General features: G+C 42.2%; 2 protein-coding genes across 2 annotated transcripts; one reads left to right on the plus strand and one right to left on the minus strand.

Moving 5' to 3' along the window:
* The first annotated feature begins 6,218 nt into the window (after nt 1-6,218).
* On the plus strand, nt 6,219-7,862 carry LOC147884688 (uncharacterized). Its single transcript, XM_087397201.1, has 2 exons — nt 6,219-7,392; nt 7,623-7,862. Exons 1-2 carry the CDS (start codon nt 6,427-6,429, stop codon nt 7,860-7,862), a joined length of 1,206 nt encoding a protein of 401 aa, XP_087253327.1. The 5' UTR covers nt 6,219-6,426.
* Nucleotides 7,863-37,507: 29,645 nt separating this feature from the next.
* LOC147884689 (FRIGIDA-like protein 4a) lies at nt 37,508-40,277 on the minus strand. The gene is made up of 3 exons (XM_087397365.1): nt 39,031-40,277; nt 38,437-38,600; nt 37,508-38,342 (listed from the first exon to the last, which is right to left on the minus strand). Exons 1-3 carry the CDS (start codon nt 40,151-40,153, stop codon nt 37,761-37,763), a joined length of 1,869 nt encoding a protein of 622 aa, XP_087253491.1. The 5' UTR covers nt 40,154-40,277; the 3' UTR covers nt 37,508-37,760.
* Nucleotides 40,278-72,089: the final 31,812 nt, after the last annotated feature.

The raw sequence follows: 72,089 nt of genomic DNA on the forward strand, positions 1-72,089 counted from the left end.
CCAGTGTCTGAGATGCCATGGCTTCGGGCACCAGGCTCGCTCATGTCCTCGCTTCACGGGTACAGAACCCCAGAAGACCCCCGTTCAGACAACTCAGGATACTCCGCACCAGTCAGCTACATCCCTTTCCCTGGACGGAGGTCAAACGAAAACGGAAGGGCAACAAAGCAGGCCCCAAAAAACCTACCCATCTACAGCAAGAGCCCCTTCCGATGGTCCGTACTCATTAGCAGCCTGGTAAGGGGAAGGAGAAGGGAAAGGAGAAGGTCAGCCAGCCTCCCCCTCATCCCTCACCCCGCCCTCCCTCCCCTCCCCCCTCCTCGATTCTCCGGCCCCCACCCCCTCCAGGATCCCCCTCCGCACCAGTGGTTTCCACTCCACTCTCTTCCTCGAGCATGACCCAGAATGAATTCCCCCCTCCACCTGCGCCACTTGCAGCCCCGAAGCCAGCACAGACCTCACCCTCGTCTATCCCTCCGGGCCCGACGGCGGGGATAGGCCCTTCCCCACAGGTGGCCAGCACCCCTCCCTCCGGTTCAGACTCCTCATCTTCGTCCCCAAGCCCAAGGGCTGCTCCTAGAGCTCTTCCATTGGAGTTTTACCGAGCAGGTCCTTGGGACTGAGTCATTTAGGACTCTATTTAAACATTGTTTGAGTCATTTAAGGTCCTCTACCTAGTATTCTTACCTAAATACATATAAATATTAATTTGGTCTAAGAATTTTTTTCTCTCATTGCATCGGATTTCTCTTAGGCCCATGAGGTCCTTGGATTTTCATATATTATGTGCCAAAGTGTTACCGATCTATCCCTCCTGCCTCCAATTGGCCTGACCTAGTAACAATGGTAGTTCCATCCAATAGACAGTCATCCAAATCCATGCCAGAAGCCTCCTTTGATAGGGTCATTCTAACTCTACCGCTAGCTTGGCTAGGCAGTTATAGACAGTTAGGCCTCACGGCAGCGACTATGTTAGACATTTTGAACGTCGTCATGCCTTCTTTACTTCAATAACTAGCATCATTCCATGTCCTAAATTATCGTTGGAAGGGAATGATTTAAATGGATTCAAGCCATATGAAGGTTATAATTTAGTCTATATAAGAAGTTCCTTCTTGCTTGATCAACATCGAGCCCTTTGCCTCAGCCCACAGTGGCTTGTATGAGTATGAGTTACGCGAGGCTTCCTGAAGACGGGGCACAGAGCAAGCAACTCTCCAAGCCATACATACAAATTTGTCTTCGAGGCAAGATGGGCCTCAAGTTCAGAAAAGAAAACAAGATCTCCACATAGACCGGACATGGTCTTATTCGAGCTTTTGACCAGGAATCAAGGCATAGCTAGGTTAGCAAGAGATTTCACTACAAAATGAAAGGATGTTTGGCCCTCCACAACTGTCCAAAATTAGACACCTAGTCTTGTACCTTTGTGAGAAATTCAAATTTCTAGTCCTATGCTAGTAGTAGAGTGTGGCCACGTATGTCATTAATGATCAAGTCCAATAATTCCAAAGGTCTCAATGGCTTGAAGACGAGTGCCAAGGCCACCACCTATCTGTGGATGTTGCCATGAGCATGTCTATATGACTAAATGCTGATTAACTATGCTGATGATGAGCTAGCTAAGGGCCTTGAGTTGGCAACTACCAAGATAAATCCAGTTACACCAATTAAGGTCAAGTTTTAGGATTTCAAGGGAATGGAAGATGAAGATCCATACATCACTTGCAAATTTTTTCTGAGTCCGTCACATGAATGGTGTTGAGACAGAAGAGGAGCTATGAATTATTTCCCTTGTACATTGATCAAGATGGTGCAATGCTAGCTTAACCAATTCCTAGTTGGTTATTTCAAAGATTGGTAGCTTAAAAGGCTCAGACAAGAAATTAATTAGGAAGATGTCCATACCAAGCTTAGTGACCTAAAGCAAAAGGGGCACGAATTTATATAAGATTTTGTGCTCAAACTGCAAGCTTTGATCAATCAAGACTCAACACACCACTAGATGACAAATCATTATGAGCATGGATAATTACGGGTTGTACTCAAATTGACCTTAGGTTTCCAAAAATAGTCAAACCGACAAAGACCTATGAAGAACTATTGGATTGAGCTGTTGAATTGGAAAAGAGCGGAGTTGCTAAGAAGAAAACTAAGAAAAAGACCAAGGTGAGTGATGATGAGGATGCTTTGACAAAGCCTGACAAGTTCAAGCTAACACTAAAGAAGGCTTAGAAAAAAATGGGTTTCAAATAATAGTTGAGTTAGGAAGAAAAATGTTGTAACAATTGCTCTAGAAAAGAACACACATAAAATGATTGTAAAACAAAGTAATGTGGAACTTGCTTCAATAATGGACATGATGAGTCTGACAGTTGGTATGCAAAGAAGAAGATAACAGGTGTGAATCAAGTCGAGCCTGAGTTGAGCCTGAGTCTAAGGCTAAAGAGGTTCCGACCACTGAAACCCGAGCATGGTAAAGATAAAGGTAAAAATTAAAAGGACAAAACTCAAGAGGAACTCAAGGTCCTTCACAAATTAGGTGCTATTTCTGCCATGGTAATCATACAAAGCTGAGTATCCACTATGGCAAGAACATTTGAAGTTATTCCAAAGTGACAGGGCAAGATGGGAAGTGGATCCCGAATTCCAAGTCATATTGGTAGTGCTTCCAAATTCAGTGGATGCCAATGAAGTAACTTGATCATGTGCAATGACCTATGAATAATAGGGATAGCCTAGCACCTCCTGTAGGAGGCATCAATTGGAAAGCCTATAAAATGATTGCCTCTTGAATATCTTGGGAATTGAAAGGAAAAGCTCCAGTTATGGATCTACCACCTCGCCAAGGCTCCTACTACTATGTCTTAAGTAGAACCAAGTTTTGAGGGAGACCTCAATCTTGAAATGGAAAAAAGCATGGGATATTTTCCAAAATATGAAGGTCAGTTTGATAATGGTAGAATTACTAAAAATTGCACCTTATTAGAGAGAATTGCTCTTACATCAGCTCCAAAATAAAGGAAAGCCCACGAAAGAAGTGGACGCATTTGTCACCATTTTAGTCGTTGACACCCCAATGGTGAATGAAGGAGTATTGGTCCATGAATACAAAAATCAAAAAGTAAATTGTGTCAGACTTAGTTGTCGATGGTGGCTCTAGGTTGGGACCTCTTGACCAAGTCTCTCGGCTTTTTGGCATCTCCTGAATTGGATGATGAAGAAGAAACCGAGGAAGAAGAGAGACTACAACCACCCATAAAAGGCAACACATGGAGGAGGGGACAAGTGAAGTGTTCAAGTCTGAGAGCTAATGGCATTCCTTCAATCTATGGCTTCTACAATGGATTTCTCTATGTCGATTCTTACTCATGCATATGGTGTCTTGCATTTTGTCATGCTCTTCTCATCATCCTTTCAAGACTTGTTTCTTCAAGACTTGTTTCCAATGAACTTGCACTCCCTTCATTCCTTCATGGTTCCTCTGCATCGTATTAAAGCTCTCAACCTTATGGTTGTTTGCCTATGTCTACGAGTTGAGTGAGTATGTCGTTTCCAAGGAGGGATTCTTATGTGTTGAGTGTGTACGTATTCTCATTAGCATTCTTTGTTTTTATGTTTATATATATCTATATAATTAATTTAGAGTATATTCATACTCTACTTTCTTTTTCCTTTTTCCTTTTACTAAATTTTATAATATTAGATAGTGCCATCAAGTAAGATTATAGTCTTTTTTTCATTGCTTTATGTAGGACTTGGTGATGTTAACTAATGCATAGGTATAAAGTTTGTTATTATCTTGTCTTATATATATATATATATATAAATATACATATATATATATGTAGATAGACATATATATATATGTATAAATTTGAATACTCTCAAACTAATATATATATTTACACATTAACATATGAAAAAAAGCTCCTAGATCCCCATTAAACCACAAGCGACACCTAGATCTATATGTATATATATCACAAACTTTACATATATATATAACTCTCTCTCTCTCTCTCTCTCTCTCTCTCTCTCTCTCTCTCTCTCTCCATCCATCCATCCATCCATCCATCTATACATACATATATATATATATATGTATATACACACACACACACACATCACACATATATATATGTGTGATGTGTGTGTGTGTGTGTATATACATATATATATATATATGTATGTATAGATGGATGGATGGATGGATGGATGGATGGAGAGAGAGAGAGAGAGAGAGAGAGAGAGAGAGAGTTATGTATATGTAAAGTTTGTGATATATATACATATAGATCTACGTGTCGCTTGTGGTTTAATGGGGATCTAGGAGCTTTTTTTCATATGTTAATGTGTAAATATATATATTAGTTTGAGAGTATTTTTGTATCCCATGAGATGTTTATTATAATAAATAATGATTTGTTTTGATGAAGTATTTTAGAATGCTTCGTGTCTCTAAATTGACATATGGATTTATTGATTTACTTCAATTTAAGCATGAATTATACTTTATATTAAAATAATTACGTAAATAGTCTTTTAAGGAATAGATATTTATTTGGGTGGATTTCTTCATGTTGCGTGTTATTAATGACTTTGTTTAATTTCTAAGTGTAATTACTTTATTTGGAAGCAAAGAATATTGAGTTCGTGGAGCAGGACATCTGCCAAATAGCCCTAACTCAAGTTTACACACACACACGCGCGCGTGCGTGCATGCACTCACGCACGCACGCACAGAGTCAGTAGGTTCATCAATCAAAATATAGTGGCATAATATTGATAGTTACATATTTACATATCGAGAGCATGCCCTAATGTATAATTTGTATCACATTCAAGCATTAAATTAAGGAGCATATGGACATCAAATGATGTATAAGATAAGTAGCTTCTTAAATTGTGCGTGCAAAACCACGTTGGAATAAAACGTTCTAACCAATCCAAGCAAATAAGAAATTGTTACAAGAATGAATAATTTCGCACTACGATGCAAATGATTATGGCTCTAAACATGAGTAGGGTAGCATGTGAATTTATTTGCAACCTTAAAACGTATTATGAAAGGTAATATCTTCTTTGATTGTAACATTATTGGACATTGAATCTACTACAAGACAAAAGACTTGAGTACTCATCATGTGAACACTTTGCAATATAAAGTTTCTCACACCATGCTAGGGGAGAGCAATATAGAAAGTAGCCTTATAAAAGAGGTAACTTACTTTTCTTGGGAATCAATGTTTTTTTCTTTTGGAAAGTTGGGGTGTATGTTGATGAAACTCTTTGAATATTCAAAGATTATCTAGATGTTGATTAGGGAAAGAGCTAATCGAGAGCATAAGCTTGATAGTATGGGTGAAAGCTAGTTTTTTCCCTTTCAAAATGGTGATGCAAGTAGAAGGTCATACCCCTATTAAGTTTCATTAAAGAGTTAGGTAGAATCGACATTAAGATAAGTCAAGATGTAAAAGCTCATATGAATTGATAACGTGTGTTGAATAGTAATAGGACACCCTTTTATGTATTTATGTATGCTACATATATGGTTTCTCACCTATGCTGTAAGTTGTTTAGGGTATTGACAATGGTGCACAAACATGAAGCCTCTTTACAAACTAGGAATCACAATGCATTGAAAGTTGCCTAGAGCTAGCTATCAAGTAGACGGTGACAAACTTGCATTAGATATGACCATGTGCGAGGGAGGACACTATCGATATGCCCACTTCTTGTTCGAAGAAAAGAGACCCCACATGGTGGAGAGTGAAAGGAGATAGAGTGAAGCTATCAATGCTAGGAGAGAAGCTAGGATTGCTGGCAGATTATGTCATGGAGGGTGAATTGATTTGAAATAAGAATTTTGAACGAATTTTCCTTGGCCCCATCATAAGAATTTTTGCATGAATTTTCATCAAACTACATAAGAATAAAGAGCATACCCAAAAGCACGATTCTCTTTAGCGTCCCTCACTCCCGCTCTCTCATTGTCTGCCGCTTACACCTTTCACATTATTTGTGACCTTTCGGAAAACTTTAACATATCTACATTTCATTGGGAAGTCATCGGAAAATGGACGGTTGCTTTTGAAGATGTGGTGACGTAAGAGGTGATGGAGAGGACTCAGGAGCCGCCCTTGTGATTTCAATCCTAAGGGAAAAGCTCCATCGAGAAAACTTGGCATCTCTTTAGGCCCATAACTACATCGAAAGGAAGAAAAAGACACATGGGTATCTCAACCACCTGTGTAAAGTTCTCTCTTTCCTGGCTATGCGTCCTGCACAAACTGCCTTTCATCCTCTCCGCCGCATGCTTATCGCGCTTCCATCCAACAGGACCTCATAATTCTTGCTGCCACCCCGTGTTTTCTGCTCTCTCTCAGCATTTTGGGAATTCCTGCTTCGCATGCCTGAATATTCATGCTTCCTTTCGTATTGCCCAGACCTGGAAGCACGGCTAGGCTAGTTAGTCCTGTTGCTAGTTCTCCTTCCTCCCCAAACTCTCTCCCAGGAAGTCCAGCGCACAAGCCCGCAGATCCCCATTTGAAGGAGTGCGGATATTACGACATCCAGCGAGTTCAGGAGGTATGCCGATCCCTGCTTTACGCCTTGGGAGCTGCGAGTGTGGAGAAGACTACCGGGGTGATACTCAGCGATCCATGTACAGTGGTGGATGAGATGAAAAGGATAATGAACGATCATGTGCAGTCCCAGGTGGACGCCTATGCCACCAGCAGCATGGGGAGCCATTCGCTATCGGACCCAGTCAAAGTGATCCAAGAGATTCTGGAGAACTTCGTTAAATCCAAGAGAAGCATATTCCGCCGTCTTTCGAACAAAATCTTGTTTAGCGAGAAGGAAGAAGATCGGATTGAGGATTTTGTGATAGCACTGGAGAAGGCAGGGAGTTGGGCTCTTGGGCACAGAGAAGTCTTAGCCAAAGCCTACCTGAAGAGGGTGGATCGGAGCAAAACATATCACTGCGACATGAAATTTCAATCCAGCGAGCAGCTAGCCCAGCACAAGAGGAGGTGTCCTTTGAGACCCCTGATGTGCGAGAACAGCAACTGCGGTGAAGTCGTGGCAGCTATGAACGCCCAAGTCCATGATGAGACGTGCCTATTAAAGCTTCTTCCTTGCCAGCAAAAGTGCGAAGCGCTGGTGCTGAGGGGAGAAATGAGCGACCATTGTACAACGGTTTGCCCGATGAAGCAGGTAAAGTGCCCATTTAATGAAGTGGGTTGCAAGGAGACGCTACCGCAGGCGATGACGGAGGAGCACGGCTCTCAGTTTACGCACGTTCATCTATTGTTGGTTCTTCAGGCGCTACAGAAGCAGGAGGTCTCTCTCGGGAAGCAAGCACAGAGCATTGTGTCGTTGGAGAAGGTAAGCTTTAGTTTCCAATTCATGCAGCTCGCAAATATTCGTTGCAACGAATTCTTATCGTATCTCGTTAGCTAAACTGATCTGTACGCAGTCGCTTTGACTCCACTTGATTTTACGTAGCTTTTCGTTGATTGTTGTCCATTCCATGATAGATAGTTGAGCGGCATGTATGATGCTCTATTCATTATCCATGGATTTGAGGGTCGTGCTGATACGTATATGTATTGCAGGCATTATCTTACGCGCAGATCTCAGAGGCGGTAGACATGGGGTCGATGGTGGAGACAGTGAGGGAGCAGGAGCTCAAAATCAAAGCACTCGAAGAGGAAGTGGCAAAGCTTAGGCAACACCTCAAGCTCGTGGATGTGTCTGCAGACGTCTTGCAGCTCCGCAGAGAACTACGTAATCTGCATAAAAGTTTCACACAAATAGTTGACTCCTCGCAATTGTCTTCTCAAAGTATTGGATAATCGTATTGTATTTTCTCAAAGAAATTGCGTTCAAAATAATCACTTTACATCTCTCTTTCAAACTTTTTTTTCTTGGAGAAAAACAAGAGAGCACAACTGCTCCACTTTCCTCCCTTTTAAAAACTATATAATTAACTAACCGAATTTATGTTGAATTATGTCCTTACAATGGTATGCATAGGTCATAGAGAATGCACCATATTACAAATCACGATGTAGATTATCCTAGTTGAGGATATCATTTAAAGGACCTCGTTGAACATAATCCATGGTATTCAAGTGATACTTCATGTTGATTTATGCAACATACATGTAAATGTGAAAGGAAAACATTAAGGGAGGGCCAACCCAATTCCTTGTATCACTCTCTTTTGTTACACTTAGTTGGGCCCATATGGTGCCAAGGCATATACTGATTCTCTCAACCTTCTCTTTATCTTCAAATGGTTCTTGTGTTATCCATATATGGGATCCAAATGGCTTTTGTGTTATCCTTGCCAATTGGGGTGATCCCAGCGACTACTTTAAAATTGAGCCATTTGTGGCTCAAACCCATAGGGTTTGGATGGGCTAGATCCGTTAGCATGCTCAATGGCTGTTAACATGCCCCCCTTCCTTTTGCTAAGCCATTGTCGGATCAGCCACATTGCAGTAGGCGAGCGGAGAGGACCGTTTGGAGTACTGCATCACGATCCAATTGCCATGGGGTGATCCGTGTGAAATAAGGACGGTACTTCCAAAAGTGGGTGGCATGCATGTCCTTGAACATGTGAATGTGATGGCCATGGAGATTTTGGACCCGAAGGTACATGTGTCAGTCTTGGAATTGGGAGGGGCTGATGCCGGGGTTGAAGATAATTTGGTTGTTGAGATTGTGAAGTTTGTCATCAACTGGAGGACTGTGGGTGGGGAGATCTAGGAGCTATAGGAGGATAAAGCGATTGAAGTGCACCATTGCTACCACCACAGGCTTTGTCTGGAGCTACATTATAGCCACCACAAGTGCGCTTTGGGATGGCTCGCCTCTAATCGTTGAAGGACTGAGTGATAAACGTAGTGAGAGGGCGAACTTCCATTATTTTGTATAGGTGAAGGTAGGAGCCTTTGCTGTGCCTTCCCCAGTGATGCATGAGTCTAGTGATGTCGAGTAAAACCTAGAAGGATTGGAGGTCCACTATACATCTTCTGACGGCGGTGAGGAGGGGTGTGCTAGAGGAACATCATCATCCACATTTGGCATGGGGTCCTCCTCTGCATTCCCTATGGGTGAAAAGTCGATTAGCAGCCTGTAGACTAGAATTGCCGGCCGTAACAATGTATTGAGAGCTTCGTCTGGGAGATTGACCGGAGAGTTGGAGGATATGGACTGGGAGGTCCTATGATGTGTAGTGCTAGTGTTGGAGGCACTAGAGGAGAATTTGGGTTGGTTTGTGCAGGGAAGAGGAGGTGGGATGGGATTGGCAGGTTGTTGAGAGGGGTGGACGAGATTTGTAGGGTGTGTGGGATCTGGGTTAGGAATATCTGTGGGGGGGGGGGGGGGGTAGTATTAAAAACCTCTTAAAAACAGAGATGTCTTCCTAACCATCCACCTCGGTGAAAACTTCGGGGTATGCTACATGAATTGTTTCAAAATTGCTCACCAAGGACTCGTGTGAGTCCTCGAGAGCTTGTAGCACCCTATTGAGCAAAATGATGATGCTGAGGGAATGGTAGGTTGTGGATCAATAGGCAACCAAATTCCCTTGAGTTTGAACTATCAAAGCTCGGCCATAGATCTGCATCTAGTCGATGTCGGCTTATATCCTTTTGGGAGTACATACCCATGGGCCCAGTTTGTTGGGCTTGGTTAGCTGCATCACGTCATCATCCTACGGATAATTGGTGGACTCAGTGATTACTAGACACCACGCCTATGGGGGTTAAAGGTCATTGTGCCTTTACCCTGGTTATGTACAATACTCAAACACATATATAAATGAGTGAAAAAGAAGATTAGGGTGTTCTGCACCCACCAAAACTTGTGTGGCTCTCTGTCTCTCTCTCTCCCTCTTCCATTCTTGCTTCCGTTGAGAGCACTCTCAATTGGTATTAGATCCCGGGTGATCTAGCTGAGTGTGTACATGAATCCCTAGAAGCTCAGCCGCTCTGTGGGAAGAAGGAGAAGCTCTGTGTGTGGGTGACTTTACTTGCATTCGAGTGTGCAAAGACCCTGGAGGAACCTTTGGAAAAGTCACTTTGGTTTTGCGAAGTGGTTTTGAGAGCCTGTTAGATGTTTTCAAAGAAAAAGTCGTTTTTTGAGCTTTTCCTTGTTCTATTCGATGACAGAGACTTCGTATTAACTTGTAGAGGCAACTATTGCTTGCTTTTGGTGTCCACTTCACTTTAGGAGCTTGGAAACACCTTTATTCTTGAATTTGGGATCATTTCATTGGAATTCTGACTCACTGTGTCAGTTCCTACGTTTTTCTGCCCGAGTGTTAGAACTCAAGTTTGGAGCAACCATTTGCAGATCTGTCAGTTTCGGTGGACTCAGGAGGTCCTTAAACTTCTATGTTGCTCATCATTCGCACTCTGGTGGAGTTGACAAACAGTTCTGTTTCCAAAAACGTTTTTCAGTCCGTGTGTTGGACCCAGTGATTGAGACCACGGTTCCCAAAACCGTCTGTCCCATTGCGTTCTGGACGCCCAAAAACACCTACCTGTCAGTTCTTGCGCGATTCGGTGGAGTATTTTCAGAGTTATAGATCTTTGTGTATTCGATTTCGTCTCTCTGTTATGCATTTTTCATTCTAAGGTTTTGAAACCTTAGATTTATGCCACATGGCAGTGGATAAGTGTTGACTCCCATTTCTCACTCATCGGTTGGGATTTTGGAGTTCCGGCAGAAGAGAGATATTTGCATATTTTCTTGCTGAGTCCGATTATGTAATGGCACCCATGTTTTGAGGCATCTCACGTTCTGTTTTCAGTAGCGGTCTTTTCCGTGGGACCATGATTTCTTGAGCATACCTTATGCAGATCACTCTGGTTGTAGTTTGAGCCATGTGCGCTCATTCGTGGTGTGCATTGGGTTGCAGTGGATGATTTATAGGCCATTTGGATGCATTGCAATCCTTATTGGATGCACTGATAGGCACAGATTGACCTGTGGGATGCTATTTTTATGGACGCTTTGCACATGGATGCTATATTATGCTGAGGGACAGCTTTGACACATTGCAGGTGATGCACTGATAGTGTTATGCTCTCTTGGATGAGATATTATTGATGCATATGCCCATGGACGGTGTTTATGCTTGAGCGATTTGGCACTTATTGGCATTTTGGATTGCCATTGCAGTTGGCATTTTCTTTTGGGCCAGATTTGCTCATATGGATGCATAGTACATGCACATGAGTCAGCTGCATCTTTTGATGCTTTGAGCTTTGAGTTTTGGTGATATTTCAGTCTATTGTGGCATACACATTTGGGTGCACCTAGTATTTGGTGTGATTCTCTCTTATAGGCACTAGCATTTGGGATTTTGCTTTATTTGCATTATGGCGTCCTCTTCCATGTCTGAAAAGGAGTTTTTCAACATTAAAAAGTTTGATGCAACAAACTTTTCTTTGTGGAAAGAACAGATAAGGGATGTGCTTATTCAAAAGAAGCAGATTAAACCCTTGGCAAGGATTGAAGCTAAGCCTGCAAATATGTCTGAGGATGATTGGAATGAGTTGGATGCATTAGCAAAGTCTACTATTAGACTTCATCTTGTAGAGTCAGTTTATTTCACAGTAGTAAAATGAGCAGACTACGGAAGATTTGTGGAAGAAACTGTGTGCCACTTATGAGAAGGAAACTGCCTCTAATAAAGTTTACCTCATGAAGAGGTTGTTTAAGCTGCAGATGAAGGAAGGGGTCTCCATTGCTTCTCACTTGAATGAATTCAATATTATTTTCAGCTAGCTTCAGGCTCAGAAGATGAATTTGGATGCGGAGACTAAGGCAATATTTCTCTTATGTTCATTGCCATCCTCATGGGATACCTTCCGTACAGCTGTCAGTAACTCTACACCTGGTGGAGTACTGAAATTTCATGATGTGGGTAGCTTGTTGGCCGAGGAGATTAGACGGAAGTCTATGGATAGCAACAAGCAGGATGCAGCCTTAAATGTGCAAAGGGGCAGATCACAGTTTAGGGGGAAGTCCCAAGAAAGAGGGAAATCTCGTAACAAATCCAGGGCACAGAACATTGAGTGTTACCACTGTGGCAAGAAGGACCATATGAAAAAGGATTGCTACAAGCTGAAAAGAGAGCAAAAGGATAAGAAAAAGAATGCAAATTGGGGTGCAAATCAAAAGGAAGAGAGTCCAAGGGAGGACAAAGGAAAAGTGAAGATCGAGGAGATCAATGCAGTCACACATGATAGTGACAATGACGTTCTCTTCATGTCTAGTTTATTTGCAGAGTTGCTTATCACTTTAGAAGATGCATATTCCCAGGATTGGATTTTGGATTCTGGTACTTCATTCCATGTTACTCCCCATAGGGAATGGTTCTCCACTTAAGACAGTGGAAAGACAGGTTGTGTGCATCTTGGAAATGACTATGCATGTGACATAGTGGGAGTAGGTGACATAAAGTTTTCTTTTGCAAATGGGTCTGCATTTATTTTGAAACATGTGAGACATGTGCCTAAGTTGACCAAGAGTCTTATTTCAGTAGGTCAGCTAGATGATGTTGGTTTTCACACCACTTTTGGCTTTCAGAGTTGGAAAATTCAGAAGGGCTCTATGCTTTTGGCCAGGGGTGCCAAGTGTGGGACTTTGTATCCCTTACATGTATCAGGGGTATCTGATCATGTTGTTGCAATAACCGAGCAGCCAAGCACTTCTTTGTAGCATTGCAGGTTGGGGCACATGAGCTAGAATGGAATGAAACTCTTATGCCATTTGGGTTATGTACCGCATTTGAGTTTCTCTGATTTTGAATTTTGTGAGCACTGTCTCTATGGGAAGCAGACTAAATCAGCCCATAAAAGAAGGGGAAAGAAAGAGTTTAAAAAGCTTGATTTGGTGCATTCAGACATATGTGGTCCCATGCCTACACGGTCATTAGGTGGGGTTGAATACTATGTGACATTCATTGATGATGTAACTAGGAAAGTGTGGGCTTATGCTATAGCTCAAAGAGTGATGTGTTCCAGGTATTTCAGAAATGACTGGCCTTGGTTGAGAATCAGTTAGGTAGAACGCTTAAATGCCTACGGGCTGACAATGGTAGAGAGTATCTCTCTCATACTGTGATACACGTGGGATTAAGAGGGAGCTCACATCCCCTCATACTCCAGAGCAAAATTTAGTTGCAGAAAAGATGAATCATACCATTGAATAAAGGTTGCAATGCATGCTTTCCAATGCAATTCTTTCTGGTGGTATCAATGCAAGTGGGAGTATGCTATGCAATCAGAGATGAGTTCACTTATGAAGAATAAGACTTGGGACTTGGTAGTAGCTATCATAGCATACATAAGACTCCCAATTACTGATGCATAAGGAACCTTGGCCATCATGGCCCTCTCCTCATCTGATTTGGGACTATCTGTATGACTTAGTTTCACATATGGAGGCAATGGAGTACTCACTGCCTTCCTCCCCTCCATATTGAAACGTACAATACTTTTGTAACATACTCCTTCTATGAAAGCCAAAGGAGTTTCCTACTCCGATCACGCGTGATGTGCATACCAAGAATATGACCTGCAAGTCCCAAATCCTTCATATCAAAGGCCTCATGGAACTTGGCCTTTAATGCATCTAGCTCATAAGTATTCTTGCTAGCCAATAGCATATCATCCACATATAGTGCTAGGATTATCAGGCTATTATCCTTAGCCCTTTTAGTGTAGAGGCAGTGATCAATTTAACTCCTTCTAAAACCCTGGGACCGAATGAAAGCATCAAACTTTTGATACCATTCTCTAGGCACTTGCTTAAGACCATAGAGACTCTTCTTCAGCTTACAAACTAAATGCTCTTTGCCCTTTTCTTCAAAGCCTTTTGGCTGCACCATGTGAATTTCCTCATGCAAATCCCCATGCAAGAAAGCTGTCTTGACATCCATCTGCATAAGCTCCATATCATTTGATGCCACTAGTCCAAGCATGCATCTAAGTGTGGTCATATTCACAACCGGAGAGAATATCTCATCAAAGTCCACACCCTTCTCTTGCTTGAACCCTTTAGCAACCAAACAGACCTTGTACCTAGGCACATCATCACCTGTGACCTTCATCTTGTACACCCATTTACATGGCAATGCTTTCTTTCCATGTGGCAATACCAGACATTGCATTTGCAGTGGGAGTTGTTAGCCAGTATATGGCTAATCCAGGAAAGAGGCATTGGGAGGCAGTTAAGTGCATCATGAGGTACATGAAGGGTACCAAGGAGATGTGCATCTGCTTTGGTAAAGGAGACATGCATGTACTTGGGTACACAGATTTAGACTATGTAGGACATGTGGATAGTAGGAGATCCACTTCTGGTTATGTGTTCATCTTTGCAGGTGGTGCAGTGTCGTGGATGTCTCATGCACAGAAGTGGGTTGCTTTGTCTACCATAGAGGCTGAGTATGTTGCAGCCACAGAGGGTTGCAAGGAGGCTATATGGCTTGATCGGCTAGTGGGAGATTTGGGGATTCATACAGGTGTACCGACATTGCATAGTGATTCCATGAGTGCTATTCAGCTAGCACGGAATCTAGTCTTTCATGCAAAGACCAAACACATTGAGGTCAGGTACCATTTCATCAGGGAGGTACTTGAGGACAAGCGCATAGAGCTTGTCAAGGTTCATACAGATGATAACCCTATAGATATGTTGACGAAGAGTCTACCTAGTCAGTGGTTTGAGTATTGTCATGTATTGATGGGCATTGGATAGTATGCTCACTGGTTGTTCTCCTTTAAAGGCACATTGTCCTTTAAGTGGGAGGTTATGGGGGTTAAAGGTCACTGTGCCTTTACCTCGGTTACGTACAATACTCAAACACATATATAAATGAGTGAAAAAGAAGATTAGGGTGTTCTGCACCCACCAAAACTTGTGTGGCTCTCTATCTCTCTCTCTCCCTCTTCCGTTCTTGCTTCCGTTGAGAGCACTCTCAATGCCTAGAAGTTTAAGAGAATGGGGTGGATGGCTAAGGCTTGAAGATTGGAGGGATGGACTTAGGCTAGCAGGCTAAAGCTCTAGGGAGAAGTAGGACATAGCTAGAACGGGGCAATAGTGGTTGGGATTTTGGCTGAAAAGAGTGTTTTGGTGAGATTTTGTGTGCGGAGTGCATCGAAAAGCATCTGAAGTGTTTGGGGAATTGTTTGGGGATAGTGTGGTGGCGACTTGTGCGGAGACCTCATAGTACATTGTACATTGTGAATCCTTGCTGCTCTTTGTCTTCCAGTGCGGACTCCTCCGGGCATCTAGAAGTGCAAAGCTGCTCATTTTTGGCTTGCGGTGCGGAGGGCTCAATCCTGTGTGAGGAGGTCTTGAATCATCTGGATTTGTCGGTCAGATCCTCCTTGTGCTTTGTGTACCTTTCCTCAGCCTAGTGTCTGTCACTCTTCCACGGTTTGGAGGCTTGATTCTACCTTGTCCAACTGGTCCATCATGGTATGAACCAGGGATTCACTGGCAAAGAGCTCAGCCTTGAGATTTGTAGTGTTAACCTCTAGGTCCTCAACCTTGGCCATGTACTCATGTGCTCTCTCTAGGGAGGCTTTCCTAGTGGCTTGTGCGACGATGATGAGGGTGTGGCTTTCACATGCCCGGACTTGTGCTTGTAGTAGAGAGGAGGATAGTTGGGAGGCATGCTCTTTCCCATGCTTCAAAATTGTGCACAATACCTAAGGGAGTTGGGCCATGGCATCCAGTAGTTGGAGCTTCATGTTGTCTACCTTTGATAACTGTTTGGCCACCGACATTTCGTTGTATCCTCCAGGCATTCGGTACTCAGGTGCACTGTAAAAATGTAGGGCTTCTGTGAGCCTTGTCCACCATAAAGAAGAGGAAGAGCTGGTGACAAAAAAAGATGGCTCTTGGGGCTATACTGTGGTGATGGCTATAGTCTGGGAGAAGAGGAGGTGGGGGGAATACTTTTTGCCCTGGGGTGGAGGGCAATATTTACTGTGTCTTCCCCTTGAAACATTTCCACATCAATGGGGGACTATTTTGTCGCCTTGTCTTTAGATGGATGGTTTGAGGCCTTAAGGCATCTCTGTCTCTCTAGGATTTCCCACAATTGACATTCTTCATATTGCTCCCTTAGTTCACTATCAAGTGCCTAATGATCAGGGTGGCTTGATAGGGTCGCACTCGGATCAATTTTAAGCCTTTTGGGGTCGACCGCCACTACTATCTCTTCTTCTGTTGGAACGTCTCCTGTGGCTTCTTTGTTGGCTAGCCCATATCTGATTTGTAGCTACTATTCCAACATGTAGTAAAATATGGGCATGTAAAGCATTGGGTTGCCCAAGACATTGCCATGTGTCTTGAGGTCCTCCCTCATCTTTGTGTAGAAATAATCTGCCCATTTGGTGACTTGCGCTCTACCAGCCTCGTGTGTTTGACCTAGGTCAACAGCTGGAGCACTCTTGTTGATTTATCCAATTTGGGCATTGTGAGCTCTTAGAAGTGGATGTGGCCCTTGCTTTTCTTCCTGTTGTAGTTACAAATCTTGCCGGGGGGCTCGTGCAGATTCTTCTTGTGTGTATACTTTTTTGCTAAACCACTAGTAGGCTGAAGGTAGAACCCACTACATCCACATTGAGGTGGTGGAAGTGGGGGGTCCCTATTGCATCGTGGAGTGTGCCGGCCTGCAAATTTGAATTGTAAGTACCAATGAAATCCCCAAGCAGCTTCATGTTAAGGTAACATGGCAGTCAATCTGCAACTGGCTTGATACCTGTCATCACCAAAGATGCTTGCACGTCCACATTCTTGAGCGCTTGGTATGCAACCATGTTGTGGTAATAGAGGGTATAATTGTGACCCTCATACACATATTTGGAGTGGATAGCATAGCCATTAAGTTGCTGGATCTAGGCTTTACTTAGCGGAGGGTGTGCTAGTGACCTTACAACTTTGTACTCCCCCTGTGCTAGAGCTGGCATGCGCTTCCTAGATGATCGGAGAAGGAGGGGTGGCAGCCACTACTAATGACTCTTGAGAGGTCTGTTGAGTTTTGGTCTCCTCCTCGGTTTGCAATTCGGTTGTAGGGATGTTGGATGGCATTCCGATTAATGTTGAGGGCGTGCTTTGAGATTCAAATTGGCTAGTGGGTAATGGATCGGCATGTGCCCGATTTGGGGGGAGGAGACCGAGTTCCCTTTGGAATTCGAAGAATTCATTTTCGGGATCCATTGGAAAGAAAGAGATAGGCGGGTAACAAATGAGTTTGTGGACTCCGGATGAGGCCGAGGACATTCAAATGGTGGCTAGTGTGCAGTATGGAAAGAGGCAGGGAGCTGTGGGAGTTCTAGTAGAAAATTGACAGTCTAGTTGTTTTTGCTAAGGCGATGATCCGTGGTGATAAGGGGTCCTTTTATAGTTTTTAGTATCCCACCAACTGGGGGGATAGCGTGAAGGTGATGATTCAATGGGATGGCTAAGATGATGGTTCGGCAGGATGGCAGTAAGGGGACGATCTGACGGGATGGTAGTAAGGCCACGATCCAGTGGGATGGTAGTAAGGCAACGATCTAGTGGGATGGCTAAGATGGTGATCCAGTGGGATGACGATTGTGGGTAGGATGGCTAAGACGACGATCCAATGGGATGGTAGTAAGGCAACGATCCAATGGGATGGCTATATGGCAACGATCCGATGGGATGGCTAAGATGATGATTTGGTGGGATTGCAGTAGGGCAACGATCTGGTGGGATGGACGTAAGTCAATGATCTGATGGGATGGCAGAGTAAGGCAATGATTCGGCGGCATGGCAGTAAGGCAACAATCTGGAGGGATGGCTAAGACGATAATTCAGCAGGATGGCTAAGATGACGATCCAATAGGATGGTAGTAAGGCAATGATCCGGTGGGATGGACACTTGTCAAAGTTGTTGAGGTGGGGTTGTTGATGCTGAGGGTGCTTCCCAGGAGAGGAAATGGGGTAGGAAGTCTTGGGGATGCATAGACTCATGAGGTCAGCATGCAAGGATGCAAAAAATATAAGAATGCAAAAATGTATCATCTGTATTCACCTAATGCTGATTGTGAATGTGGGTGGGTGCATTGTGAATACCAAGGACTTGTGAGCTGTTGGTGCATATGGGTGATAATGCCTACCATATAGGCTCACCTAGACCTGGACTTGATGATCTCGCACCTTAAGGAAGGGTCGCTTATGTGAAATGTAGTGGAGTTGAATGCCAAACAATAGAATAACTCATCATCTTGACCAGGTAAAGCATGTGCTGAGTTTGTGCATCATCCTAGTTGTTAGGTGTGTATCGCTACTATGGCGTTCACTTTGATGAACCTCTCTTGGGAAAGGCACGTGAGTTCTTGTGTGGTTGTACCCAAAACAGGGGCAGGTTCTTGTGGTATTGCGGCCTTTGATTTGACAGGAGGAGTAGATCTAGGCAACACCATGGGTGCTACCCTGAGTACGATGACTTTTGATGGTGTTCGCATAGGCTTAGAGGAAGGTTCTATGTAACTACCCCACTTTTAGGGGTCAAAACTTGTATTGCTCCCTCGATGACCTTGGTGACTTTCTCATTGAGTTGCACTATATGTGGAATCATGATTCTTTGGGATCGCATAATGGTCCATCATGTTGGGCTTGAGGGTAGGTTCTTGTGGGACTGGTTGACGAAGGTCCTTGTGTTACTACTTTACAAATCCCATCGAGTTGACGTTGTGTATTTTGTGTTGTTGGAAGCTTTGGAACCCAAATGTATCGCTCACCTTAATAGTAGCCTTGGGCTTTGAGGAGATTTTCTGCAACCCAATGCTTGTGAAACTTCCTCCTATGGAGTATTGGAATTTGTCCTTGTTGGCGAGGTGATTTGCATTGTCAAACCCAACTTTTTGATGGAATTTCCGCCTTGGCACGGGGCAAGGAGGGGTTGGAAACCCTTCCATGGCTTTGGTCTTCTAAGCTTGTTGTCCTCTTTTAGAGTAGTGTTGTGCACGAAGGACTGCCTTGTGCACCCATTGTTTGTGTAATCTCTTGGATGTGCTCATAGCATTGGGCGTGGGAAGTAGAGGCGAGAGAGTAGTTTACGGCAAAGGTTTTCCTTTAGTACAATTAGGGCTAGGAGTTCGAGTGGAATTGGGATGGATTTCCTATTGGGTATTAGATGATGGGGCATTGGAGGCCTTTGGAGCTTTGGAATTGCCTTTTTTTAAATTTTCCTTGCCTCTTGTAGGTGATCGTACTGTAGGGGAAATGGAATGATGTTTACATAGAGGAATTACTGAGGTTCTCACACCGTATGCAAGAGTGTTGATTCTCTCTCAAAGAATTTGTTCCCAGATCTATCCCTCCAGTCGGAGGGTTAGCTGTATGCCGACGTATCGGAGGGTTAGCCTTAAGGTGACAGTCAGTGGGAGAGCAGATGGCATGTGTCGGTGGGTTGGGTTAGGGTCGGTATGCCTCTGGGTCGAAGGGTTAACATTAAAGCAACATGTAGTGGGATACTCAAGTCAATGGGATGGAAATATTGCAATGGTCATAGGGTTAACCCCCGATGGGATGGCTTGCCTTGGAGGGATACCACAATGGCGCCGGTCAAAGGGTTAGCTATATGCCGAGGGGTCAAAGGGATAGTGGTTAAGGTGCCGGGTCAACACTTGTCAAGCTAGTGAGATAGCAAACCTTGACACATCATAAATAAGGCAACGGGTTAGGTGACACGTGTTAGGTCGATGGGATAGGGCTAAGGTGATCGGTATAGTGAGCTAAGGCAATGGGTCGTCAGGAAAAGAATTGTCTAGGAACATGCAGTGTTGCCGACTCTCTTTTGATGATTTCTTGTGGTTCTTCAAGTTTTGTTCCAGGTTTGTGTGCATAAGGGGGTTGTTAAAGACCTAAACTACCTACCACAAAGAAAAAACATCACAAAACAGTAACTTTTGGCACACAAATGAGTGGTTTCTACAAGTTGGACTATCATGCACCCAAAACCACTTTGAAGTTCCACTCCAATTTTCATTCTTAAGTATTTTAGTTTAATTTGACAGTACAACCAGCTCAGCAATCATTCTAGCTACATTCTTGCATAAACAAACAATAAAAAACAAGCTCAAATGCATGAAAATGGCTTTATGGATAGAAAGTTGAAAAGTGAGGTTTTCTACTCTAAAATCACTCTTTCTTCACTTGTTTATGCTTCCAACCCACTCCTAATCTCCACTAACAAGGCCTAAGTACATGTGCAATGGTTTGTTTATGGGAGAAAGCTAAACAAATGCAAAAGCATACCTCGTATCTCCCCGACAGTGGTGCCAAAGATGTGTTGCCTGGCGAAGACACACATGTCATGGGGATGCTAGAATTGTGCCAAAGAAGCTCCTCACTCCCATGCTACTCCTCGTGGGAATGTAGTAAATCCTTCACTCGTGTCACTCGAGTGCCTACTAGATCATTGCAATGGGGCTTCCACCTAGAAGAAGGAGGTGAGAAAGAGAGAGGGGAGCGGGAGGGAAGAACGGAAGGGGATGGAGAAGGAGAAGAAGGTGAAGGGGGATCGTGGCAAACACCAAAGGCAAATAAGGAGAGAAAGAAAACCTCAATCTCAACACATGATCAAGAAGCTTGTATTTCTCAAAGGTTGCATACAAAAATGAAAACCAAAGTCAACCACTTGGCCTTTTATACTTTTGAAGGGAGGGCCAACCCCATTCCTTGTATCACCCTCTCTCTTTTGTTACACTTACTTGGGCACAAATGGCACCAGGGCATATGTGGATTCTCTCAACCTTCTCTCTGTCTTCAAATGGCTCTTGTGTTATCCATATAATATGGGACCTAAATGGCTCGTGTTATCCTTGTCGATTGGGGCAATCCCAGCGACTACTTCAAAAGTGAGCCATTTGTGGCTCAAAACCCATAGGGTTTGGATGGGCCAAATCCATTAGCATGCTTAATGGCTATTAACACTATCAAACTCTTCACTACTACCATGATGGATTCTTTCAAATCCCTCTTTTGCTTCTTCCATATTATACCCCACATGATCTAGTAAATCTTGAGGTACAGATTCATCAATAGGATGTTGTGATCCAATGCACCTATGATCCAATAGGCTAACTAATAGGCCACTTTGGATCTAACTAGGAGGTTTCATGATGTTATGACCCAATACACCTATGATCCAATAGGCTAACTAATATACCACTTTGGATCTATCTAGGAGGTTTCATGATGTTATGACCGAATAAGGTAGCTACTAATAGGCTACTCTATACCCAATAGGCTAACTAATAGGCTGCTATGGACCTATCTAGGACATTTTAAGTGTACAATCAACTACCAAGTAGAACATTTTCTTCATTGGCTAGTATAATAGCTATTGAGGCCTTCACTACTTCACTTTCCTCTCCCTCAAAAAGGCCTACCTTTATTTGGGGTATGAGGCTCTAAATACGGACCTCCATTTCCTTTCTTTTCCTTCCACGACAACACTTTTACATGCTTCCTTGCTATTTCCATTCCTCATGACAAGTGGTCCCTCAATGGTTTTGACAATGTGAGGAGCCGTGGGTGGAAGGGGATGGGAGGGGAAGATCAAAGTGGATGGGAGGGGATGGGAGGAGAGGAGCCAAATGGAGGAGATGAGCAGATGTGAGGGGATGGGAGGGGAGGAGAAGCGCACCAAGAAATAGAGTATACATGATAACCACCACAATTTAGCTTGATATGATGGAGCTTTTTTGGCTATGCCTTTGAAGTGTAAGAGCTTCTTTTTTGTGCCAATGCATTGCTCACGGGGTGAAGTAGGGAAGGCACAACTCTTGTAGGCTTTTCTTGACTTCGCTACCTCTTCGCTTCAATTGCATCTATAGACTCATTCTCTTATCCATGTATTCCTATTGGGCCAATTAAATATGGCTTCAATCAAATCTTAGCATGCAAGCTAAGTTTGAAAATAGTACAATGTTAAGACCCATTACAAGGCTCATGGTCAAGCCCAAGCTCAGTGGCCATGCTATCTGACCAATGCACAACTTGCCATGTTGGGTGATGTGTCTAGGATGGCAAAGATGCTGAAGCATGTGCAATGCTATAGAGAAAGAAGGGGCCATTGTTTGAGCAAAGTTGATTAGCCCTATATGCCCACCATTAATCATAGAGAAGGACCATAACAATATCTTGATGATTTCCTTATCCAAAGTAGACATGAAATAAGAATCCTCTAGCTATAGGTCATTTTCTGGACGTCAAACCGTAACTTGGAATTCAAAATGTGATAAACACAAGAGCTACTAAAAAGAGAGCCAATGTTTAGTGTAGCTTTAATGTTAGTAAGAAGGGTCTCACTCGATTTGATGATAGTGCCATATAGATACATACATACTTACTTACTTACTTACATAAATACTTACACACACACATATTACATACATACATACTTACTTACTTACTTACTTACTTACTTACATAAATACTTACACACAAACACATGCACACACATGTGTGCGTGTGTGCGTGTACATAATTATCTTTGTAAGAACATTGAAAGGATGAAGCAAGTGGATGGGCTCTCATGAAGCATAGTGTGATGCATAGGATGTAGTACTTTGCTTGCAAACAATTCTTACTTAGTGCTAGAATAAAATGATATACATAAGAAGGTAAGTGACTATAAACGACAAAATTCTCAAAAGGTGAAATTGGTGACTAGGATAATATAGCCTATAAGATATGACATCTAGGTGATTTTCAAGCATGCATGGAATAAAAATGCATTTAAGTTAATGAGGGAATGTGACATGCCTTGTGACATTATGTGGTATATAAAGGGGAGGGAGGGTAAATGAATAGGTAAAATGTTGGTGTGGGAAATTCTTGCTTTCCCTTCCACTATGCATGAAAAATGACTGTGTCAGCTAATCAACTTCTTCATGAAATAACTAAATGAAATGGTTGCTATGTCATGGATATTCTAAATCATTTGATTTAATTTGTCAATCCTTACTTTTCAAATGATATCTTAGAGCAAGCAGATTTCCTTTCCATAGGCATGAAAGCTTGGCATAGGAATTTATCCCACAAAATTCTTCCAAAGTGAGTTATGTGTTGTTTTGAATTTTGAGAATTCATCTTTTGACCATTCCACCCATAGCAATTATTATGTCTTTTTTACAACACTAAAAAATAGCATAGATAAAGAATTCAACATGAACATATAGATTTTTGGGGTTGTACTACTTGACCTTTGGGCATAACAAAAGGTAGATAATTACTTGTGTTTTTAAGAAAGGATATGAATGAATAATGTGGCATGCATGCAGCTAAAACTTTTAGTCTTACTTAGGAAGACTCATATAGAAGGGCTTTTGTATGGATGAAGTGGTGGATTCATGATGGGGATTTTAAGAAAGAATCAAATTCTTGTAGCCTAAGGGATTGTGGTGGGGTTCAATGTGCCGAGATTGATATGTGTGTTCCTAGGTTTGATTGAAAATTGTATTCTATTTTTCTCTCTTATCTACCCTCCCCCTTCCTTCACTCTCTTTTCTATTCTCATCCGATTACCAAAGTTAAAGAAAAGGATGTGTTGCAATTGGTGCTCACTTTGAGAGCTTTGCATTCGTTGTTCAAATGAGGGCAGTTCTAACCATATATGCATTTTATACATGGGATTTTGCTTGTGGTAGGTGCACTCAATGAGAAGAGTACATGTGCATTGAAATGTTGCCTTAGATTTGTGCATGCACCCACAAATTCTTGCAAGTATGAACACATTGCCAAGCATTGCCACTATGATTTAAGTAAGCAACAAGGGACTTAAAAAATTTTGATGGGATTGGTGTACATGCATTTATTTAGAAAGATAGATGTATGCTACTTATGCTTTGGAGTATCCTGAAAAAGGTATAGTATAAGAAGTTTGTGTATAACGGATGATTAGGGTGCATGTTGGTGCTGATGTATAATTTTAATACATATTCTCTATACTTAGGAGTATCCCTGAAAGGGCTTGCTCAAATGGTACATTGATATGTTGACTTGGATTTGTGCATGCAGCCAATCAAAGGGAAACAAATGCTTGCGATACCATAAACACATTGCCAAACATTGACACTATAATTTAAGGAAGCAACATAGGATTGAGAATTTCACAATGGGATTGAAAGTGTATGCATATTATCTTAAAGTGTATGTATATTAATTTGTTTAAACAAAACATGTATGCTTCTTGTGCTTTGGAGTATCCCTGTAAGGGTTTCCTCAAATGGCAAAAAGTTTGTGTTTAAAGGATTGGTAGGGAATATGTTTGGTTAAACATCTACGTGTGCTTATTCAAAAATCAATTCAAAACCTATACCACTGCAAATACATTGAATTTCATTGCAATCTTGTCTTAACCAACTGAAGTGAGACTAATTTATCTTTGGGTTGGCCACTACTTTGGCGATGACTCTCCACCTTCTTTTGTAAGTCTAGGCACTGATAAAAAACTCCTTGTATCGGCACCAAAACGACCCCATTAGCACTCATCATCGAAGCCACTGCATATCCTGAATCCAAGAATCTTTTCGGATGACCAAGGTCACTATGAACCATCTAAAGATGTTGAACAGCCTTAAAGGCTGAAGACAGATAGGAGAGTAGCTAAGCAGGTAGTGACTAGAAGCGGCCCTAAACGAATGACACAATAATTGACATGCCCCTGTCTAGACGCTAAGATATCCAACCTCAGAATTTAGTAGAAGAAAGTGGGCAACAAGTAATCTAAATCGAGTTGGATGACAACTTGATAACAAAGTTGAGTCGCCTCTGCCGGTGTTGTAGTGTTGTTTGTAGCTCATTAGAGAGGTTGCTTGTGCTATTGCTTCTACTTTATTGTTTGGGGGTTACACTCAGTTGGCTATCTGCGTATAGCATGGGATCAAGTCAATACTATCTTGGTGGCTGTGTCGAGTTGCATGAGCATAGGAGACGTTTGGAGTTACCATTGATGTCTAAGTCCACCTTATGAGGCAAGGCATTATTTGCCTTGCAAGATTTAGTTCGTTCCTCTTTCAAAGTCTCTATAGCATAGACTTAGTTGCTCATCTATGGATGAACTAGAAACTATAACTAAAAGAAGACTACAACAGAAATACAAGGAACCTTTCTCCTTCTCAGAGCCCTTACTAGACACTCAAACTCACTAAATCCCTCTCAAGGAGTAGAAAGAAGGATGAACACTAAAATAAGCATAATTCTCTCTCCATAACTCGAAATGACAAGATTTTTGAAGCAAATTGGAGAGGAGAAGGGGATCTACAATAAGAAATAGAAGAGTGATAAAGGTGCCTTAAAGAAAGGTCTTGTGCCTTGACTGAAGCAAGGGCTTACACACTCTCTCACGGAAAAAAATCTCATGACGGATGAACATCACAAAAATCTCAAAAAGATTGGAGATGGAGGATGCCTTCACACAAGCAAGAGCTTGACACTCATGGAAGGGAGTGAGCACACCATTCGCTCTGATACCATGATTAAATTGATTACTTTGTGTGTGTGTGTGTGTGTTTAGATTTAATAATCCCATGAATAAATGAACCATACAATTAATTCAATTAATTGGATAAAAAAGCACTCGCTAGAAAATATAAAACTACAATGAAGTGCCTTTTGACAATACTGCAATGTAAAAAAGAAAATAGGCAAGCTGGCAAAAGAATTTTTCTTTATATTGAGTTTGCTTACTAGAATTAGTAAAAATGTCGAATCCGTCAAGTAGTCCAGGCTGCAAGGTCAGGGTCTACTTACCGGCCACCATCTAAACCAACCAGTTGTTAGAACAATGAAGTTCAATTTAGGTAGACAGGTAATGCTTGTATCCCCTAGCTTGTTTTACCAAAGAACATGAACAAACCTTTTAGAATTCTAAGATAAAAAAGGAGCTCTAAACAAATTTAAGACAATAGCAGGGGTTTACATTTTAAAGAATTCTGAGAAAGTAAAAAAATCCTAAGGGGGGTAATCCACACCCAAGAGTGAAGACAACCTAATGCATGAATCTATTAGTTACAAAAGGTGGGTTATTCTTATCCCTGAGTGGTAATTGTGGTCCAAACAAATTAATTGGATTAAAAATGGGGGATAATACACTCCCATGAAAGTTAATTAAGGAGAATATTAAAAATTAAAGTAGAGAGATAAAAAATGAAAGCTATAACTACATAGAGAAACCACATGGAGGTTAATCCTGGGGTACTCTACAAAAATAATGGGGGCTAATCCTCACCCTGGCACTTAACCAGCAAAATTAAAACCCAAGTTTAAAGATTCTAAGCAATAACAGTAGCATCATTTTGGATTCTAGAAAAGAATGGAGTGTAAAAGAATAGAATAATAGAACCAATAAGCATGTATAATAGAACATTAGATCTTTTATAAAAAGAGTATGTCATTGAGCTATTAGAATATTACACAGAGTGAGTTTAAGCTAGAATAGCATCAAGCAAAGAACCAATTAAATTATTCATACGTAACTTGCTAAATATCTATAAGAAGTAAAGAGATAAATAAGTATTTTTATTAAAACCACACTTGTGGGCCATATATATGTAAAAAATTAGCAACTTTCTTATTATGTATATATAATTAGAAGTGTTAAACAAAAAATGCTCTTAGATAGTGCAAAACCAGAAGATAAACATTAAATTTAAAAAAGGGAAAGAATCAATCTCCAATATATAATGGAAATAATTAAATGTTAGTGGAATTAAGCAATTAACTCAAGCATAAAATAAAGGATCAACTAACTAAGTCACATACTAAATACTAATGAAAAAGGGACTTATGTATACATATATAAAAGGAATGTATAAGTTCTAAGAAGACTAAGCAAACCACATAAAGAACTTACAACAACATGAATACCGAAAAGAAAGTCATTAGCAAGTGCAAGTTAAGCAGCTTGTGTACAACACGGGTAGCTAATTCAAAGACCCAGAACTATGGAAGATCATCGGAATTGGTAACAACTTGGAGAAAAAGGTGTCGAGTTCAAGCTTTACAATGAGAAAGGGGAGTGAGTGGTCAATGGCAACGATGAAAGTATAGGCGACAGTGATTACATAAACGAAGGCCAATTTTTATGATGCACTCAAGCAAGGCGAGTAGAACCGGATGCCCATCACAATGAGTAGAGACCGAGTCAAACTTGAAGAGGAGAAAATGAATGTGTCAAGTCGTGTCTGGGAGCTACAAACGAACTAGTAAGCACACTTAAGGTTCCTTACGCCAACAGACATAGTTCAAGCTTACGGTGGCAATGTCCGGCTGGGAAAAAACTGAAGCTATGTCTGTCATAAATTGAGCCAAGAGAAATGAACAAAGGTGTAGAGGTTCTCATACATAACTACTACAAGTGAATTCATGCAGTTATACTTAGAGCAACGGAAAAATAACAAACATCCCGCTTAAGTGAGCACCATAAAATCATACGTCAATGGGGTTCGTACAAAGTGCAGGCTTATACTACTCAGAAGGCAACGTGAGCAACTTTACGTGACTAGAGTGGAAAAGACAAGCTGGAAGATCAGGAGCTTCACGTAAGGGAAGGAAGGGAGGAGAGTAAGTGTCGCCAAGAACTGAAGTTAGCAATAGAAAAACTAAGGACCGTGATAACGAGTACACTGTTCACAGTGAGGAGTCGGGTGGAGAAGCCAGGTAAAAGTGAGCCGACCGTGAGCACTTGAACAAAGGAGGAGGAAATGCGAAACAGGAGGGCAATGGCAATGTCACTTGTCAAATGAGTCGCAGCTTTGTAGAAATGACGTGAAGACAAGTCGTAAAATCCATGAAGATCAAAGACGTAAGGGAAATGTAATAGAGAAACGGAAATACGTAAAGCCATGAAGATCAAAGAAGCAGGCAGTGGACCAAGATAAGACCAAGATAAGCGAGTATGGTGCAAGTGTACCTTCCAAAAAGCAACGTAAAGACTTTGAGTGGTAGGGAGAAAAAGCCAAAGTGAGCGAGAGTCGCTAACAAGTGAGACCGAGAGAACTAGCGCTCCATTACGGTGATGAGCCCAAAGTAAGAAAGATGGTCTTGGACTGCATGCATTATAGCACGGTGAAGCAAGCGTTACAAGAAAGTCATCAAGCAAGGTCGTGATAGGGGTTTCAAGTCAAGGTAGTTAAGGGGGTTTAATAGTATAGGTTAGATATATGGGGTTTAGTAGGCTTAGGAGAAAAAGAAAGTGGCAATAAGCAAGAAGCGCAATAACTAAACAAGCAAGACTGGTAGAGCAAGTGGCGAGAGGATGTGGGCATGAAGATAGAAGGGTGTGGGGGAGCAGGTTTAGTTTAGGAGAGTTAATAAAAAACTCTATTATATATCAACAATAGATAATGTTCTAAGACTTATAAAGAAGATATTTAGTGTGTGTGGGGGTAAATTTTAAAATGTTTTTAGTACAACCAAGAAAAAAAAATTAAGTTAAAGGAGGGGGGTCGAGTGGGCATAAGCAAGTAGCAGCTGAGGAAGATTGAAATTGTGTGTGTGAGTTTAATAACCAAAAAATGAAGGATTGAATAGTTTTATATTTTGTATGTGTTGGGGGAAATAAAGGTACATCAGAGGGAAAAAAAATTAAAGAATGGGGGGCTAGGGATGAAATAAGAAAACTTAAGAGGGAAGAATCCCAACTCGTATAGTCATAAGGGATAGTTGTAGTTAAATAATTGTTAAGGGGTGAAAGGTAAGACTATTAATTAGAAAGAATTTAGTAAGTGCCATAAATTTATTTGCTACCAAAACAATTATTTAAAGAGAAGTGTAAGTGTAAGGGACAGAAAAAGGAAAAATTGTGGAAGTTTTTGAACTTGAAAATAATTGATGATAAGGGGAAGTGGGGGGTTGGGGGGAAGGGGGTTTGTGTTAAGTATAGGTGAGGGAGTGTGTGAACACATCATGAGTGTATGTAAGTAGGAGAAATGTGTGTGTATGTGTCTTCTCACTCTCTCTCTCGTGTATCGGTTTCGAGCACACAGTAGCTGGAGTGGATGAAAAAGAGCAGTGAGACGAGTACAAGGAAGACACAGGCTAAGGCCGACAGTAGCTGAACTTTGTAAGGAGAGGAGAGCAGCATCGGAGTACCTCAAGTCATCAAAAAGAGGCGAAACGCCAGCAGTGAATGGAGCAACGACCGTACGAACGACGGAACAAAAGGTGGTTAAAACTGGAAGGTTGCAGAGGACAATGTAGAGGAGGAGTCGACATAGAGGTGGCTGAGAGAAGGGTCCCGAGCCAAGAGGAGAGCCAGCAAGAAAGGCGGAGAAAGAGCTTACGGGAAGAGGAGAGCATGCAGCAGGAAGGGCGGCTCAGATACGTAGTCTCTTATCTAGGATGGCCTGTGCAAGAGGAGCCAACTTTAAACCAAGCACAAACCTGCCGCAGTAGTCGTAAGCTCAAAAGCACTCAAGCTGGTCGTTGGTCATCGCCCAAAAAGTAAGAGCCCTTGCTTATGAAGAGCAAAGCACGGTAAGGGAGAACCACATAAGCTTGGAGCCTGTCGTAAAAACCTGAGAGAGAAGAAGGTCCACGGGAGCACGAAGGGAGAGAAGAGGATCGTCAAAAGTCAGAATGATAGGCACGAAAGTCACTGAGCAAGTTAAGAGGTCAACAGACGCAGTCGAGATAAGAAGAGGTAAGTTAACACGAAGACGAACCAAGAAAACGGATCACTACCACGTGCATGGCGGTGGTCAGGTAGGAGTTAAAAGAAAGAATGTAGGGAGAACGCTTATAAAGCTGGGGAGAGGGGTAGGTAAAGTAGGATTAGGGGTACGCGTAGGTTGGAGTTAAGCAAGAAAGGTTAGGAGTAGTTTAGAATGGTCTTAATAAATTAGAGGGTTTTTCTTAAAAAGTAACAAATAAGGGGGTGTTAAAGGGGCGTCTTGGGACGAAGGGGGAAAAAAAGGTTCGCCCAATTAAGGAGGGTTTTCCTTACTAAATAAAATGACCAAATTAAAGAGGTGGATACAATCGAAGAGGGAATACTTAGGGGTGATTAAATGGGGGATGAAAAACGTTAGAGGGCCAAGTAGAAAAGGGTGGGAGAGAAAGCTATAAATAAATTGAAATAGGTGAGCCAAAAATAAAAATGAAAAAAGGAGAAACACATACATTACAAGTCAAGTGGGTGAGTAGGTACGGTAGCGTGAAGGTTGTGTGTGTGTGTTTGTTAATCATAACTCATAAATAAGCTTTAATAGTGAGCCAAACAAGCTTAATAATCATAAATTATAAAGACATCAAAATTAAAGAAGAGAATAATAAAAATTTTACCTAAGGGGAGAAGAGGGGAGGGCCCATAGAAATATGGGTGTTAACCCATATCAATTAAATTAGAGAAAAAATTCGTAAGGTAGAGATATAAGGGGCAATGTGGATTGTAAAGGTTAGGAGGTGTGTGCACCCATCATGGTGCATGTAAGTAAGAAAAAAGGTGTGTGTGTGTGTGTGAAAAAAGGTACAATAAAAAAAGGGGGGAAATCGTTAAAAATGAGAACCAAAATAAATCAAAGGGTTAGGAGGGGCCTTATAAACTAGGGGTTAAATTACTCTTAAACTAGCAATATTACGGAGAGGTTAAATTTTATTACTAATAAGGAAAGGTTAGGGAAGGGATTAATAAATCCATTAAACTAAATTATATATTCTAAAAGAAAGAGGAGTAGGGTTGAATAAATTAAAAACACGTTAAGAAAATTTTAAAGGTTAATTGTATAAGAAAAGAAGCTTTCAAGTAATTCATAAGTGGGGGGTGAGGGTAGGGGTGTGGGAACCAATGTGTATGTTTATGGAAAAAGTGTGTGTGTGTGTGTGTGTGTGTGTGGAAAGAAATAAGTGTGTGTCTGTGAGAGAGATACATTTACTATTCAAAATTATCTTTTTTTTGTGTGTGTGTGGGGGGGGGGGGGGGCACCCCAAACCCAGAGGTTAAGAGCACATGGAGGGAAGTAAGTCCACCAGGTCGAACTTACTCCCACCCTACTAATAATAAGTGAATAAAAGTGGATCTGTGCGATACTTGTGTCAAAATGAAAAAATGGTATCAACAGTAAATGCGTAAACCACTTCTACAAAATAGATATAAAAGTCAGTAAAAAATAAGGCGGATCACAAAAAGACTAGGAATTTTATCCATGCTAAAGAATTATCCAATGGATGTGAATTAACTCTATGGCACTAGCCTCAAAGGCTAGTTGGGATATCAAAGTGTGTGTTTAGATTAAAAAGTCCCATCAATAATTGAGCCATACAATTAATTCCATCAATTGGATAAAAAGTACAAAAAGGGAAACATATAAGGAAAAAATATTTGAGACATCAAAGTTGAAAAATGCAACAACTAGAGTTTGCAAAACATTCCACCAAAATGAGGAATCTGTATTCATATTGAGTTTGACAAACACAATATTGAAAAAAGATGTCAAATCCTCAGGTAGTCCAGATTCCAAGGTCAGGGTCCACTTACTTGCCACCATCCAAAAAAATTAGATGTAAGAACATCATAGTTATATTTGGGTAGATAGGTAATGCCTATTTTTCTTGGCTTGTTATCGCTTTACCTAGGAACATAGACGGTTAACCATATGGATTCTTAGATAATTAAAAAAAGTCTGTGTCACGAGTGGAGTAAGGAGCGAATGAGTGCATGGATTAGAGGCAATATGGGAGGATTAGTGTGCTTGGTGTGTGGGGTGGTTAAAAAGAGGGTGTAAAGGGGAGATTTTATAGGGGGTAATAAAAGAATAATTCATAGTTGGAAAAGTGTGTGTGTGTGCATGCACGCACGCACGTGTGTGTGTGTATGCGTGTTTAGATTTAAAAATCCCATCAATAAATGAACCATACAATTAATTCAATCAATTGGATAAAAAAACATTGGTTGAAAAATATAAATAAATAAAACTAAATTGAAGTAGCTTTTGACAATATTGCAATCCAACCTTTATAAAAAAGAAAATAGGCGAGCTAGCAAAATAATTTTCCTTTATATTGAGTTTGCTGACTAGAACTAGTACAAAATGTCGAATCCGTCAGGTAGTCCAGTATCCGAGGTCAGAGTCTACTTACTTGCCACCATCCAAACCAACCAATTGTTAGAACAATGAAGGTGAAGTTGGGTAAACAGGTAATGCTTGTATCCCCTAGCTTGTTATCACTTTACCAAAGAACAAGAACAAACCTTTAGGAATTCTAAGATGAAAAGGAGCCCTAAAGAACTTTAAGAATATAGCGAGGGTTTATATTTTTAAAGAAATACAATAATGTGAACCAATCCTAAGGGGGGTAATCCACACCCTTGAAAAGAATCATTACCAAAAAAGTTGACCATCAAGATTTACACGGCATGATGACAAGAAAAATGAAAGAATGGGGGGTATTCCACACCCATTAGAGCAAACATTATCTTCTTTGTAAAATGCCACCGGGGGTAGATTAGTAAAGGACATGAATAGTAAAGGTTAGACCAAATTGGATAAATTTATTTGAAATTTTAAAACCACAAAACTAAAAAAACAAATTATCTAATACTCGATAAATTTTAGGGAAGCAAAGGAATGTTTAAATTGCAAGCCAGTAATCCAATATCTAACATTAATAAACTAGATTTAAAAAGTTGTAGACAAAATAAAGAAACAATTCATGCAAAATGTCAATGATATAAAGAACCCCAAAAATTGGCCACTATAAGGTAGAGAAACTATGAAGCCCAAAAACTAGTTTATATCATTATTAATAAATAATAATTCTACCTTACATAAATTAAAGCAATAAGAATTTCAAGATCAAATAATTAAAGTAATTATTGAAACCAGTTAATTATAGTTTTAAACACCAAAATAAATATTAGGACACCCACAAAAAAAGTACATGTATATAACCATCTACTCCTATGAAAAAATAAGGGGGAAAATATAAACCAATACACACACACACACACACACACACATTATATAAAATAACAAGAATAGAAAGTCCTACTCAAAACTAAATAAAGAAAGGGGGTCGATTGTATTTTACAACAAATGTAAACAAGAAAGACGTGGAGGGCTTCCATGCCCAATTTTCTATACCAACACAAAATACAACCTAAGGGGGGGCATATAATTATTAATAAAGAGTAAAAAACAAAACCTAGGGGGGAAGCTACAAAATAGTACAAGAGCCCAATAAAACCAAGGTAAAAGTAGTTATAGTCAATAGTAAGGTTGACTTAGGCAATCAAACAACCGTATAGTCAACCGTAAGGTTGTTTAAAACTAAGTATATCAAGGACTAATCTGCCCTACGTCAAGTCGTGAAGAAGCGCCTTGAAGTTTTCTCAACAAAACGTTGCGAAGTCGTGTAGCCACCAGAAGAGTTGGAGGGACCAGCTCAATAGATGGAACGAGGGACTACAGAGTTCAAGCAAATAAACTCTGCGTTAGCATAAGTTAATTGCTTGTGAGAACCTTAGCTACAGAGTTACAATGATAGCATAAACAAGAAGCCGCAACCAGCCAACCATGTGAACTAAGAGGTAGAGGGCCAAAGAGTGAGAAGGGAGGGAGAAAGCTTAGTAGGAAGTGATTTCCATGGTAAGTGCATCAAGCTCTTTGCTTATAGTAAGCAAGGCTGTCAAAGAAGCCATCGAGATGACCAAGCGTAAGAAGCTATAGAAGAAGACCATCAGATCCGTGAAGGTAGAGCCAACCAGTAGAGCTGTGATGGTAGAGCCGTGAGCAAGTAAGGCATCTAAGAGAGTGGAAGAATTTGTATGAAAGCGTGAAGGGGTACATAAGAGAAACTGCTCAAAAAAGGTGTGGTGAGCCGAATGCCAGTAGAGGAGAAGGTAATGTGCCCATGATGACAAGGCATACTAACTGGGCTACCTGTGCTATTGACGTGGCTTTGTTGAAGTGTCAAGCTAACTTGCCAGATGACACGTGATTGATGACTGTACTGATGCATCACAAGATAAGTGATGCCATGTAGCAAAATATTGACCAGACCACAACCTCAAGCTAACCTTCCCTATCTACTAGGTAACCCTATCTGCCACATGGAACGTCCATGTGGCCTAGGGCCTCAGACCAAGGTTAGTGAAGAAGGAAATTGCACTGCGACGTCGGCAATGATGGACAAGACTAGAAAGGAGAAATTACTCGCTTCGAGGCCATCCTACAAACGTGGTTGTGGTGTTGTGTTGAAGTTATGCTGCTTCTATCCGCCGTTGTGGAATCATCAATTCGTCTAGGAACATTTTGATATGAATTAATTGAATTACACATAGAATTTGTCTATGATCATGTCCTGAATGCTTTTCTCATCATCATGAAAGCATCCTTCTTTCAGTCCCCCATTGTGTAAGAACGTCTTATTGCATGCTCTAGTTTCCTCCTCATTTAATTCCACATAAAGGTCAGCTCTATTGACTTTGTTAATGGCATCAATAGATTTTTCTTACTTGATTGAGCTCACGTGAGATGATCACGTCCTCAACCGCAGAGAGAGAGAGAGAGAGAGAGAGAGAGAGAGAGAGAGAGAGAGAGAGAGAGAACACAAGAAAGAGTTTGGAAGGCATATGATGGCTTGGATACTCGTAAGCTCTTGGATGGGGTGGGAGGATGGAGGTGGATAGCAAATGTGGGTATTCAAGCACCAACAAAATATACTCTTGATTAGAAGGGTGATTTCATGCCAAAAGGATTTTTTTTTAATAAAAAATAAAACACCGGCTTATATTAAAAAAAGGGCGGTCAGACCCCAAAGAAGAACCTGTACAAAATTTGGTCAACAAAGAAAGGGCATAATGCCCGTGGCCTGCACAAGTATGCAAGGTTTAAATCTTGGGAAGACAACCCCCCACTAGCTCACTAGCTCGTCACTCTTCTTCACCAACCAACCCAAGTCTTGCGAGTTCACACTCACACATACTAGGATAGCCCGCTCCCGATCAGCTGAAGCGAAAACACAACCTGATTATAGACATTCCACACCGTCATCCCGATTGCAGCGAAAATTAAGGCTAACAAGCCACAAAAGGCGAAGGGAGACTCACAATATCCCCCGTTAGAGCCATCTTCCCCCTAGCACTAATATAGAAACAAGCCATTCGGCCAATCTTCCTCACCGCATGTCCAACTTCAGCCATACACCCCAAACTACTGGACAAGCCCATAACAGATGCTTAACCTCCTCAATTGCACCACAACAAAGAGGACATGAGATTCACCCCTACCCATCTTGACAATTTCCTCTTTACTGGAAGCCATAGATGCATCGCCTTCCACAACAAAAAGCTAGCTCTCCCCACTTTACAACCCTTCTAGATGTCCCATACCATTGAGGATCTCTCCTAAGGGTCCACTTCTTATTCAACTCTGCAAACAGTAAAGGCTAGCTCAACAACCTCCTGTACACCACCTTAGAGGAGATCTTTTACAGGGAAAGTGTCCCAAAGACCATTGATTTACCAGCCATCCCTTTGACTTATGATATTAGTCGGCCAAACCTCAAGAACCAACCCCAACACCATACCCCGACAATCATGCCAAAAGATTTTTTGAGGAAGATGAACGAGAGAACAACTAGCAAAGAAGTGGACAAGGTAGGCCCAAGCAAGAAGCACAAGGAAATGGCACAACGAGGTATGGGATGCTGGCAGGATGAAAAGGATTAATGATCAATTGGGAGGGACAAAGAACCATGGGCCCAGAGAATTATGTCAAAGGGAGTGAAGATTTAGATCTTAAAAAAGCAACTGGTAGAGAAACAAGTATTGGTGATGAAGAGAGATCAAATGCCTATCATAGCAAGAGGCGTGTTCACTAGCCAAGGCAATGTCTTGCTTGAGTCCTACGCACATTTGTTTGAGCAAATGTTCACATTGTGCCATAAACAATCACTAGAACTACGCACGTTACCAAGCATCTACTTATGCCTTTTGGTTGTCAAACAATGAAAAACTTCGACAGAAATAAATATGGGCATAGTATTGAGAAATATATGGGTAGACCATGACCTTGAAGCAAATATTTGGTGGTTCTATGCCAAAATAAAAGGATAAATCAAACGCATCCCAAAGAACCTCACAGGCACCATCACACATCTAAAAAGAACCTCATATACACTCTTGCAATAGGCTCTTTCAAAAAGTCCTTATGCTTGCTATGTAAACCACGAGGTTGCCATTACCCAATTTCATCTAGATGGACTAAGAACCTTGGATTTGCATTTGTAGTTACTGGTGGAAATGGGGGAATGATTAGTTAGAGTAGCATTGTGGGTAAAAATGAAGGAATGATTTGGTCGATGGAGGGTCAAACAATGGGCAATTGAAGAATTATGGACTAGTTTGACAAACTTGTCTCAACTATCCCGACACACTACATCGCAATGGACCCACAATACACTACCCTATTCATCAACCACCACCAACATACTTGCATGAGACCACCGCACCTTTTAATATAGGATAAAGAAAAACAAGAGGGCACATGCTGTGCTCGGTAGCACTGCCCTGTTGATAGAGCAGGATGCTCATGAGTTGATTTGGCAGGGCTGCCCACAAGGGGGGGGGGAGAGAGAGAGAGAGAGAGAGAGAGAGAGAGGCATGGGCGACAGAAGACGTGGCAAAAAATGATTAGAGAGACACTTTAAAAAGTGTCAGGAGAGCACTGCCTGCAGGGCAGTGCCAACAAAGGTGAGGAAAAAAGGGACAGGAGAGGGACAAAAATAGGGGAGAGCTTTTTTAAAGCAACGATTAGTCCAAGTTTTTAAAATGAGGGGGGGATGGACTGAGGTCGTGTGAATGAGGGGGTGACGGCAAAACTAGAAAGTTTGGCATTCCTAGACAATGAAGAAAGGGCATTTGAACATTGAGAGATCCCCTGGAGATTGGAGCCCTAAGTCTCCTTGATAGCCACATGAAATCAACACGACCTACCTGAGACTTACGAAAGAAAGTAGACTCTCATCAAACTTCCCACTTTCCTTTCTGCCAATTACAGCATAGTATGAGTGTGAGAAGACAGACTCTAACACACTTTTTTTTTGGGGTCAAAAAGGGACTCACACACACCCACCCCCCTTTTACTTTCAGAAAAATTTACAAGTAGAACACAGGACAATGCGAGCCAAAATAATCAGACTACTAATTGAGAGGAAAAGCACGGCGTAAGTACTGATGAAACAAATAAGCAGCCATTCCATCTTTGGCTGAATCAATGTGATACAATCTATGATGAGCATCTTCAAGGTGTTGCAGTTCATCATGAACAGAACAAAGCTATAAGATGTCAGACACCGAAGACAGTTCGGCATTTACAACTCTATCATGTAATACACTACAACTTATAAGCCAACACCTGGCAAGTTCTCAACTAAAAAAGACACTCATATTTAGAAAACAAACTACAGCACTGCCCAGGTCATAAGACAGCAAGCCCTGCTAATCTCTTAAATATAAAATATGCATAGCTCTCAAAGAAGAGAAGCAAAGCCAACACCAGTGGACAAGAACGGAGCAAACAGAACAATCCATGGCTCCAGAAACAATAGTTCATTGCCCTTGTTCTTCACCAAGACATGAGGTAGCCAAAATGTCCCAACAAAATCATGTCAAGAATCAAGTGCCCTGCTTTTCACTTTGGTATGTTTCAAAAGTTGGCAGACTCCAGAAACTGCACTTAGCGCAGATATGACTCATAAGCGGACGGTGCTGTAGCTAGGGCTGATACATAGTTATAGGCACCACCATAAGAACTGGAGGAATTACCGAGACCAGATGATCCATAGCCAAGGGAACCAAGACTATCGGAAGGATACAAATAAGAACTTGGAAGGCCAACAGGGCTTCTATTTCCAGCACCATAGGCAGAAGTATAACCACCCAAGGGCCGGTTATCAAAACCAGGTTGGGTCAATGATCCATACGCAGATGAACCAACCACACCATAAGGAGCCCTATCATGTTGGCGCATAAATGGTTTCTCTGGCATTAATGATCCACCTGGAGCACCACTTCCACTCTGAAAGTTGTCGTTAATGCGAGGCCTCTTAAGCGGCTGAGTTTTTACAGGAGTTGCTGACTTTATAGGAGTTGCTGACAGTACAGGAGTAGCTGCCCTCTTTCTGTCTGTTTTAGCCTTTTCCAACTGAGCAATTCGTTTCTCAAGTGTAGCAGGTGGATAATCCGCTTCTAGCTTATATTCACTGATTGCATTCATAACAGCTTTAAGGGCTGACAGTTCTCTCTGATTGGCCTCATTCTGTACAAAAGAGAAGCAGGAGTTCAGACTTTGTAAACTCCAATCACTAACAGTAAGCTTCAATACCTGGAGACTTGACGCTGCCAGTTGATACCTGTTCCGCTACAGTCTTGTTACGGGCCTGGCCTGCCTTCCTGACCTCTCGTAAGTGTGACTTGAGCAGTGCCACCGGTTCAAAGCGTTCCAACAGCCCAAATGCACTAGCAAAGGAGAGGGCATCAATCTGTTTGCCATCCTTGCTTAATTTCTCGATCAAATCTGCCAAGCATTCAGACACTCTTGGGTGGTTATACTTCTACCTATGGTGGTTATAGAGCAACACTCTTTTAAAAGCAAGGAGGCCTCAAGAAAATTTAGACCTTCATGAGACAAATGTATTCGATTGAGATATTTCACAAGCACAGCTGAAATAGAAAGTTAAGAAAAAACACACACACAGAGGAACTGAGAGAGCGATGAGTTTTTAGGGGGGGGACCGGGGGGGGGGTGTGAGAGAGAGCCAATTGCTTCCATGTTCAGGCAGTACAAAGCTACCAATATCGTTATGCCTGTAAGTAAGTGCCTTGAGACATATACCCGAGCCAGCTGATGAACAGATGCATGCAAACACCCAATGACATTCCCATGCAAAACCAATAAGCTGCCATTGGTTGACATCTATCCTGAAAATTTAAAAGTAGAAACGAACCTGGCACCTTTTCTGCTAATCCAAGTGTACGACACAGTGCTGGTGTCTGCTTGCGTCGGGCAATTTTCATTACCATCTTGCAAAGCTCATCCTGATCGTAGTCAGACGCCAGCCCAAAGGTAGCAATCAGTTGCAGGAAACTTTGAGCTTCGAGTGCAAAATTGAAGTCGACGTTGCCTTCAAGGTTCAGTTTAGATTTCCAGGAATCGGCAAGCTTTTTAGCAGACTGCTTCAGATCAAACGGGACGACAGGGTGCTCAACTCCAAGGATAGGATCCGCAAGCACTTCAGAGAGGGCTTCCAGCAGTATGACACAAGCGCGTCTATTGGCCGTAAGAACACTCTCCCCCTTTTTGGCGGCTTGGGGCTTTTGCTGTGGAGGATAGTAACCTTCCAAGGCCTTCAGCACTAGTTCTGCCGGGCGACTCGCACACTTAAGAGCTGCAGGGAGCTCGGCACTCAGCTGTTTCAATTCCTTTTTGTGTTTTGCGATGAGGTTCCTCAGTCCTTCAGCGTTCATGTTCTCGCAGAGAGATTTCAGTTGAGGGCGAGGCTTAACCTCCTGTTTGGGAGCTACGGCTTTGTCTTTTTCACTCAAGTCCTTGGCGAGCAGCCCGCTGAGGGCAAAATCGAGCGCAGAATTGCCGCTGGCACCCTTGATATCTGCGCCTTTGCTCTGTGTCACAGAGCCATTTGCTTTCTTGGGAGCGTTTCCTTTCTTGGCATCCTCGGAGACACCGCTTCCAGCTTCCACTCGAGGTCGCTCCTCTGCCAACTTCCGCTTCTGCTCAAGAATCGCGGCTATGGCAGCGTCCTTTCGCTCCTGCACGCGAGCGAGCGAGGCCTGCTCCTTGGCGGAGACCTCCGCTTCTCGCTTCTCGAGATCCGCCTGCACCTCCTTCGTCTTGGCCTCGAAGGCCTTCTCCTTGGCCTGGTACTCCTCGAGGGTCTTGCGCAGGTTCTTCTCAACCTCCTTGAAGTGCTCGTCGACATCTTTCCAGTTAGCTACGATTTTGCCGAAGGAAGCCTTTTTGCTCTCGAACTCAGCGAGGGCTTTTTGGAGGCGCTCCTTGCGCTGGGGGAGGGAGTCGAAGGCCGAGGCGAGGTCGACCGGGGAGGCCATGAAATGTGATTGGTAAGCTTGTGGCTATGGCTATGGCTATGGCGATGCCGATGGAGATGGGGATGCAGGAGCGTCTGTGCAAAAAAACCCTGAAGAAGAAGAAGAAAAGAAAAGTAGAGGAAAGAAAGAATAAGAAAGAAACCGTTGTTTGTTCAAAACCCTAATTTTTCATGCTTAGCACACTATCTTGATATTTCCTTACCCCTCCCAAGTGTAGAGACGTCAGTTAGTAGACTGGTTACCCTTCCACACCAAGCAACATCTCCCCGAACCGACCAATCAGAGAAGATTATCAACCTTGGCACGCAGCGTGTGCTTACCCGCAAGACAAGTTCCATTTCACGGGCAGCATTGCATGTTTCCTCAACTCGGGTCGGCACACGAGCTCCCTTGCCATGTTCCAAGGATTGAGAGCCAATCGCATGCATCTTGCAAGGGTGGTGGTAGCGGCTTGCATGTGTAACAACGTGAGCGAGGTGGGGTGAATCCCTCTTGGACCTCATATAGCGGTCTGGGCGAACCAATCACAGAGAAAAACTTTACAGTTTAGCTGAAACTCTGCCAACAATTTTGGCCCATGGGCCATCACATTCTTGATCAAAGATATGCCATATAACCTAGCCACCAAGTTGTATGAGCAACATAAGCTACAGGCATCATTCTCATTAAGTGTGCCAAGAACCCAACCTCAATGCCTTTAATTATAGACCGGGTTTCCCTGCCCACCAAGCTCTTCTACAAGGGTGGCTTACGACATGTAAAAACATTATTCAATCCACCATTCACGTAGCCTAGACAAACATGGGCAGCCAAGACCCCTTGCCCAAGCGCATGGACATGCACCTTTTTAAGCAAAATTTCGGTATCTAAATGCAGTTGGTGAGGCTTAAGCCCCGCTCCTCATGACATGTAGGTAGAAGCTTTGCTACTTTTGGTGTGTAAAGTTCCCTACCCACCAAAAGGGGAACTTGTGGCTTTGGCAAGCCGAGGTTTCGTGTGTAAAGCCCTCATGTCTCCAATCGGTAATTGAGTTGGCCACGCCATGTGCCACCACCTATAAGAGGTGCCCTATGGAAGCTCACGTAATGCATCTAGGGGAGGTGCAAATAGCAATGGAAAATATTAGGCTCACAAAGGAGTGCAAGCCAGAATGCTTAGAAGAGGCTTAGAAGTGGGGGAAGCATATGACATGGATAAAGACAAGATACTCAAACCAATAGGTATGATTGATACCATGACAGTAGCAACATAAGAGGAGCCAAATTGGTTACCAAAGGATATAATGAAGATGGAGGTCGGAGGAAATTTCAAGAGGAGCCCGCCCATCGCATTAACAAAATTAGTTGAAATTGGCAAGTCACTAAGGGGCAAGCCATCAAAGAACTCCATGTAGGTTGGGAAGGAGAGGCAAAACTAATACAAATGAATGAGCAACTGTCTAAAGAGTTCATTGAGAAAGCCTATGAGGGCAAAGCCGCAAGCTCAAGACCTTGGCCAAGATCTTGTACGAAGTGTCAAGGAGAGTGATCGGTCTCCACTACCTCAATCCCCCTCTTTCGGGATCTGGCATATCCAGCCACGACTTAGGGTCGAAGGGAGAGAACCTGAGTCGAAGATCTCCTAAAAAGCCAAGCGGAGGGGGGTATGAATGCACTCCCAGAAGCACCTAAAGAAAACCGGGGACAACTCATCCTCCCCCGGGGACTTTTGGGATGGAAGAGCCCGAAGGGCCTCCCAAAGCTCCGCATCCAAAAAAGATGCATCTAACTGGTTGCTCACACTCCGGGAGACCACCTCTAGAACATGAGCCCAAACTGAATCTCGGGCTGCCAAAACCTACAGGGAGCCCTCCTCAGCCTGGAACAAATGCCAATAGAAATCCGAGGTCAGCTCCAAGATCTCCTGCAGATCCGAGTGCATCTACCTACTAGAGTCTCTCAATCTCTGCAATTGTGCGCCATGCTGATCTAGGGCCAGTGGCCTGAAAGAACTACCTGGTCATCAAACTCATGGATTGTTGGAGGTGACTTCAACTATCTCGAGTTTGAGGATTGGGGACTCTAGGATTGGGGTTCTCAATGTGTATGCCCCAGCTTGTAGGTAGATAGCAACAACCCGCCTTCTGGAGGCGGTTGACGGGGTCCCTCCCGGATGTGGACTTGTGGATTGTTGGAGGTGACTTCAATAATCTCGAGTTGGAGGAGAACAGATGTTCGACATAGATGGCACCTCCTTCCAAGGAGAGCCCTAAGGCATGGTCCCCTGTGGTTGGTAGGAGTGGGGGGTCTGCATTTCGGTGTCCCAGTCCGTTGGAGCGGATGTGTACGATTAGGGTGAGCTCATCCCAGGCAGAGCATTATGCATGGGTTTGAGGGTTGGGGACTCCAGAATTGGGGTTCTCAATGTGTATGCCCCTGGTTGTAGACAATAGCAGTGACCCGCCTTTTGGAGGCGATTGATGGAGTCCCTCCCGGATGTGGACTCGTGGATTGTTGGAGGTGACTTCAACAAACTCGTGTTTGAGGAGAACAATCCCTACTGTACCCACCGAGATCTAGAGGAGTGGTAGGAGTACTCAGCCCGTCTCACCTCAGTATCCTGAAGCTCCAAGCTGGACGCACTCACACCGGTCTACTAACCACTGCAACTCTAAATCCTACTCCAGAAGACGTTCAATGGAGGCCAAGTCCCACCGCAAAGCCCTCTCTCTCTCCTAAAGAATATGACGGTAGTGCATAGCATGGGTGCAAAGCTCCTCACTGCTCCATTGAATCGCTTTAGCTGCCCACATGGCCCACCCTCCTTGTGGGGGAGACTAAGGCTGCTGCCAAATAGCTATAATACTCTATTGAACCTCCTCCTCCAGGAACAAAGCATCTGGAATGTGGACCCCTCTCTGTGGTAGGCCATGACGGGGCTGTTCTAGGTGAAGAATGATAGGGGAGTGGTGGTCTGAGAGGGTAGTCCCTGCTAGAATACCGGTGGCTCTACCCCTATGCATGGCCCAATCTCCCACATAGAATCTGTCTAGTCTCTCAAGTAGACCATCCTACCGCCGCTGCCCAAAGGAGAAACTGAGAGTGCTAGGAGACCTAGAGAGCTTCAATTCCCTCCAGGGGTCCCGATCGTAGATTGAGAAAATGAACTGCTCCCAAGTGCTTCTTTCCAAAGCCGGCATCCTGGAATAAGAAGCACCCCCACGCCTGTTCTCCTCAAACTCGAGATTGTTGAAGTCACCTCCAACAATCCACGAGTCCACATCTGGGAGGGACTCCATCAACCGCCTCTAGAAGGTGGGTCATTGCTGTCTACAACTAGGGCATACACACTGACAGCCCCAATCCTAGAGTCCCCAACCCTCAAACCTATCCATACTACTCTGCCTGGGATGAGAGCTCGCCCCGATCATACACATCTACTCCAACAGATAGGGACACTGAAATGCAGACCCCCCCTAAAAACATATGCTCCTAGATCAAGAGGAAGTCCACCCAACCACTGCCCTCTACAACTCTTGTCGAAGTAACAAATAATGTGACTGCTGACGTGTGTGATCGTGGAGCCCATGCACATTCCAAATCACCATGGTCCAACTCATGGTGAGGTAAGGGGAGTGGAGAACAAAGCTCGCCTATGAGTGGGAGCCTGTATTGAAACCTGAGACCTCTGGGACTTCGCTGCAGGTTTAGATGGGGAGTAATCTGTGTCAGTACGGTGTCGCACCAAGTGCATAATTGGCTCGATACCTACCTTGATGGCCCACCACCTCAGAAATGTGGAATCAACCCCTAATCTATTTGCACAAAGCTGTAGAGTCTAGTACGTGGCTTGCTTCAACTGAACCTCGAGTCCTAGGCGAAGCACACAGACTGCAACACCAGCTCTCGAAGGTCAGCTAAGAAGCCAAGCTGAAAAGTGGCGGTGTGACCATGGGTGACCCACATCTCCCTCCCCTTGGGGCCAAGCCACTCCTCCATCATGTCAAACATCTGGTGCTGCATCATAAGGTCGAACAATGTCAGAGTCCACTACTCCTCTCCATACATCGCGAAGAAAAACCCCCAGAAAGGGCGTTGTCACAACTTGATTTTGTAGCCTAGAATGTATTAGGCTAGCATGATCAAATGTAATAATTAGAAGGTAGGCTAGGTAGGTTTAAATGGCTAAATGCCATATGGATAATGTATTGGATATAATAATTGATATGGAATAAATGGTGCACTCACACATGTAGGTCCTAGGATAGGAATGGGTAGGAATGCATGGGCATGCATTAATAAATGGTAGGCATAAAGTGTCATAGGCTAAGGGTAGAATAATGGGGTATGCCCAAGGGATGGATCCCAAGACGCATGAGAGGTTGTGACCTCTCGTATGCATGGAGTGTGTGTATGAGGCATTATGCATTCATATGTGGTATGTGGATTGCAGGAGCATTCTAGTGGTTGTCAATAGCAAAAGTACACTCACGTGGGCACTCCTTCCACCCCATTTGGAGGGCCTTTGCTTCTCAATTTATGCATCATTTCTTCACAGATGTGCATCCTCCAATAGGTACGTGACAAGAGGTATTAGAGCCAAGATCCTTTGACTGTGAGAGCTTACCATGTGGAAGTTGCAACAGTCATCGACATCAGCATGACGTCGATGCACAAAGAATTCACCAGGGGGCTTTCCTTTTTCCCTCTCTAAAAGTTGAATTTTTACCCAAAAAAACTCTATCTTTTGTTAATAGGGGGAGACCAGACTTTGATCTTTATTGATTGGGGGACCGGGGGTAAAGGACTAAAGGAGGGAGGGCGCCACCCAACACATGCGGGCGACCAGTCAGTCTGCCCTCCCCTCTTAAATTAGGGGAGGTTTCTAAAAAGTATGCCCTCCCCTTCCCAGTCGCACAGTCCCACTGCCGGCTCTGTCACGTGGTGTCGTGATTCATACCGCATTGCACGTCGTGATTTGCGCCACCATTGTGAAGGCACCGCCTCTACCTGTAGTTCCATGGGTGCCTCTGCCACGTGTGGACCCCGCCAACCCTGCAGTAGCCACCTCTGCCTCTCTGTCACCACATGCAGCCTCTAGTACAGCCGCCAGCTGCCTTGGCCACTGCCGCCCTTGCACGACCGTCGTCAGCATTAAAACCCCCCTTCCCTTTTAATTGCCATTCAAATTTAACCCCCCCTTCCCTTATTTCCCTCTAATTCTCCTTTGTCACTTTCCCCCCCTTCTTTTCTGAAAATAAATAAATAAATAAATATACACACACACACCACACACTCCTTTTCCCCCTCCTTTAATTCCCTTGGAGTTCGAAAAAAAAGGGAAAAGAAAAAAAAAATTTAAAAGAAAAAAAAGAAAAGAGATAAAAGATAAAAATGTTATTTAAAAATAAGAGGAAAAGATAGAATAAAAAGGAGTTAAAACAAAGAGCTTAAAGGAAAATTGAGGATTAAAAGAATATAAAAGAATAGAGATTAGATAATATTTAAAGGGTAAGAAAAGAAAAATAAAAAAGCAAAAGATTGATGAAAAAGAAAGAGTTAGACATATTTGAAGTAGATTGACGAAGCGTGGTTGCTTTGCAAAAGAAAAGGGAGAGAAAATGCAATATAATACTACTATATAATACACAATTGCATGGTGACAAGGGTCAAATGATTGACCTACTTAAACTCAAGATGGGCATTTACGACAAAGAATGAATTAATAATGCATTTGCATGTAGGATAATGAGGTAGTAGATGCATTTGCATGTAGGATCATATGTAAAAATAGGAAAAACTCAAGAATTGAGCACGTGCACAATTATTACCTTGGAAATGTACACAATGGTATCGTACATAGATGTTGGGCAAGCTGGGCTTTGGAAGGCTTCCATGGTGCCAAGAGTTGGAGTACTAGAGATGGTTAAGTCATTCTCTTAGGTTGGGTTGATGAGCCAAGGTAGTACTTGGGCTCTTCTCAAGCAAGAGGGTGCTATACATGGCCATAGGTTTCATAACCTTAAATTAGAATAGATTAGTTGAGTTGAAATCTTAAGAAGTTAGGACATTTAAAAGAGTGATTCATTTGAAATCATCACTCAAAGGGTCCATAGTCCTACCTAGGTGTTGGACTAGGTGGTGGATATGTAAGCGCTTAGTAAGGTCTAGTGACCTTAGTTCTGGTGACCTTAGAGGGATCTCAAGTAATTGGTAAGTCATGGACATATGATTATGGGTGGATCCACAATTAGACCTAGTGGTCTAGAATGAGTACTCAAGCAAGATTTGGTGATCTTGATTTAGTAAGTTTAGGCATATCTTATAAGTTTTGGGTCTGATCAACCTAAAACTAATGGTTCCAAGCTGGTCACTTGGAACTTGGGCCAATGCATGCATATGAGAGAGATATGTTAGAGAGCACTTCATCAAAGGTGTTGCAGACATCTTTACCAAACCACTTGGCAAAGAGCTTTTTGATAAGCACCAACCTAGTGCAATATTTATAGATGTGTGAAATCTTGAAGGAGTTTTCCTAGACACAAATTTGGGGATTTGGTTTGCTATTATCAGAATACTAAAGAATTTCAAGAGCTATGCAATTTAGCCAGGACACTAGAAGAGTGTTTGTAAGTCTATTATGCTCAAATCTCACGGTGTACAAGCTTCACAACTTTTCATTCTATTGAGGAATCCCTCCATGAGGGTGGTGGACATATAGCAAAATAGAGAGGGAGAGAGAGAGAGAGAGAGAGAGAGAGAGAGAGAGAGAAAGAGAGACTTTTTATTGAAGCCAAATTCTAGATGGTATCCCAAACTTTATTGAAGAGGAAATCAAGACTTGATCCAAAAGGCCATAGTTTTGGATTGGTTTTGGTTCACAAGTAATCTTGTAGAGGCCTTGAACTCAAGATCGATATGAATCAAGATAGACATAGAGCTAGAAATGGAAAATATCTAGGAAATAAAGAAAATCTAGCAAAAGAGAAGAGAAGATAATGTGGTGCGTGAAGAAACTCGTGGACTTCAAAATGTTGACATCCTAGAAACTAGTGTTGAGGGGTGAGAAGGTTGAGTAAACTTTGACACATACCATAATGAACTATCTCATGGATTAAATCACGCGGATCAAGGATCCTTTGAAGAGGTAAAAAATAATATGGATTGGCAACATACAGTGGAAATGGAAATAGAATCCACTGAGAATTATTGGACATGCAATCTAAGGGGATCTGGTTTGTAGACCAACCAAGTGAGAAGACATAGATACCAAATGATATCTCATGGATACACAAAATCAAATGCATGTCTAATAGGAATCTTGACAAGTACAAGGCTAGGTTGGTGGCCAAAGTGTATGCATACTCAATTACAAAGATACGCTTTCCCTAAATGGAGATGATTCGAATGGGGGTCACTCTGGCTACACATTCACAACATTCCATCTATAAAATGGATGTAAATTCTCCATTTTTAGATGGATATCTCAAAGGGGAGGCCTACATGGAGTCATCACCCTATATCTAAATCTAGGAGGATAATGTATGCAAACCAAGGAACGTCTTATATGGTCTAAAACAAGTCCCATGAACATGGTACCAAAAGAATCAAAATTTAATTTGTCAAAATTGTTCTAACTTGGAGTCTATCAGATTCCAACCTATAATTCAAAAAAGGGACATAATATTGATCATGATTCCATATGATAATAACAAAGGACCACTAGAGAAGATTAAAGACATGAAGACTCTATTGAAGACAAAATCTGATATGAGGGATTTTGAACTTTTCCATTAATTTATTAGGATCAAGATATGGCATGAGCAAAGGCAGGCATCCATCTCATAGGAGAGATAGTGCCTAGAGATATTAAAGTAGTTCATAATATTGTAGTCCTACAATCAATCCAAGGGAAATAAAATCCAAGCTAGGCAACGAGAATGTTTCTCAACTAAAGGTTCTTAGTTGGATCATACATCCTGATATCACTAAGCAGTTATAACTTTACTCTACTTGACCCCAATAATGGCATGACATTGCCTTGTCCGTCTACTTGTTGTGTTAATTTGGTTCATAACCAAGAGAGAGACACATAAAAGGCATGCTTTTGTGTACTTCAATGTGTGAAGGGTTCTATTGGATATGACATCAACTATCATAATCAAATATTGTGTTGTGATTTAGATTGGACACTCGATGCTCCACTTTTGAATATTGTTCTTACTAGGTGTAGGGACCATTTCATGGTGCAACATGAAATAGCCCACTATTGCACTATCCTCAATAGAAGAAGAATATTGTGTAGCTTGTATGGCATCATGTGAGTGCCATTGGATTAGCTAGATTTTGGAAGTCACAAAGGTCTTCCCAAGATGATGAATCAATGGAGATATATTACAACAATTAGAGTTGCATTTGATTGTGAAGAATCTCATGCTCCACTCTAGGACAAAACATACAAAGGCCCATTACAACTTCATCAAGGATTTTATCATGGACACATTGATAGAGTAGATCAGTTGCCGAATGCAAGAAAATGTCATCAACATTTTCATTAAGTCTCTATCTTGTGATTAAACGGAGTATCTCAGTCAATGCTTAGGTGTTTGAACACATTAAGTAGGTGAGAGGGTGTGTTAGAGATCATTTCCTCACATGTGAGCCCTATATGAGGAGGACAATAGATGAGGCCAAATCTAAGTGAAGCCAAATTCCAAATGACAACCTAGATTACATAGATAAGAAACTTGGACTTTATCGAAAAGGCATGAGTTATAGATCAGGCCAAATCTAAGTGAAGCTAAATTCCAAATGATAACCTAGATTACCTAAATCAGAAACTTGGACTTCATCGAAAAGGCATGAGTTCTTAGATTAGATCCATATGATAGGTAATCCTACAAGGATACCAAACTTAGTATGGCAATGAATTATCCTTTTATTTTAGGAGGATGATTACTAAGTTATAAATTAAGGGCTTATCACCCTAACTACTAGAGGAATATCAGGCTCCAGTCATGGATTGGGACCACCACCTAATCTCAAGATAATAGAGGAGGGAGTCACTTGGTAAGTAGTCCCAATCGTGTTGTAGTTGGTGGGGAAATATGCTAATCACTTTGATTGCTAGAGGGATATTAGGATTCAGTCATGGACTAGAACCAATACCTAATCTTAGGATGGAAGGAGGGGAGATTCACTTTCTAAGTATTCCCAATTGTGTGACAGCCAGCTTTGGAAATGGACAAAGGCTAAAATGATGGGGGTAGTAGTCATGAGGCAAGGCATTGTTCTTAGAGGCTGTAGCAATATGAACTGGAGTTGAGTTCACAAGTCATGAAGAGTAGTGATTGTTAGAGAGAAGGACTCACTAGAATATTGTTAGATTGAGCAAGCACCTAGATACCACTAAAGTCCTCATTCGAGGCACCCACATCGTTCACCTATCCCCTTGAGTAGCCTATAAGCGATGTTGTTTATCTTTGCATTGGTGAGGAGTTTTGTAGTTCTTTAATGAGTTGTGTGTAATCAATGAAGTATTGGAGGCTGACAAAGTGTTATTCATGTGCATTGTTCTATCATGGTATTAATTGATGTAGAACTAGAGAAAGGTTTCTATCTTGCCCCTAGTAAAGCTTCCACTACATGATTCAAGGGGGTGACTGATGGCTTGTATCTTTTCATAAGGATTCATTATTTACATTGATTTGGTTGGTATCCTGTTCAATAATTAGATGTCTCCTACTCATCTAAGTTGGCAAGAGCTTTTCATTGAGCATTTCTCAATCATTTTTTGTTACAATGTTTTATTATCTGCTCCAACATTCCGATTCAACACAAAGCGAAGTGACGAGAAGACCACTTCACCATAAAACAAGAAACGAGGATGACAATTGCATATTGCAAGGGAAGGAAAGCAGCAAAAGAGCAAGACAAATGGTACTACAACAACAACAACTCATTGTAGAGAGTCGCAAACACATTAAAGAGAAACACAACTCAAGAAGCGGGTGATCCGATATTCAACAAGCAAAATAATAGGAAAGAGCAATCCAGCAATGCTCCGACAAGCGACAGCAATCGACACTAATAAAAGATGAGAAAAGATGCCAAGCCACTGAAAGAACCAAGCATGAAGCTAAAGAATCTTGCTACAACATCTCTAAAGCATAATGGACAAGCTAAAACAGCTACAAAGGTGTTAAGGAAGGTACTGAGCAACTATCTCAAGCAACTACAACCAGGCGGAAAAACATCTAACTAGACAATAGACACTGACAACGGAGCACAAGCTCTAAACAAGAAAAAGATGCAAATTCAGGAAGATTGGTGAACATCAGCTCACCAACAATCTCTATAAAAGCAATACACCAACAATCCGATTGCCATATGCAAATAACACGAGCATCAAAACAATAGATGGAAGGCAAAGTCATTCCGACTTCTCCTATATAGTTCATGGAGGTACTCCTAGCGAACGCTGGAAGCAATTGAAGGCCCAAAATCACCAAACCAAATCGAAGGCATCTACTACAGAAGGAATAGAGCTAAAGATGAGGCTGACAATGTGACACCAAAAATTGATATTTTTTATTTGGCATTGGTATTGTTTTCTTTTATGTTTGATAAGAGTTTGAGTATCAAGTGATAGCCTAGCGGCTCTCACTTATTTCTATTTTCTAAGATAATGTATGGGATTGAGAGGATGAGTGGAATGGATCATTGTAAATACCATGTGTATGAATGATAAATACCTTGGTATGGGGTGAGAGTTATTTGTGTATGGGATATTATGGGGTTTTTAGAAAATAGGAAGGGTGAGTCATATAAAGATGTGCGCTCATGTCCACGTGTTCCAATAATATAAGAGAGGTCACATGCCAAGCGTGTGGAAGGCATGTGGAGGAGTGTGGAGTCAAGAGGAATCCTTCTAGAATTCCTATGTGGAATAAGGAGGATGTGGACATATGGAAAAGAGAGGGTCCCTATGGGCTCCATGTGGGGAGACTCTTAACTTTCTCAATATTTTAAGAGTCTTGAGCATCTTTTGATGGGACACATGGCAAGAGTAGCAAAAAAGGACATGGATGGTGACATACGGGCTTATGTGATTGATGGGGAAAGGAATCTACAGGTAGCAATTGTAAATGGGTGAAGGAGGGTGATAAAATCTCTATAAAAGAAGCCCTCCTCTCCCTTGTTTATCATGTCTTCCACTAATAGGCCTCATGTTTTTGTAGCTCTAGTCTCCTGAAGCCTCTTCCATGAGCTTCTCTCCCTCTTGTAGATATTCTCTTATGTAGACTCTTGAGTCCATCTCTCTCTAGTTCATTGAGGTAGTCAATAGAGCGAGCGAGAAAAAGCGAGCGGGCCCAATGAAGCGAGCGAGTTTTTTTACAATTCCTCCGATGAGAACAAATTTGAAACCGAACTTACTATAGCAAGATGTTGTCATAATAAGCATACCAATAATCAGACTTACAATCCACCCTATCTTTCACTTGAAGAACATAAACTAATTACCAAACTCATAACATAGATGACTATTGAAATACCACTTCACTCGCAAAATGCACTAGACCAAAACTTTCCAAATGTGTCCATGGTTCACCACAACAATTATCAGTCTATGAACAAAATGGTGTTTTAAACCATGTTCTAATCCCCCTGACATTCATCATCAAGAAAGTAGTTGCGCGCATGTGGTTTATCTAATTGCCACTCATCATATCTCTTGTCGGCTATCATGAATCTTGCCATTTTTTTTGCATAGCATGGCAACAAACTACAACAAAACATACATTTCAAAGGAAAGTAAGTCAAAGTGGAACAATGAAAATAATTTCCAATAAGAAGAACTTGCCATCCTTATGTGTTATACAAAAGACAATTCGCTACCAACAAAAAGCAAAAAAAATCAATTGCTAGATCAAGGCCTTACAAACACTATCCAAAGCATCAAAATTTGTACTTTCTTGATTCAAAGGAAAGTAAGTCAAAGTGGAACAATGAAAATAATTTCCAATAAGAAGAACTTGCCATCCTTATGTGTTATACAAAAGACAATTCGCTACCAACAAAAAGAAAAAAAAATCAATTGCTAGATCAAGGCCTTACAAACACTATCCAAAGCATCAAAATTTGTACTTTCTTGATTCAAAGGCACCCATAAATGTTCACTATCTACCATATTATAAAGATGCTAAATAACACTTTCAAAGTCCTCAATTTTAGCATTCAAAATATATAACAAAAAAACTCATGGCCAGTAGCATACTACTCATCAAAGGGGTTTGTGACAGGTTCCACTCTCTCTTCTTCCCCCTCTCCATCATGCTCTGACCTGATCCGTTTTCCAGAATGATCTGCTACAAGTGGCTCAACAATGCTAGCCACAATACCGTTGTCTGAATCAAATGAAAAACAAGGTCTACCAATGGCCTGACAAGCACGCATAAGAGGGGCTGTACCACAACCCATCTCTAGAACCATCCCTCCAAGAACACAGAGAAGAGACATAATGCAACCTACAAAAAAACTACTCCTCTCTAGTCCACCTCGTGCTAGCTGAGAAGACATCGGCACGATTGTCCTTGCAGAGGGAGGTATGTAATGAGTCCAGACATCTTCACGTGGATCAATCAAAAGCTAATGGAAAAGTGGAAAGCTCTCCTCCCAAAAAACTGTTGGATTCTTCTTTGCTCTACGTATTAGAGCTAAAACTGAAGATTGCATCTGGAAACCACATGGAGAAAAACATGTATAGTATATTGACTTCAACTAGCAAGCATTATAGCATGAAAGATGGCAAACATAGCATGCATAGGACTTATCCTTCCAAACATAGCATGCATAGGACTAACGAGGAGACATTTGTCAAAGACACTTTTATCATGGAATGCAAACATAGAATGCATGGAATGGTAGCTTACCTTAACACTTTTATCATGTTCTCTACAAAATCCATATGGAAACTTGTCATGAATGATCACACATCTGACAACCTCCAAGCCCTGGACATATGCAAACCGTTCCATCCAACCAATACATTGTCCTACAAGCAATTAATTTTATTTAAAACTAGTAGAATGGAAACACAAAATGTGAAATGTCAATTGTGGTATTGTGCCTTACCTGCCAAAGGACATATGCATGCCAACCAACCACTATCAGACAAAGAAGCTGATGCAACTGCAAGCCCATGCCGCACATGGTCCTTGAGCAAGACATTCCAAGTAGGAGTGGATCCTCTCTCATCAAGTGGATAGCTAGATGGAAAATCGAGCAATATAAAATCTGAAGCCCACTTCACCTTCTTACCCATCCTCTTGTAGTCCTGATCTCGACTAGCCACTGTAATAAAAAACTCATGCAAAATAGCATACTTATCATTTCTTTTAGAGTCAGCAAAGTCTTTGCCCATTGCAATGTAATCTCCAACTGTACAAGCAAACAAAGGTGTGATGCCACGGGCCAAGGAAATGTCACGTGACTGTGATCGATGGAACACATATTGCTTCACAAGTCCCGAGATTGATTCTCCACCTATATGCAAAAGCAAATCAATTACAAGTAAAACTAGTGTTAAAGGAACAACTACATATGCAGAACACAACAACACCCTTACCTGCACTCTCTATGTGATCCATTTCATGCCGCATAGGACTAGATGGTCCCTCATCTAGAAAGAGAACAATCATAAACTTATTAATGCAATGTCAAAACAAATTGAAGACAACATCAACAAACAATCATATTGTATCTTCCTTACCTTTTTCTGTAGGATGTTCTTGTTTCTCTTTCTCTTTCTTATCTCTCCTTGAGCTTCCCTCCACTTTGTCCTTACTTGCTTCATTGGCTTTTTGTGAAGCATAAGTATTGTACAAGTCTCTTTCTCGCACCAATACTTGTCCTTTAGGAAAATCTATCCACCAGGGACAATGTGCTAATTCCCATTGAGAGAGACGGTGCATGCCAGGTGGATACATGCATGCAGCATGACCAATCTCCACCCAACTCTTGCACAAATTTGGAATGTCAGAGATCCTTTTCTCTATTGCCAAGTGGGAGAGATATCTATCAACCAAGAAGCACAAAGCTCTGTTGGCTAAAGCAAAATGACCGGAGCATTCATGACACATTTCTAGGATTCTTGTAGTTTCCATGGGATGGACCACTTGATGAAGCACCTTATCTTTTCCCAATTTATAAAGAATGTCATCGACAACACTATAAGGGAAAGCCTTTCTTACCAATCTCTACTTTTGTTGTGGAGTTAACCCTTGAGGAAAATTTCCTTCTTCCACATTGCTAACATCTTGCTATTTTGGCCATCCAGTGTCTACCAAAGAAACGACCCCCCTTGTCTTGTACCACAATGACTTGAGGATCTAACTCTTATGCCCTTTGATTTTCTTTTTTGTCTATATGAATAGCCTTGCAAAAAACAAACTGACCACATAGTGCCATAGCCTTCTGATTAATCTCCTTCAAGTGAGGACTTCTTGTCTTGTAACTCCCTTGCATTTGTTTTATAATAAGATGAGAATCTCTTCTTACTTCCAATTCTTTAACTTGACTTTGAAGACAACCCTCCAAACCAAGAATCAAAAAATTATACTCAGCTACATTATTAGTTGTGATACCTGGAAGCTCTTGTCCTCTTGCCCATACCTCTTGACCTTTAGAAGTCATCAAGACCATACCCTCGGCTCCTTCTTGGCATGAAGGACTAAAAGCCCCATGTGGAGCGATTTGAGAAAATATCTGAAGCCTTCGGTGCCCCCAGAGATCTAGAAATGGTTAATGCATTTGGCATCAATTGGCAAAATACAATACAAAAGCTATTGGTGGTGTCTCCTCTTCAACCTTAATATCCTCCTTACATTTCTTGTCTTCTCCTATGTCCTTTCGCCCTATGACGAAATCTACCATAGTGGACCTAGTGGTATTTTTAGTGACAAAGGAGAAAGAAAACTCCTGAAGCTCTGACAACCATTTTGCAAATCTCCCCTCAGGATTCGGCTTGAGAGCTACATATGCTAATATAGACTGAGAGGTAAGGAAGAAAAATGGTTGAGGAAATAAATAGGAGCAAATCTTTTTTACTAAAAGCACCAAAGAGACAGCTTGTAGCTCCATTTCTTCATACCTTGTTTCCACCTTTGTAAGCTGTCAACTAGCATAATAGATGGGTTGCATTCTATCTACATCTTCTTTTTGTAGCAATACAACACCAATTAAATGCCAAGACACACTTGGATTTACATAAAAGTCTTGGGACCAATCAAGGGGCTTTAATATTAGGCTCTTGATGTTGAGATATCGAGCTCCACTCGGGATATGCCAGGGTGACTGTTGTGCATTTATGTCACCGACCTGTTAGCTGGAGATGCGGTTGATACACCGCCCACGAATAATAGCTGGATGACAGCTATCCTTATCTACTCTAGTTTGTGGCTCAGTTAGTATGCCACCTTAGTTAGTTGAGTTTGGTTTGAGACCCACATATAGGGTTCTTCTATTTCTTTGTACTTGAGTTCTTTTGGCTTTCACAACTAAGAAGAGGAAAACTGTTTTTAGCCTCCACCTTTGTGTGTATTCCCCCATTGTGATTGTGAGAAAGCCTCAAGTGAGACTCCTTCCCTCTCTCCCACTATCTTCACATGGTATCAGAGCCTTGTTCGTGGTAAGGAGCTCAAGAAAGCAAGCCAAGTTCGTGGTGTCCTGGTAAGAGGACCAGTGTTGCTTTCCTATTTCGAGTTTGGGAGCAAATCTCTGCAGGTAGCACAGCCAGAAGTGTAGGAGTGCACTGTTTCAGATTGAGACGCCCTTCGCGGTGTGGCGAGAGCGCAGTATATGCTGCGGGTGAGGGCAAAGCCCTCAGTGACTTTATTTTTCTAATTTGAGGCCGTTTCGGGGCCCGTTTTGAAGGCGAAAGTTCTTCGCAGGCACTCAGAGAAAGGCCCTGTTTTTTGCTGTGCGACCACTGCGCGGCTAGTCGGTGGAAAGGTGCCGCAGAAATTGCATCGTATGCCTGTGTGCAGAGATATTGGGAGTTGCAGATTCATGCCTATTGCCTGTTGATGCAAAATCGTCACTAGGAAGTGATTGTGTGGTGAAATACCACTTTTGTCAGTTTTGCAGCTCTGCCCGTGTGAGGCAAAAGCTGTGTTTTTTGCAGTGACAGAATATTTTGCAGTGTTCTGTAATGGCATCTGATTCTCTTTCACAGATTGTCACTGAAAAGCTTGACAAGAATAACTTCCAGGCATGGAAGCTTAGAATGACGAATTTCTTGATGGGAAAAGGCTATTGGGAATTCATTACAGGAAATGAAGAAGAACCTGTTCTTCCTAATGTTCCCAGTCAACAGGAAATGCAGGCATTCAAAGGATGGCATGAGAGAGCCAGGAAAGTTATGTACTGGCTGTCTATCAGTATTTCGGACTCCATGATTGTGCATATTCAGGATGCAAATATGCCAAAGGAGGCATGGGATACTTTGGCAAAAATGTATAGCACAAATACGCAACCAAGGAAAATGCAACTCAAACAGGAGTTGCACAATGTGCAGAGAGAAAATTTGAGCATAAATGACTACCACATGAAAGTGAAGAAAATTGCAGATGCACTTGCTTCCATTGGGTCGCCAGTGGATGATGACGATTTGGTTTCTGTGACCTTGAATGGTCTAGGAAAGGATTATGCACAGTTCCGGACATCCATTGCCGTCCGTGAAAACTTTCCTGATTTTGAGGAGTTGATTGCTCTTCTAATTTCTGAAGAGCAGAGAAATGGGGGTGCATCTTCTTCAACAGGAACTTCAAAAGAAACTGTCTTCTACTCAAATGCTGGCAGAGGTAGAGGCAGAGGTAGAGGCAGAGGTAGAGGAGGCCGATCTGCAAGCCGTGGTAGAAATCAGAATATGCAGCAAACGCAAGAAAACCAGTCCTATGCAGGAGGACGTGGGAACTCTAGAGGCAGGGGGAGCCAAAGAGGCCGTGGTGGATGGCAGAGAGGCCAAAATGCAAACAGCAATATTGAATGCTACTATTGTGGCAAAATGGGTCATATGGCTAAGGACTGCTATAAAAAGCAGAATGACATTATGAATGGAAAATTGCAGCAAGGCAATTATGCATCCTCTAGTAGACAGGGTGATGACAGAAATGAGCATTTGTTTATGGTGCAGCATATGACAAATTTTGTAACAAGTGCAGAAGAAAGCAATGATGTGTGGTATGTTGACTCGGGTGCGTCAAACCACATGACAGGTCACGCTGAATGGATGCAGGATGCAAGAAAAATGGAAAAACCAGGATTTGTGGAGACTGGTGATGATACTGCACATCCTATTGTGCAGATTGGCAAAATTCCTTTGTCTATGCAGGATGGGAAAAAGAAATACTTGTCTGATGTATTTCATGTCCCGAACATCACCAAGAACCTGGTTTCTGTTGGTCAGATGGTTGAGCAGGGCTTGCAGGTCAGATTTAATCCTCATGGATGCTTTGTTGAGGATATGAAAAATAATGGTCACTTGATAGCAAAAGGAAAGAAGAAGGGCAGGATGTTTACGTTGGATGCAGACATGCCTGAATTGAGTGCAGCAATGTTTGCACATGGGACCGGTGTAGTTGCAGATATTGATATCTGGCACAAACGCATTGGTCATGTTAATATACAGCGACTTAAATCAATGCAAGCCCAAAATATTGTTGCAGGATTGCCAAAATTCAAGGTTGCAGAAATGCACAAGATTTGTGAAGCCTGTCAATTTGGGAAACAGGCAAGGAAACCTTTTCCTAGGCATGTTCAAGAGAGTAAAAAACCATTGGAATTAATCCACTCTGATGTGTGGACTACAAAAGCTGCATCTATTGGAGGCTGTCACTATTTTGTCACATTTATTGATGACTTCAGCAGAAAACTGTGGGCGTATTTTATGAAAAGGAAAAGTGAAGTGTTTGGGCACTTCAAAGCTTTCAAAGCTATGGTTGAAAAAGAAACAGGCCTGCAAATAAAATGCCTAAGGTCAGATGGAGGGGGAGAGTACCTCTCAAATGAGTTTGCAAGGTTCTTGCAGGAGCATGGTATAAAGCAGCAATATTCATGCAGTCATACCCCACAGCAAAATGGAATTGCAGAAAGAAAAAACAGGCATATTGGAGAGGTATCTCGGGCTATGCTAAATGAAAAAGATCTACCAGATTATTATTGGGCTGAAGCAGTTGCTACAGCAGTCTATATAATGAACAGGACTCCCACTGCAACAATACATGGCATGACGCCAGAGGAGATGTATACTGGTAGGAAACCAGATATTTCTCATTTGAAGATTTTTGGTTGCATTGCCTATGTCCATGTGCCAGATGAGTTGAGGTCCAAGTTGGATCCAAAAGCTGAGAAGTGCATCTTTATTGGTTATTCTCTGCAGCAGAAAGGGTATAGATGCTATAACCCTTCTACACGTAAGTTCATAGTGAGAAGAGATGTTGTTTTTGATGAGATGAGCAGCTGGTATAAACCAGTAAATGTGATGATTGATGTAGATGCACAAAATGGTAATGCTGCACAAAATGCACAGCAGCAATCACAAAATATCAGTGGACCTGGAGTGTCCTCTACCAGTGGTTCACATACTTCGCCATGGACAGGCAGATTGAGATCAGGAGAATCCCCTCAAAGCAATGCAGATAGTGGTACGCAGGTATCACGAAAAGGAAAAGAGAAGGTAGATCAGCCCATGTTTGATGTGAATGCAGGTCACTCTTATGTGGATGGTGAATCCAGTGGCTCAGAGCAGAGCATTGATGATGAGTTGGGTATTCCTTCTGTTGTTACAACTGGAGTAAGGAAGACCAGGGATGTTTTGAGAGCACCTGGAAGTGAGCCTATTTTGCGTAGGTCTACCAGGGTTAGGTATCCTGTGGATAGGCTGAAATATGATGGATTTACAGCCATTCACTATGCCTATATGGTCAAAGTGATACAGGAACCAGAACCCACTTCTTTTGAGCAAGCCATGGGAAATGAAAAATGGGAGAAAGCCAAGGATGAAGAAATGGATGCCTTGGATGCTAATGCTACATGGGAATTGGTGCCTTTGCCTAAAGGCAAGAATGCAATTGGTTGTAAGTGGGTTTATAAGATCAAGCACAATGCAGATGGTTCTGTGAATAGATACAAGGCAAGATTAGTTGTCAAGGGGTATGCACAGACATATGGCATTGATTATGAAGAAACTTTCAGCCCGGTTGCAAGGATGCAACCGTAAGAGCAGCCATTGCTATGGCTGCACCAAAGGGATGGTCTTTACATCATATGGATGTAAAGAATGCCTTCTTGCATGGTGATTTGCAAGAAGAGGTCTTTATGGAGCAGCCAGCAGGTTATGTTCATGCTACTCATCCTGAGTTTGTTTGCAGGTTGAAGAAAGCCTTGTATGGCTTGAAACAAGCACCTAGAGCATGGTCTGACAAGATAGGACAGTATCTTGTCACTATTGGCTTTCAGATTTCCAAGGCAGATTTCTCACTCTATGTGAGAAAAACAGAGAAAGGGATTATGCTGCTGGTCATTTATGTTGATGATTTGATCATCACAGGTGATAGTGATGAAGATATCCTTCATGTGAAAATGCTATTGAGGCAGAAGTTTGAGATGAAGGATTTGGGAGAGCTGCGTTATTTCCTGGGCATTGAGGTGATTAGATCACCAAGTGGGATACAGCTCTTGCAGAGGCAGTATGGATTAGACATGCTGTCCAAATATGGGATGACAGGCTGTAAGCCTATTTCAGTTCCTTTGGAGCAGAATGTGAAGCTGAGCGCAGATGCAGGTGAGCTTCTGGAAGACCCTACTATGTACAGACGCATAGTAGGAAGTTTGATTTACATGACTATTACCAGGCCAGATTTGAGCTATGCTGTTGGGTTGGTAAGTCAGTTTATGCAGGCTCCAAGGAAACCGCATTTGGATGCGGCTAGACGCATACTCAGGTATGTGAAGTCCACATTGCAGTATGGACTATTTTATGAGGCTGGGGTTCGAGGCTGGGGTTCAGATACAGTTGCATGGATACACTGCTGATTGGGCTGGTAGCATTTCTGATAGACGATCTACCAGTGGATATGTGTTCTCTTTTGGGAGTGCTGCAGTCACTTGGAGCAGCAAGAAACAGCCTACAGTTGCCTTGTCGAGCACAGAGGCTGAGTACAGGGGTGCAGCAATGGCTGCATGTGAGGTAGCTTGGTTGCATAAGCTACTCTATGATATGCATCAGTCTACAGATGGGCCAGTTGTCATTTATTGTGACAACATGAGTAGTATACATTTGGCAAAGAACCCAGTCTTTCATGCCAGAACAAAGCACATTGAGGTGCATTATCACTATGTGTGGGAGAAGGTTTTACTAGGTCTCATTGATCTAGTTTATGTCAGCACAGAGGATCAGATAGCTGACATCTTCACGAAAGCATTGGGCGCAGAGAAGCTGCGCAAGTTCAGAGACCTGCTTGGTGTGCAGGAATTGGGATTGAGCTCGAGGGGGAGTGTTGAGATATCGAGCTCCACTCGGGATATGCCAGGGTGACTGTTGTGCATTTATGTCACCGACCTGTTAGCTGGAGATGCGGTTGGTACACCGCCCACGAATAATAGTTGGATGATAGCTATCCTTATCTACTCTAGTTTGTGGCTCAGTTAGTATGCCACCTTAGTTAGTTGAGTTTGGTTTGAGACCCACATATAGGGTTCTTCTATTTCTTTGTACTTGAGTTCTTTTGGCTTTCACAACTAAGAAGAGGAAAACTATTTTCAGCCTCCACCTTTGTGTGTATTCCCCCATTGTGATTGTGAGAAAGCCTCAAGTGAGACTCCTTCCCTCTCTCCCACTATCTTCACACTTGATACTATCTCTGTGACATCATCACAAAAGCATTGATAATACTTGCTCTTTTCTAGAATTCTGTGAACCCCAATTACACTATCAGAAGTTGGCAATGACATAATTGCTTGAACCTTGTAAGGATCCATTTGCAAGACTTCTTCAGAAACAATATGCCCTAATAAAAGTACTTTTGTTTGAGCCAAATGACACTTAGTAGGATTTAGACACCCTTTTGCTTCATCAAACCTAGCTAAGGCCATCTTTAACTTCTCCATGTGTCCTATGTGCTGAGAATAAATGCAAAAATCATTTAAAAACATCCTTATGAACTTTCCCAAGTAAGACTCAATTCTGGCTATTTTGCCTTCTTGGTACAACATTGTTGAAGCTTTGTTATCTCTATCCTTACACTGCAATTCTATTAGCTATTACTGGTGGAGCTATATTGTGGGCTACTTGAATGTGAGCCGGCACTCTTCCCTTGAAATTTGGGTTATACCAACATTTCTATTTATCATGGTTATCTTTTCCATAGAATTCACATGCAATCTTTGTCTGATTTGGCGACAACCTTAAATTCTGCAACTATTCTTTTATCATTTTTTCCACCTTGGAGTCTACTTTTCTTCTTTCGTTTTGGTTCTTGCCTAATCCTTGGCTTTTGCCTTCTTGTCCTTTCTTTTCTTCTTTGATTTGCTAGTTTCTTCCTCTTCAGATTCATCATTCGAGCTATCAAGGTTTGATTCATCATTGTCATCCTCCTCTACATTGGAGTCATCTTCTTGTGAAGAGAGTGGGAGAGAAGTAAGGAGTCTCACTTGCAGCTTTCTCACATACACAATGGGGGAATACACACACATAAAGGTGGAGGCTGAAAATAGTTTTCCTCTTCTTAGTTGTGAAAGCCAAAAAAACTCTCTCTTAGTGCAAAAGGAATAGATGAACCCTATATGTGGGTCTCAAAACCAAACTCAGCTAACCTAGGTGGCATACTAACTGAGCCACTAACTAGAGTACAAAGAGATAGTTGTCATCCAGCTATTATTCATGGGCGGTGTACCAACCGCATCTGTAGCTAACAAGTCGGTGACATAAATGCACAACGGTCACCCTGGCATATCACGAGTGGAGCTCGATATCTCAACACTCCCCCTCGAGCTCAATCCCAATTCGTGCACACCAAGCAAGTCTTTGAACTTGCGCAGCTTCTCTGCATCCAATGCCTTCGTGAATATGTCAGCTACCTGATCCTCTGTGCTCACATAAACCAGATCAATAAAACTTACTAGAACCTTCTCCCGCACATAGTGATAATGCACCTCAATGTGCTTTGTTCTAGCATGATAGACTGGGTTATTTGCCAAGTGTATACTACTCATGTTGTCACAATAAATGATAACTGGCCCATCTATAGACTGATGCATATCATAAAGTAGCTTATGCAACCAAGCTGTCTCACATGCAGCCATTGCTGCACCCCTGTATTCAGCCTCTATGCTTGACAAGGCAACTGTAGACTATTTCTTGCTACTCCAAGTGACTGCAGCACTCCCAAAAGAGAACACATATTCACTGGTAGATCGTCTATCAAAAATACTACTAGCCCAATTAGCATCACTGTATCCATGCAACTGTATCTGAAACCCAGTCTCATAAAATAGTCCATACTGCAATGTGGACTTCACATACCTCAGTATGCATGTAGCCACATCCAAATGTAGTTTCCTTGGAGCCTGCATGAACTGACTTACCAACCCAACAACATAGCTCAAATCTGGCATAGTAATAGTCATATAAATCAAACTTCCTACTATGCGTCTGTACGTAGTAGGTTCTTCCAGAAGCTCACCTGCATCTGTGCTCAGCTTCACATTTTGCTCCAAAGGAACTGAAATAGGCTTACAGCCTGTCATCCCATATTTGGACAGCATGTCCAATCCATACTGCCTTTGCAAGAGCCATATTCCACTTATGGATCTAATCACCTCAATGCCCAAGAAGTAACTGTGGGGGTTAAAGGTCACTGTGCCTTAACCCCAGTTATGTACAATACTCAAACACATATATAAATGAATGAAAAAGAAGATTAGGGTGGTTCTGCACCCACCAAAACTTGTGTGGCTCTCTGTCTCTGTTTCTCTCTCTACTTCTTCCGTTCTTACTTCCGTTGAGAGCACTCTCAACTGGTATCAGAGCCCGGGTGATCTAGCTGAGCGTGCGTGAATGCTTGAAGCTCAGCAGCTCTGTGGGAGGAAGGAGAAGCTCTGTGGGAAGCTTTGTGGGTGACTTTACTTGCATCCGAGTGTGCAGAGACCTTGGAAGAACCTTTGGAAAAGTCACTTTGGTTTTGCGAAGTGGTTTTGAGAGCCTGTTAAGAGCTTTCAAAGAAAAAGTCGTTTTTTGAGCTTTTTCCTATTCCGTTCGACGACAGAGACTCCATATTGACTTGTAAAGGCAACTATTGCTTGCTTTTGGTGTCCACTTCACTTCAGGAGCTTGGAAACACCTTCATTCTTGAATCTGGGGTCATTTCATTGGATTTTTGACTCACTGTGTCAGTTCCTGCGTTTTTTTCCCGGGTGTTGGAACTCAAGTTTGGAGCAACCATTTGCAGATCTGTCAGTTCTGATGGACTCAGGAGGTCCTAAAACTTCTATGTTGCTCATCATTTGCACTGCGGTGAAGTTTACAAACAGCTCTGTTTCCAAAAACGTTTTTCAGTCCGTGTGTTGGACCCAGTGATTGAGACCACGGTTTCCAAAACCGTCTGTCCCATTGCATTTCGGACGCCCAAAAACCCCTACCTATCAGTCTTTGTGTGATTCGGTGGAGGATTTTCAGAGTTACAGATCTCTGTGTATTCGATTTCGTCTCTCTGTTATGCATTTTTCATTCTAAGGTTTTGAAACCTTAGATTTATGCCACATGGCAGTGGATAAGTGTTGACTCCCATTTCTCACTCATCGGTTGGGATTTTGGAGTTCTGGCAAAAGAGAGATATTTGCAGATTTTCTTGCTGATTCCGATTATGCAATGGCACCCATGTTTTGAGGCATCTCAGGTTCTATTTTCAGTAGTGGTCATTACCGTGGGACTATGATTTCTTAAGCATACCTTATGCAGATCACTGTGGTTGCAGTTTGAGTAGTGTGCACTCATTCGTGGTATGCCTTGGGTTGCAGTGGATGATTTATAGGCCATTTGGATGCATTGTGGTCCCTATTGGATGTGCTAATAGGCCCAAATCGCCTTGTGGGATGCTATTTTTATGGACGCTTTGCACATGGATGCTATTTTATGCTGAGGGATAGCTTTGACACATTGTAGGTGATGCACTGATAGTGCTGTGGTCTCTTGGATGAGATATTATTGATGCATATGCCAGTGGATGGTGTTTATGCTTGAGTCCTTTGGCACTTATTGGCATTTTCTTTTGGGCCTGATTTGCTCATATGGATGCATAGTATATGCCCATGAGTCAGATGCATCTTTTGATGCTTTGAGCTTTGAGTTTTTGGTGATATTTTAGTCTATTGTGGCATACACATTTGGGTGCACCTGGTATTTGGTGTGATTCTCTCTTGCAGGCACTAGCATTTGGGATTTTGTTTCATTTGCATCATGGCATCCTCTTCCATGTCTGAAAAGGAGTTTTTCAGCATTAAAAAGTTTGATGGGACAAACTTTTCTTTGTGGAAAGAACAAATAAGGGATGTGCTTATTCAAAAGAAGCAGATTAAACCCTTGGCAGGGATTGAAGCTAAGCCTGCAAATATGTCTGAGGATGATTGGAATGAGTTGGATGCATTAGCAAAGTCTACTATTAGACTTCATCTTGCAGAATCAGTTTATTTCACAGTAGTAAATGAGCAGACTATGGAAGATTTGTGGAAGAAACTGTGTGCCACTTATGAGAAGGAAACTGCCTCTAATAAAGTTTACCTCATGAAGAGGTTGTTTGAGCTGCAGATGAAGGAAGGGGTCTCCATTGCTTCTCACTTGAATGAATTCAATATTATTTTCAACCAGCTTCAGGCTCAGAAGATGAATTTTGATGCAGAGACTAAGGCAATATTTCTCTTATGTTCATTGCCATCCTCATGGGATACCTTCCGTACAGCTGTCACTAACTCTGCACCTGGTGGAGTACTGAAATTTGATGATGTTGTGGGTAGCTTATTGGCCGAGGAGATTAGACGGAAGTCTATGGATGGCAACAAGCAGGATGCAGCCTTAAATGTGCAAAGGGACAGATCACAGTTCAGGGGGAAGTCCCAAGAAAGAGGGAAGTCTCGTAGCAAATCCAGGGCACGGAACATTGAGTGTTACCATTGTGGCAAGAAGGGCCATATGAAAAAGGATTGCTACAAGCTGAAAAGAGAGCAAAAGGATAAGAAAAAGAATGCAAATTGGGGTGCAAATCAAAAGGAAGAGAGTCCAAGAGAGGACAAAGGAAAAGTGAAGATCGAGGAGATCAATGCAGTCACACATGATAGTGACAATGACGTTCTCTTCATGTCTAGTTTATCTGCAGAGTTGCTTACCACTTCAGATGATGCATATTCCCAGGATTGGATTTTGGATTCTGGTGCTTCATTCCATGTTACTCCCCATAGGGAATGGTTCTCCACTTATGACAGTGGAAAGACAGGTTGTGTGCATCTTGGAAATGACTATGCATGTGACATAGTGGGAGCAGGTGACATAAAGTTTTCTTTTGCAAATGGGTCTGCATTTGTTTTGAAACATGTGAGACATGTACCTAAGCTGACCAAGAGTCTTATTTCAGTAGGTCAGCTAGATGATACTGGTTTTCACACCACTTTTGGCTTTCAGAGTTGGAAAATTCAAAAGGGCTCTATGCTTTTGGCCAGGGGTGCCAAGTGTGGGACTTTGTATCCCTTACATGTATCAGGGGTATTTGATCATGTTGTTGCAATAACCGAGCAGCCAAGCACTTCTTTGTGGGATTGCAGGTTGGGGCACATGAGCCAGAATGGAATGAAACTCTTATGCCGTTTGGGTTATGTACAACATTTGAGTTTCTCTGATTTTGAATTTTGTGAGCACTATCTCGATGGGAAGCAGACTAAATCAGCCCATAAAAGAAGGGGAAAGAAAGAGTTTGAAAAGCTTGATTTGGTGCATTCAGACGTATGTGGTCCCATGCCTACACGGTCATGAGGCGGGGCTGAATACTATGTGACATTCATTGATGATGCAACTAGGAAAGTGTGGGCTTATGCTATAGCTCGGAAGAGTGATGTGTTCTAGGTATTTCAGAAATGGCTGGCCTTGGTTGAGAATCAGTCAGGTAGAAGGCTTAAATGCCTACGGACTGACAATGGTGGAGAGTATCTCTCTCATGACTTTCAGCATTTCTGTGATACACATGGGATTAAGAGGGAGCTCACATCCCCTCGTACTCCAGAGCAAAATCCAGTTGCAAAAAAGATGAATCGTACCATTCAAGAAAGGTTGCAATGCATGCTTTCCAATGCAAGTCTTTCTGGTGGTTTTTGGGTTGAGGCAATGAAGACTGCAGTGCATGTGATCAATAGATCACCTAGTAAGAGTTTGGATGGTGGTATTCCTGAAGAGGCATGGAGTGGCAAGAAGCCCTCTTACTCTCATTTGCGTATATTTGGGTGTGAGGCATATTGACATGTGCCAAAAGAGCTTCGAAAGAAGCTAGATCCTAAGTCTAGGAAATGCATCTTTCTGGGTTATGGTGAAAGTGGAGAGATGGGCTATCGTCTCTGGGATCCAGAAGCAAAGAAGATCATATGCAGCCATGATGTGGTCTTCAATGAGAAGAAGATGCATAAGGCACCCATGAGGGATGTGGAAATGAGGAGAATCACTTTCCAGGATGTGAATCCACCTACATATGTTGATAGACAGCAAGCTGTCCATGCACCAAATGTGCAAGAAATGGTACAACCAAGTACTCCCACAGGTATACAATCAAGGGTAGATGATGGATCATCTATTGGTGGAAATGATGAGACAAATGTGGCTGATATGCAGGTGGGACAGCAAGCTGAAATGCCCTTGAGAAGATCATCTAGAGTGTCTAGACTGCCTGATAGGTTTGTTCTAGGGGTAGACTATGTGATGCTTACTGATTGCGGGGAGCCTTCTTGCTACAGAGAGGCTATGATGCGTGAGGATCAACGCAAGTGGGAGTATGCTATGCAATCAAAGATGAGTTCACTTATGAAGAATAAGACTTGGGACTTGGTTTCTTTGCCACATGGAAAGAAAGCATTGCCATGTAAATGAGTCTACAAGATGATGGTCACAGGTGATGATGTGCCTAGGTACAAGGCCCGTTTGGTTGCTAAAGAAAACCAAGCAAGAGAAGGGTGTGGACTTTGATGAGATATTCTCTCCAGTTGTGAAGATGACCACACTTAGATGCATGCTTGGACTAGTGGCATCAGAGGATATGGAGCTTATGTAGATGGATGTCAAGATAGCTTTCTTGCATGGGGATTTGCATGAGGAAATTTACATGGTGTAGCCGGAAGGCTTTGAAGAAAAGGGCAAAGAGCATTTAGTTTGCAAGCTGAAGAAGAGTCTCTATGGTCTTAAGCAAGCACCTAGGGAATGGTATCAAAAGTTTGATGCTTTCATTCAGTCCCAGGGTTTTAGAAGGAGTGAAATTGATCACTGCCTCTACACTAAAAGGGCTAAGGATAATAGCCTGATAATCTTGGCACTATATGTGGATGATATGCTATTGGCTAGCAAGAATACTTATGAGCTAGATGCATTAAAGGCCAAGTTGCATGAGGCCTTTGATATGAAGGATTTGGGATTTGCAGGTCATATTCTTGGTATGCGCATCACGCGTGATCGGAGTAGAAAACTCCTTTGGCTTTCACAAAAAGAGTATGTTACAAAAGTATTGTAGCGTTTCAATATGGAGGGGGGGAAGGCAATGAGTACTCCATTGCCTCCATATGTGAAACTGAGTCATACATATAGTCCCAAATCAGATGAGGAGAGGGCCATGATGGCCAAGGTTCCTTATGCATCAGCAGTTGGGAGTCTTATGTATGCTATGATAGCTACTAGACCAAACATTGCATTTGCAGTGGGAGTTGTTAGCCGGTATATGGCTAATCCAGGAAAGAGGCATTGGGAGGTAGTTAAGTGCATCATGAGGTACATGAAGGGTACCAAGGAGATGTGCATCTACTTTGGTAAAGGAGACATGCATGTACTTGGGTACACAGATTCAGACTATGCAGGGCATGTGGATAGTAGGAGATCCACTTCCGGTTATGTGTTCACCTTTGCAGGTGGTGCAGTGTCGTGGATGTCTTGCACACAGAAGTGCATTGCTTTGTCTACCACAGAGGTTGAGTATGTTGCAGCCACAGAGGGTTGCAAGGAGGCTATATGGCTTGATCGGCTAGTGGGGAGGGAGATTTGGGGATTCATACAGGTGTACCGACATTGCATAGTGATTCCATGAGTGCTATTTAGCTAGCACGGAATCCGGTCTTTCATGCAAAGACCAAACACATTGAGTTCAAGTACCATTTCATAAGGGGGGTACTTGAGGACAAGCGCATAGAGCTTGTCAAGGTTCATACAGATGATAACCCTGCAGATATGCTGATGAAGAGTCTACCTAGTTTGCGGTTTGAGTATTGTCGTGTATTGATGGGCATTGGATAGTATGCCCACTGGTTGTTCTCCCTTAAAGGTACATTGTCCTTTAAGTGGGAGGTTGTGGGGGTTAAAGGTCACTGTGCCTTAACCCCGGTTATGTACAATACTCAAACACATATATAAATGAATGAAAAAGAAGATTAGGGTGGTTCTGCACCCACCAAAACTTGTGTGGCTCTCTGTCTCTGTTTCTCTCTCTCCTTCCGTTCTTACTTCCGTTGAGAGCACTCTCAGTAATGCGGCTCTCCCAAATCCTTCATCTCAAACTTCTGCTCAAAGCAATGCAGATAGTGGTATGCAGGTATCACGAAAAGGAAAAGAGAAGGTAGATCAGCCCATGTTTGATGTGAATGTAGGTCACTCTCATGTGGATGGTGAATCCAGTGGCTCAGAACAGAGCATTGATGATGAGTTGGGTATTCCTTCTGTTGTTACACCTGGAGTAAGGAAGACCAGGGATGTTTTGAGAGCACCTGGAAGTGAGCCTATTTTGCGCAGGTCTACCAAGGTTAGGTATCCTATGGATAGGCTGAAATATGATGGATTTACAGCCATTCACTATGCCTATATGGTCAAAGTGATACAGGAACCAGAACCCACTTCTTTTGAGCAAGCCATGGGAAATGAAAAATGGGAGAAAGCCATGGATGAAGAAATGGATGCCTTGGATGCTAATGCTACATGGGAATTGGTGCCTTTGCCTAAAGGCAAGAATGCAATTGGCTGTAAGTGGGTTTATAAGATCAAGCACAATGCAGATGGTTCTGTGAATAGATACAAGGCAAGATTAGTTGTCAAGGGGTATGCACAGACATATGGCATTGATTATGAAGAAACTTTCAGCCCGGTTGCAAGGATGGCAACCGTAAGAGCAGCCATTGCTATGGCTGCATCAAAGGGATGGTCTTTACATCAGATGGATGTAAAGAATGCCTTTTTGCATGGTGATTTGCAAGAAGAGGTCTTTATGGAGCAGCCAGCAGGTTATGTTCATGCTATTCATCCTGAGTTTGTTTGCAGGTTGAAGAAAGCCTTGTATCGCTTGAAGCAAGCACCTAGAGCATGGTCTGACAAGATAGGACAGTATCTTGTCACTATTGGCTTTCAGATTTCCAAAGCAGATTTCTCACTCTATGTGAGAAAAATAGCATAAAATAGTCCATACTGCAATGTGGACTTCACATACCTGAGTATGCGTCTAGCCGCATCCAAATGCGGTTTCCTTGGAGCCTGCATAAACTGACTTACCAACCCAACAGCATAGCTCAAATCTGGCCTGGTAATAGTCATGTAAATCAAACTTCCTACTATGCGTCTGTACATAGTAGGGTCTTCCAGAAGCTCACCTGCATCTGTGCTCAGCTTCACATTCTGCTCCAAAGGAACTGAAATAGGCTTACAGCCTGTCATCCCATATTTGGATAGCATGTCCAATCCATACTGCCTCTACAAGAGCTGTATCCCACTTGGTGATCTAATCACCTCAATGCCCAAGAAATAACGCAGCTCTCCCAAATCCTTCATCTCAAACTTCTGCCTCAATAGCATTTTCACATGAAGGATATCTTCATCACTATCACCTGTGATGATCAAATCATCAACATAAATGACCAGCAGCATAATCCCTTTCTCTATTTTTCTCACATAGAGTGAGAAATCTGCCTTGGAAATCTGAAAGCCAATAGTGACAAGATACTGTCCTATCTTGTCAGACCATGCTCTAGGTGCTTGCTTCAAGCCATACAAGGCTTTCTTCAACCTGCAAACAAACTCAGGATGAATAGCATGAACATAACCTACTGGCTGCTCCATAAAGACCTCTTCTTGCAAATCACCATGCAAAAAGGCATTCTTTACATCCATCTGATGTAAAGACCATCCCTTTGATGCAGCCATAGCAATGGCTGCTCTTACGGTTGCCATCCTTGCAAGCGGGCTGAAAGTTTCTTCATAATCAATGCCATATGTCTGTGCATACCCCTTGACAACTAATCTTGCCTTGTATCTATTCACAGAACCATCTGCATTGTGCTTGATCTTATAAACCCACTTACAGCCAATTGCATTCTTGCCTTTAGGCAAAGGCACCAATTCCCATGTAGCATTAGCATCCAAGGCATCCATTTCTTCATCCATGGCTTTCTCCCATTTTTCATTTCCCATGGCTTGCTCAAAAGAAGTGGGTTCTGGTTCCTGTATCACTTTGACCATATAGGCATAGTGAATGGCTGTAAATCCATCATATTTCAGCCTATCCACAGGATACCTAACCCTGGTAGACCTGCGCAAAATAGGCTCACTTCCAGGTGCTCTGAAAACATCCCCGGTCTTCCTTACTCCAGGTGTAACAACAGAAGGAATACCCAACTCATCATCAATGCTCTGTTCTGAGCCACTGGATTCACCATCCACATAAGAGTGACCTGCATTCACATCAAACATGGACTGATCTACCTTCTCTTTTCCTTTTCGTGATACCTGCGTACCACTATCTGCATTGCTTTGAGGGGATTCTCCTGATCTCAATCTGCCTGTCCATGGCGAAGTATGTGAACCACTGGTAGAGGACACTCCAGGTCCACTGATATTTTGTGATTGCTGCTGTGCATTCTGTGCAGCATTACCATTTTGTGCATCTACATCAATCATCACATTTACTGGTTTATACCAGCTGCTCATCTCATCAAAAACAACATCTCTGCTCACTGTGAACTTACGTGTAGAAGGGTTATAGCATCTATACCCTTTCTGCTGCACCCTTTCTGCTGCAGAGAATAACCAATAAAGACGCACTTCTCAGCTTTTGGATCCAACTTGGACCTCAACTCATCTGGCACATGGACATAAGCAATGCAACCAAAAATCTTCAAATGAGAAATATCTGGTTTCCTACCAGTATACATCTCCTCTGATGCCATTACAGAACTCCTCAAAATCAGGAAAGTTTTCATGGACGGCAACCGTAAGAGCATCACCAGTCTCCACAAATCTTGGTTTTTCCATTTTTCTTGCATCCTGCATCCATTCAGTGTGACCTGTCATGTGGTTTGACGCACCCGAGTCAACATACCACACATCATTGCTTTCTTCTGCACTTGTTACAGAATTTGTCATATGCTGCACCATAAACAAATGCTCATTTCTGTCATCGCCTTGTCTACTAGAGGATGCATAATTGCCTTGCTGCAATTTTCCACTCATAATGTCATTCTGCTTTTTGTAGCAGTCTTTAGCCATATGACGCTCCCCCTGCCTCTAGAGTTACCACGTCCTCCTGCATAGGACTGGTTTTCTTGCGTTTGCTGCATATTCTGATTTCTACCACGGCCTGCAGATCGGCCTCCTCTACCTCTACCTCTACCTCTGCCAGCATTTGAGT

Source organism: Dipteris shenzhenensis, chromosome 26 (genome assembly GCF_047967505.1).
Source record: "Dipteris shenzhenensis isolate YYH24624 ecotype China chromosome 26, Dip_SZ_1.0, whole genome shotgun sequence".
Taxonomy (NCBI): domain Eukaryota; kingdom Viridiplantae; phylum Streptophyta; class Polypodiopsida; order Gleicheniales; family Dipteridaceae; genus Dipteris; species Dipteris shenzhenensis.

Bases quoted from the DNA above. Each gene is read 5' to 3' on its own strand.
- LOC147884688 (XM_087397201.1), top strand. From the start codon at position 6,427: ATGCTTCCTTTCGTATTGCCCAGACCTGGAAGCACGGCTAGGCTAGTT. The intron at 7,393-7,622 runs GTAAGCTTTAGT...TATGTATTGCAG, and splicing joins GCATTGTGTCGTTGGAGAAG to GCATTATCTTACGCGCAGAT.
- LOC147884689 (XM_087397365.1), bottom strand. From the start codon at position 40,153: ATGGCCTCCCCGGTCGACCTCGCCTCGGCCTTCGACTCCCTCCCCCAG. The intron at 38,601-39,030 runs GTTCGTTTCTAC...AATGCTTGGCAG, and splicing joins ATTAGCAGAAAAGGTGCCAG to ATTTGATCGAGAAATTAAGC. The intron at 38,343-38,436 runs GTATCAACTGGC...TCTTTTGTACAG, and splicing joins ACAAGACTGTAGCGGAACAG to AATGAGGCCAATCAGAGAGA.